The sequence below is a fragment of the Panthera tigris genome, chromosome A3 (genome assembly GCF_018350195.1).
Source record: "Panthera tigris isolate Pti1 chromosome A3, P.tigris_Pti1_mat1.1, whole genome shotgun sequence".
Classification (NCBI taxonomy): domain Eukaryota; kingdom Metazoa; phylum Chordata; class Mammalia; order Carnivora; family Felidae; genus Panthera; species Panthera tigris.
The window spans coordinates 139,293,259-139,365,347 of NC_056662.1; the positions used below are offsets into that span (position 1 = coordinate 139,293,259).

At 41.2% G+C, this 72,089-nt stretch overlaps 1 protein-coding gene, 1 long non-coding RNA gene and 1 pseudogene across 2 annotated transcripts; 2 read left to right on the plus strand and 1 right to left on the minus strand.

The window, feature by feature from the left end:
• Positions 1–3,695: 3,695 nt before the first annotated feature.
• LOC102965120 lies at positions 3,696–4,870 on the minus strand (annotated as a pseudogene).
• Positions 4,871–9,684: 4,814 nt separating this feature from the next.
• LOC122237104 lies at positions 9,685–33,294 on the plus strand. Its single transcript, XR_006215320.1, has 3 exons — positions 9,685–9,768; positions 15,947–16,051; positions 33,122–33,294. It is a non-coding gene; the product is annotated as an uncharacterized LOC122237104 (long non-coding RNA).
• A 21,155-nt stretch (positions 33,295–54,449) lies between these two features.
• FAM110C (family with sequence similarity 110 member C) lies at positions 54,450–62,260 on the plus strand. Its single transcript, XM_007087261.3, has 2 exons — positions 54,450–55,595; positions 59,544–62,260. The coding sequence occupies exon 1, from the start codon at positions 54,598–54,600 to the stop codon at positions 55,561–55,563; it is 966 nt and encodes a 321-aa protein (XP_007087323.2). The 5' UTR covers positions 54,450–54,597; the 3' UTR covers positions 55,564–55,595; positions 59,544–62,260.
• The last annotated feature ends 9,829 nt before the right edge of the window (positions 62,261–72,089 follow it).

Sequence of the window (72,089 nt, forward strand, 5' to 3'; positions counted from 1 at the left end):
CACCTCTGCCCTGGCAAAGGCAAGCATAGAGAACCAACAGAGGTTCTCTATGGTTAATAAAACTGGCAGAGGTATGGAGGGACAATAAAAAAAAAAAAAAAACAGCCTTATCCCTCCCCCCACCCCCACCCAGGCTGCTGACCATGTAGATTCTTCAGATTGGCTTTCCAAGACTTTTTAAAAACCTGTTTATATGCTTTTCACCTTTGGAGGTTTATATCTCAACATGCGAACACCAGTTCTGATCATGTATTCAACCATCCATTTATTCATTCCTCCATTCATTTCTCAAACTTTTCTTGTGTCCCACGCCAAATGGCGTCCTGGGTGTGGGCATCGCAGACATGAGCGAGCAGTGGACGTCCCCCGTCTGAGCCACCGTTGCCTGGGCCACCTCCTGATTCTGCACATCTTCCCTCCTGCAGCTCCCTACTGGGGTCACCCTGTTGACAGCTCTAGACTCTGGTGGTCTACTTCCTTGACTGTGCTTTCTTCTGCCTTCTACTGGATAACTTTTACTTATTTTATCTCCTTCTTCTCAGCTGGGGGTTCCCTTAGGAAACTGTCCATGACTGCCTCCTCACTCTTACCTCAGTTTACATGTGTACCTTTCTTGGAACCAACCTTCACCACAACACACCCCGAATGAGGCTGTGATTGCCTCCCTGGTTGACTGTCCCCCACTGCAGAGACTGTGTCTTCTTGAGCAGACAGAGCTTGAGAACTTAGTGGAGCTCATGGAATGTAGTGAAAACCAAATACCTGGTTATTGAATGAATGTTTAGGTTCTCATCTGTGTCCCGATTGCTGGCCTTCCTGAAGCTTGCTTGTTCAACTCTAATTTCTGTGACCTATTAAATTTCCCTCCAATCTCTTTTCCCGCACCACTCTACCTCTCTTTCTTTCTCTCTCTCCAACCCTTCCCATCTAAATCCTGACTTTATCACTTACCAGATCTGTGATGTAAGGCAAGTTGCTTCTCTGAGCCTCCTATTCTCACTTATGAGATGGGAACCATAAGAGCACCTAACTCATAAGCATCACTGTCAGGGTGAATGAGGCCAGGCACATGGAACACTCACCAAGTAGCCTAAGGCAGGCACTAGTACATGTGAGCTCCAATTATAAGGCTACTATCTTGGAAGAATCCAAATTAAGAACTATTTGGGGATTCCAGGTGAGGAAAGTAGCTCTAGTGAACTACATTTACTTTCTACTGAAAAGCAGTCCTCCAAACTTCAGAAAATGGTCTTCTTCAGAAAACCCAAGCCCATGACTCCAGAGGAATTTGCATGGAGCAAGAGACCCAGAGAAGCCCCTGCTTGTTCAGTCCTGTTACCAAATGAATCCTTGCACCAGTGGGGTGAAGCTGCCATGGCCTGGATCACCTTGCTTCTGCTGGAACGTCTTTTACCCACAGACCTCTCAATGGTGCTGAATATTTTGAAATCTACAAAATACTTTAGGAATAGTATGACCAAATAATTTGTTGTCTAAACCAGGAGACTTTAGAAAGTGAAAGAGGCCACATGGATAATTACACTTAAGACAACAGATATAAATGGGGACTCTCTGGGCAAACCAGCTTGTATGATCTTACCTTCAGCTGCCAGCTTTCTGTCTTGGTGATAAGACGTCATACCTCCTAATGCCCAAGTGATTTCTCCTCAAGTAAACTACACTCACCTGTTAGATTTTTTTCTCTTATCACTAATCTTCCAGTTTACAAGACACACCAATCAGGATTACCAAATTTAATTATTGGGAATGATAAAGGCGAGATAATGCTTTGCCAACACATTAATTAGCTATTCAATAAGCACAAGCAAAATTTGTTCTAGTCACCAGGTAGCAAGCAAACAGAACTTTGCATGGAAAGTAGTGTCCACTTCCATATAGTGAATACTCACCACTGCATTCATGGCAGGGATACCTGAGCGCTGATTCAACTCTACCACTTTGTCACTGGAAAATGTTAATATATTTGAAAAATGTTTAAGTTTATTTCTTTATTTTGAGGGAGAGAGGGAGAGAGACCGTGCGTGTGCACACCAGTGGGGGAGGGGCAGAGAGAGAAGGAGAGTCCCAAGCAGTCTCTGTGCTGTCAGCTCAGAGTCTGATGCAGGGCTTGATCTCCCAAACTGTGACATCATGACCTGAGCCAAAATCAATAGTCAGATGCTTAACCAATGGAGCCACCTAGGCGCTCCTGTATTTGAAATTTTTTGCAGCCTTGGGCACTAGCCTTCAGGGTAGACACAGGCTGTCTGTTGGCCAATGGGGGGAGATGCTGGTCCTAAATTGCAGCAGACCTTGCCGTGTGTCTCCCAGTCTGTCCCAGCAGGGTTCAGAGCTGAGTGACCATGGTATTTCAGTTTCCTGACTCTAAGTGGCAGGATTGTCCTGTGTTGGTGACTCTCAAACCTGGGTGCTTATTTGAATCTATTGGGGGAGTTTCAAAGAACATGCTGAATCAGAAACCCAGATCTGGAATTTGTTTTTTAAAAAATAAACTCATTGGTAATTAATGATTAGCTTATTTTGGAATCATCAACTAGACAATATCAGAGTTATGATTCAGTCCTAAAATGTTGGAATTCCTGACAGGACAAGCAAGTAATAGAGAAAATATCAGGATATCTGAGGTAGAAATAGATATTCTTCCCCTTTACAGTATTATAAATAAGTAGAAATTGTTCCCAGAAGCCTGACTTGTACCAGATACTTCAGGACTTAAAATTACCTCTCAGGTTTGAAATAATTCCATGGCAGCAAATTTTAAAGATGGTGGCATCCAGTGGAAAGTATGGGCGAGAAGAGGAGACTTTTGCTGCCCAGTAAGGCTCTACCAAGGTTATGTGAACCATGACAATTCACATCTAAACTATCATATAAACAAAACAGTTTAGGGAAGGTATAGTGAACAGAAGATTGGGATTTCAGATTTTTGGAAATCCTTGTCTGACACTCCAACAATTCCTTAGACACCATGTTCTTACCTTCAGTCTAACAGCAATTAGGTCGTTAGACTGGCTAAGAATGTATTCAAATACTTTGAGGACTTTGCTGTTGACTACTCTTATGGTAGGAGAAACATGCATATAAAGTATCTTCTTTGCAATAAAACCATTAGTTAATACTCAGGAGAAGTTTTCTTGGTTGTGTTAGTTTTAGCAATTTCAAAAGTATGTGAATGACAGAACAATAGAACCCTAGACTAGATTATACCAGGAACGTGTGTGTGTGTGTGTGTGTGTGTGTGTGTGTGTGTGTGTGAAATACGGAAGCACATGCCGGGAAAGTAGCTCAAAATAGCTCAAAGTAGAATAGTGGATCAGGAAAAGCTAAGTTATTTTTTTTTAAACCTTATACATATTTAATTAAAATGGAATAGGCATAAACCAAAAAGAAAAAAAAATAGGATAAAGAGTCACTACCATTTTGTTTGCTTCCATTGTGCCATGATTTTTTTTAAGTTTATTTAATTTTGAGAGAGAGAGAGAGAGAGAGAGAGTGCGCATGAGCGGGGGAGGGGCAGAGAGGCAGACAGAGAATCTGAAGTAGGCTCCAGGCTCTGAGCTGTCCACACAGAGACTGACTCAGAGCTCAAACCCATGAGCCATGAGACCTGAGCCAAAGTTGGACACTAACCAACTGAGCCACCCAGGCACCCGTCCTCGACTGTGCCATGATTTTTAAACCTCAGGAATGGTGTGATCCATCAGGCTTTTCATAATGCTTGGTGCCATCCATTTAATAATATAAAATGGATATTGTAGTTGAATAATATATTCAAAGATAAAAGTAGGCATGGTTGTAATAGTAACTATAGTCTCAGATGTTGACCATATGTTTGCAGTTTGAGAGTCCTTCAACCCAATGACATTGTACCCACCAACTTCACAGATGCTGTGTTCTGTGAGAAGACCGATTCTGGCTGCCGCACTATCTTTCACTATGGGTGTTATCTTTCCATTTTTATTTTTATTATTTTTTAAATGTTTATTTATTTTTGAGAGACAGAGCACGAGCAGGGGAGGGGCCGAGAGAGAAGGAGATACAGAATCCGAAGCAGGTTCCAGGCTCTGAGCTGTCAGCACAGAGCTCGACATGGAGCTCGAACTCACAAACCCTGAGATAGTGACCCGAACCAAAGTCGGATGCTTAACAGACTGAGCCACCCAGATGCTCCATCTTTCCATTTTTAAAGATAAAGCCAACATGTCCAGTACTACCTTCACACAAGGTGATTGTCCGTTCAGAGGGCCTGTCCTGGAATCTGTTTGGAGGGCCTGTCCTGGAACATCCTGGACAGTCAGTAATCTTCTCTCAAAGGCCTTGTGCTTCATCATGCTCCAGCCTCTGCACAGTTTTCCAAGCTGATCTGGAGTACGTGGTCTCCAAATCTCAGACCAACCAATCAGGCAGGAGATTTTGCCTGGACCAGCTGAACAAATACACCATTATTACTGATATTATTACTGATTTAAGCCTGAGCCTAATTTCTCCATCTTGGTCCTTACACAAAATGACTTCCCCAAACCCATGCTTAACTTATGCTCCACAAAGTCCAACATCGTTGCCAGTTATGGGAGCCACCACATTCCTGCTGGAAGGTCTTGCTACCAGCTGCCCCTGATCTGATGCTCCAAGGACCAAGGCTCTATTTGCAGGGATTTCTTCTTCATTAAAACTCAGGCCCACGTACCAAGAGAGCTCCAGTTGCGTTCGGTAAAGAGATTTCCCTCTTGGAGATGGGAGCAGCAGCTTCAGATGAAATTGCTGGTTTGGCAGCATTTGCAGAAAAGGCAGCTTGAGCCCGAATTACTTTGCCTACTTTCAGGTCTTCAAGAGATGGCTACAGAGACATTTTTGCAGGACTTTTCTAGGCCCCAAGGACCTGCTCTCTGCCACCACCTCCCAGTAGCTGGTGCAGACTTCCATGAGCAGATGAGAGAAGAGCCACACCTATTGTTGGTTTTGAAAAAAATCTTTCGAACTTACTGGAAGTAATTCGAGAAAACCAGAACTTGAAGACATTAATTACAGGTATACACTGTGTGAGTCCAAATGTTCGGTTCTTGGAATTTAAAATAATTCACTACATTTACAATTAAATTAATTAATTAATTAATTAATAATAATTAAGTCTATATGTATTAAGTGTTAAATGAATATTTGATATTTTTAAAAAGTACACCATAGTTTATTTCAATTGTGTGGATATAGCATAAACATGGCAATAACCTAAATGTTTATTAGAAGGTTGGGTGGTAAACATGGGTCAAATCCTTAGTAGAATGGAGTACATCCATTAAAATACAACAAAATAGATTTATATTTATGTATAATAGAAACATTTAAATAACATACTTTAAGTTAAAAATCAGGCTACAGAACATCTTTTATGGTATAATCTCATTTTTATTCAATTATACATTCTATCTAAGCTCATAAAGAGATCTAGAAATTTATTCTCTAAAATGTTTGTGATGTTTGCCCCTGGAGAAAAATCACCACTGCATCTGAATAAATTGACTGTCTCAAACTTTACAGTATGTTACAATGGGCACATGTTTCATAAACACACTCAAGGGTCTGATCTCATGCACAAAAGACTGTGACACAGGTTGTGCCTCTCTGCTGAGGCCACGGCCACAGGAGCTGAGTTTACATGTATGCTTGCAAGATGATGCTGGCTGTCACGGAGAGCTGTACAATGGGATGTCTACTAATTCAGCCGCTTTTAGGTAGCATCTCCTGGGTCTGGAATAACTCAGGGAGTCAGTACAAGGAGTGGACTAGTATGTAACCCATGAACCTGTATCCAGGTTGGCAGCCTGGGAAAGGGAAGACAGCACCAAGGCTCCCTTTCGTGTCACCAGAGCTGCCTGACTGCCTTCTTATGGCTTGTAAAGCAGCTGTTACTTCCTATTTTACAGTGAGCCAAAGAGAGGAAGACAGATTCAGAGGCTCATATGGAAAGCATCCTTGGCCCATGTATGTTGGACTAGTGTGAACAGGGTCTCTGAGATGAACAGGTATCTTCTGACATTTGAGGTGAGTCACCTGCATATAGGTATATGCAGGTATATAGGTCATATCTTGCCTTATGTGCTTGAGTATTTCGACTTAAAATTCCCATAGTGTGACCCACCAAAGACTTAATTTACAGAGCGTTTCAAAACCACATTGTTACAGTTGTCTGTTAGGATACTTTCAATGAAAATGACCACCTAGCATTTATTTTATGGGAAATTACACTTTCATGCTTATAAATGCAAGTATCTTAAATGATAGTTCTCATGGTTGCAAATCCTCATAGGAAAAATATGTGCTGTAGGAGTGAAAACTTTACAAGCTGATTTGAAAATAGTTTGGCAGCTGGTATACAATTTCAACATAGCTTTAATCAAAAAATATGTTCTAACAAATTGGCAGGAAAACTTGAAGAGAGTAAGTCCCACAAACACGATGATCTGACCACAGTGCTTCAGTTCCTGTTGCTGGGAATTTCCCTCAAAGAAACAAGCAACAGTGTCAGAAGTCCTTTTGTCCACCTGAAGAAACAGGATAGCACAGTTTATGAGGCTTTGTTAGTTTGGCTTTCCTGGATTCAGCCATTTGATGGTCTCCAGCATTTCTATGTGCTGTTTTTATGTTGCATTAAATGGAATTTTTTCCATGCTTTTATGCATGTTTTTGTTTATATAGGAGTGGACATATCACACCTCTGACTCCAGGGTTGCTGGCTCAGAGATTCTCCACCTACCTGGAAATGAGTTCATTCTTCCGGCAACTCTGTACTTCCCAAACCTATAATTACACAACTTAGAGTCATGTACAACCTTGGACCTGTAAGGGATGATCTATGTATTCTATTCTCATCCCAGCTTGTCACAGATACATGAAATAGGGCCCCAGAAAAGTCCTGAGTGTGCTCAGGTTTCCAGAGCCAAATCAGCAGTAGGGAAAACCAGAGACTGGGTTTCAGCTCCCAAGCCTGCAGTTTTCTTGGGTGGTTTCTTTTGTCATTGTTAGATCTCATTTTGACAGCTCATGTTTTTTTCTCTGTTCACCCAGTACAGCCGGAGGCTATTTAAAATGGATTCGTAGTAAAAGTCATTCGAGATGATGCAAAATGAGAGAGACAAACGTGTACCCTGCTAAAGGGTTTTTCCCAAAACACTTCTAGCCCTATAACGATATTTGAAGTCTTGGTCTCCTCTTCTCTTCTCTATGTCCATCCACCATGTTTGTCCTTTAGAGGCATAGCTGGGGGATGAAGAGCCCAAGCTCTATACACCTCTGTCTTCCCTTCACATGGGCAGTTGATTTGTACTAATCAAAAAAACATGCACATATATATTTATCTCTTTTGAGTTTACAACATTATGGTAATTTCTCTTCATTAGACCAATGTTTATATGATTTACAGCAATTGCCTTTAGCTCTGAGAACACTTTTCAGACACCCAAGCAAACATCAAAGAATCTGACTGTAATTCTACACTCAGTCAGCAGTAAATGCCCTGTTCCTATGTGTCCACAATGATGTATTTTGATGAGAATAAAGGTACACCGTTTCAGATATCCTTCAGTTTCCAAATCACCACTGACCTACATTTAAGTGACTATGGATGCTCTTTCTTCTGTTAATAAGCTTCCTATCCTTATGTGTTAGATATAGAATGGGGGAAATTAGAAGTGGTAAACAGATTTAACAACTGTGATACTGGATGAAGCGGCCCAGATTTCAAATCCTGGAAGTATTTCCCTGAACTGATGGTTGATAACCTCCAGAAACCAAACACTGGGTTCAAAGTAAGTCTACCATTGAACTCTTCATCCACATGTGACAGGCGGGGTGGTTCATTCTGCCACTTTTTAAAATGCTCCAATAGGGCATACCTCTGCACGTCTTTACTTTAGAGCCTCCAGTATACTCAGGAATATATGTCCGATTCGCTTATGGGCTCATTAGGATACTTCTCCCCAAAGAAACTGGGACATAACTCTCCGCTCCTTAGATGTGGGCTGTGTATGATGACCTTTTTCAACAACTGTACAAAAAGGGGGAAAAGATTAACTTTACAGTGAAGAAACCTGAAAAAAAATGACCTCATCCAGGTGATACAGGTTAACACCAACACAATGTCATGTTGATCGAATGCACATGTGATGAAAATGGCACTTTACCCAACCACATAATCCCAGTCTAGTAATGAAAACTAGGCATATGGATTCCAAGTAAGTGACATTGTACAAAATACCTGACCGTCATCCTCAAAACCACTGAGGTCATAAAAACAAGAAAAGTCTGAGAAACAGTCACAGCCAAGAGGAACTTAGGAAGACATTAGTACTGTGTAAGTTGATACTCTGAAATGAGGACTTTAAGGAAAAGATAAGCAAATCTGAATAAAATATGAATGTTAATAATAATGTATCAACATTAGTTCATTAATTGTGATAAATATACCACACTGATGTAAGATTTTATAATAAAGACAAACTGGATATTGAGTATATGAAAACGTTCTGCATTATTTGCACAGTCATCTATAAATCTAAAATTGTTCCACAATAAAGATTTTGTTAAAAGTTCATCACACGCATTTATTGACCATAATACACTTATTCGAAAAGCAACTTTGGGGGTGACAGCAGGCAGACACTAGAGCCTTTGCTACCAAGGGTGCCGTAGTCTTCACCAACATGGTCTCTAGTCAAAGGAGCAGCCCAGAGTCCCCGGGACCGGAGCCCTTGCCATAGTGAGACCTGCCCTTGGGTCCCGACTTGCTGTCACCCCACACTTTCTGGAATTGGGATGCCACAGCTCCTCACCACCCACAGAACTGTGCTGATGCTGTGCTGCTGCCCTACCCCTGGGCCCTAAGTCAGGCTTTTGACCTGCCATCCCTGGGGCCACACTGTGGCTGCACTTTGCACCCTGGGCCCAAGTCACTGCCGTGTCCTCATTCCTAGGCTCATGCTACTGCTACATCTCACCCCCAGCCCCAAACCTGAGCCCAGCTGGTGAGCCCCAGAGGCTCAGTGGTGGTCTACACACTCTCAAACCTCACACAACAGCTCCACCACTGCAGCTGCTGTTCCTGTGTCCCATGTCCCAGGTGCCACAGCAGCTAAACGTACCCCTTTCTCTAGCTCCGCTGCGCCTCTGAGTGCTGTATGCCTGACCCGATGCCAAGAGGGCTCCCCTCAGCTTAGCTCTTGCTCCCTTGGAGAAAAAGGAGGATAAGAGGACCTCAGAAGCCTTTGCCACCAAAGACCCCAATGGCCTTTGCCACTGAATGTCCAGCACACTCCCCTAGGACCCCCGCAGTGTTCCCCAGCACCGACCTCAGTTCACAGAGCTGTACAAATACCCTACTGCCATGCCCTCCCCAGAACTAGAGATTCTGCCCCCTAGCCTCCCCCTCTGCCACCCCTCCAAGCTGGTGTAGTGCAAAAGGCCAGGAGAGGTGCTGCTCCCTCCACTGCACAGACATGAGATAATTTTTGTTTCTAGGGACAAAGAGGACTAGATATTAGCTGTAACTCCTACATGATGACTTGGGTATGTTCTGATGACAGGCCCTTCCATCCATGAAATGACGGAATTCTGAGAGTGAGTCCTACCAGCATTCTTTTTAATATGTCAGCAGCACTGCAATAATGGAAATTCAGGAACACCTCAAGAGTTACAGCAGAAAGAGGCAGGGAGATTATCTTGTTCCATAAATTGCAGAAATGAAACCAGATCAATGTAAGCCCTCATCATAAATCATTCTCATTGGGAAATTCAGCCATTGGCACTGTCTTCCTGGCGGAGGGAAGGAGACACACATCTGTTATCAGTAAATATTCTGTCTGACAATAGAGGACTCTCCTTGCCTGGGTGTAAATAGTACAACTGGTTTAGGCCCACTAAGCTGTTCTAGATTTCAAACAAAAACAGCTGGGTATGTATATCCTGAGCCAGAAAATAGCCTCACTCTAGCAGTTGGAAGATAAATACCAAGCCAGAGGGCCTGAAAGAGACTGGGCATTAAATAGAGACAAGACAGCATTAAATATACTTGTGTGGGAGCCAACATTTCGAACTGTGAGACATTAGGAATCTATTGACAACCTATTAAATGTAAATGTCTATTAACAGACTGTTAGCAGAGGGTGATAAAAAGAATATTTATACTTCAGTGCCATGGTATAAAAATGAAACCTGGGGCACCTGGGTGGCTCAGTTAAGCATCTGACTTTGGCTCAGGTCATGATCTCATGGTTTGTGAGTTCGAGCCCCACATTGGGCTCTCTGCTGACGGCTCAGAGCCTGGAGCCTGTTTCGGATTCTGTGTCTCCCCCTCTCTCTGTCCCCCCCCCCCCCACTGATGCTATGTCCCTCTCTCTCTCAAAAATAAATTAAAAAATTAAAAAAATAAAAAATAAAAATAAAAATGAAACCTGGCATGATTGTCTGTACACTGACGAGCTGTACCCTAGGCAGCTGCCACATGCTGTCTCACAGGGAGAGCCTGTCTCCTTTCCTGCCATCTCACTTGATATTTGTCTGGAATAGGGGCCTGTAGCAGTGTGACAGGCATCCCCTGTGGTCCCCTAGCCTGAGTTTGCAAGTGATCGCAGCCTACCACAGCTGACAAGCTCATCACAGAAGCGTTTTGAGTCCTACTTATTGACTTTAGGGTTTCATGTGCATATACATGAGAAAGATACACACAGGGCTTATTGGGGAAAACTGTATCTACTACCAGAGATTTCATCAACTATCTACAGTAGTACCTGGAGTCCTTCCTTCTCAAGAGGAAGACTCTTTATCTGAACAGTGTGAAACAAGAGCTCCAGAATCTTCCAGATTTGGTTGGGATTCTAGCTCACCATTTAATGGACTGTGTGATTTCAGTTACATTAAAAAAAAAAAAAAAACTCGTGAAAATCCCACTGTTACTTTTAGGGAAACCATACTAAAAATAAATCAATAATGCTTGGGGAAAAGGAAAGCAAATTTCACCTTAAGTTATGGTATCAGAAGTTTAGTTACCAGATTATTAGTTAAACTAACGAATAATGAGTGTTTATTGCTTCTGTATTGGTTACCATACTAGCCACAATATAGCAAGTATGAACAAAATCAATTATGATCCCTTCCCTCACACATTTTACTGTCTAGTGGGAAAAATATATACTAATCAAATAATCACAATTGCAAATAAGTAAATTTTCTATGATGACAAGTGTAATAAAAAGATAAGTACAGGGAGCCATGAAGTGTATAAGGGGGCTTGAATTAATCCTGATTACTGAAGGGTCCCCAGAGAAAACCCTGAGCTACATACAGGAAGAGGGCAAGGAGGAGAGTATTCTTGGCAGAGAGAGTATCAGCATAGAGAAAAGGGAGAGGACCAGAGCAAATGGGGGAAAAACAAACAAACAAACCAACAAACACAAATAGATCCACTTATATCTAGAGTTCTGGGGCCTTCAGCTCTAAACTTTATGCAGGATACTAATGACCTGGTCTATCCTGAGGGTGACAACCAGGGTGGTGGGGGTGCTAGGAGCTATACCATTCTAGGAATGGTTGAGGAAACCTGGAAACAGTCTGGAGAAAAGTAGAATGACGTTAAATTGTTTAAACTCTCTATGAAAGAAAATAAAGATTTATCTGCATTGCTTCCATTGGCAGCTAAAAAAATCACAGGCAGAACATGAATGCAGATAGGTTTCAGTTCTACACAGGATTACAGTTAGGATAAATCTGGTTGAAATTTCTCAGCGTTCCCATATGTAGAATTCTACATAATGCCATGAAGTATGTTTTTCATTTACTATAATTTTTAGATTTTTTTGTTATTTCAAAATTTGATATGAGGGTTATGTTGCACGGAACACATAATCATTTCTCTGAAATCCTTATCTACTTTTTTTCCTATACCTTTTCTCAAAAAGGTAGAATCTCAAGGTCCTATTCTTAGGAGCAAAATTTAAATGAAGTCATTCATTGAAGCCATTTATTTGTTTATTTATTCATTATTTTTTAAAAATAGTTTGGGAGTGCCTACTATGTGCCAAGTGTTATGCCAAATGTTGGGGATAGAGTAGTAATCAAGGCTGATATCCTTGATAATAATTCTGGATCTGCGTGCCATTTCTCAGACTTGAGGTTCAAGACTCAGCTCTAGTCCAGTTACTATGCTTTTCTCTAAGCAACTAGAACTTATCTCTTCCAAGTTGTATTACATTTGATGTGATACGGCCTCTTAATTTAATTAGCTCTCTGGAGAGTAAGTCAGTCTGCCCACTGTAATATGACCAGTCATTGCCCACAAGTCAACACCGGGCCACCATTTTACCCTGGTGAGTTCCTCAGCCTCACTACCAGCTTGGAGGATGCCTTAGTGCAGACAGCACCTAGAAACTAAGAATTGTTTACTGCCTTTGATAGGGAAAGAGAAACTCAAGTTCTGATATATTCTAAATTCTGATCTTTGGGTTATCTTTGTCTATATTAGTATCTCAAAAGTGAAAAAAAAAAAATCTTGCTGACCAAACTTTATAATCTTTCTATGTGATAAAATGACAAAGAATATTTTTATACTTTATTTCACTCACTCTACAAATATAATTTTTTTAAAATGTCTATTATTTATTTTTGAGAGAGAGAGCACAAGCAGAGGAGGGGCAGAGGCAAAGGGGGACAGAGGATCCAAAGCAGAGTGGTCTCTGAGCTGACAGCAGAGAGCCTGACAAGGGACTCAAACTCACGAACTGCAAGATCATGACCTAAGTTGAGGTCAGACGCTCAACTGACTGAGCCACCCAGACGCCCTCAACAGATATAATTCTAATCCAACTCACACCAGATGGTGATCTTAATTCTGATTTACTGCCTTTCCCTGAGAACATCACAAAAGAATAGTTTTGCTGGTTAGCATAATGTACTACATTCTGGAGTGTTAAGAGTTACATTTTTCTTGGTTTTCTATTAGAAAGTCAAAGTTAAAGCCTTGTCTAAAACAGAAAATTGATTTATGCTGTAATTCTCTTTGACCTGGTGAATATCAGTTGTTTTAATGTCAAGAATGAAAAAGTGAACAAAGCAGTCTTGCAATTATGTGAATGAACTAGCACAATGGCACCTTGCTCTCCTCCTACAGACCTGGGATTTATCTTCCTTGTAGGGCAGGCTTTTTAAAGCTCTGATGCCACCATCTGGGCTCTGTAGTGAAGGAAATAAATCACAAATGACTTTTTAAAAAGATAACACATTCATTTCAAATATAATACTTAGCTGTGAGTTATAGTCAGAAAAAAATACCTTCATTGACATTTTTATTTATTTTGCATATTCTACCAAGATCCTTGGGCACATGGTGTCACAGTGACATGAGTTCTGGTTCTGTAATCAGAACTGAGTCTCCACGCTTGCACTTACTACTGTGAGACCACAGACAAGTAACACTCTCTTTGTTTGCTTCCTTATCTGCAAAATACAGTGCCTAATAAATTACTGTTTCAGGATTGAATGACATAAAATATGTATACTATCTGGCACATAGTAAGTGCTCAATAAATGGTATATTAATTCCATTGATATTGGCACATTTTAGCATTTTTTATCCTGCATAGTGTTGATTATATCTAATTTATGTTTATCAAAAGTTACATCTTAGGTTGTTATTACTATTTCTATCCTAGGAATACATATAAAATAAAATTTGTCTCAAACTGCCTCTTGTTTGTTTATAAGGACTAAATATGATAATGAATTTAACAGAAAAAAATAGTTCTTGAATATTATTGGCCCAAATCAAAGTAATTTATATGAAATAATATCTAATATTTTATTTAGAGGAATCAAGGTTATATGTCAACTCTTAAACCTGACTTATGAAAGCTAATAAGCAGGTGAGGAGGTTTAAATCCTTAAACAGGTCACAGTGCTCTAAGATTAGATAACAAGATACAAATGAACAAAGGGTTCCAACTCTTGGAACCTTTAATGGGGTTTCCAAGTTGGGCAAATAATGAATTATGCAATGCCAGTACAGGAAAACACGTGCCAGCAGCTTAGTGAAGATGTCTAAACTGGAAATACAAAATAAAATATCCTCAAAAATAGAGAAATATACAGAATACAAAATACATTCCATATAATCTCACCCATGAAACAACTGTTCTAAATTTGTTTTGTAAATCACAGAATTGATATATGGACATGAATGGAGAGACAGACTATTACCAGAAATAACATGAGCCTGGATATACTGCTTTACATCTTGCTATGTTACTCACACTGTATTATGGATGTTGTTCCTAACATGAAATGAAATCTACCAAAATGCTACAATCAGCTGAATTTCATATTTATTCCTGGTACATTTTTTTAGTGCAACGTCTCTTTCAACAAGATTAAAGGATAAACCATTTACAATCCGGAACTTAAAAAAAAATACTGTGTACCTAACACAAATATAGAGTTGAAAAGCTTTTCAAGCCAGATGTCCAGATGTTTTGTTTATATAAATCTGAACAGGTAACAATTTAGAAACGTTTGCATGTCTGTGGGAATTTATCTTTTCATTATTTTATTTTATTCTATGTTTTTAGTTTTCAGGCTCTATTTAATTATTTAGATTAATGTGGAAATTATAAATTATTAATATCAATAAAGAATATTTTAAATTTTGTTCTGCCTTACCAGGTGGTGCTAATTTTTGTAGCACATTTGATTTGCTTTCAGGAAACCATAAAAAAATATAATTTTTGCTAATTTCTTAGCTGTTCCAAACTAAGCCTAAAAGTCAAGATAAATTAAGAATGAAGAGTCTTTCAGTATTTGGATAAGTTGACAGTCAACCTGTAAGTCATTACTTTAAAGTACACACCAATTACCTGTGCATATAACCAGCTTTTCAAACAAACATAGCCTCTACCATTTACACAAATTGTAAGAATTTCTGTTAGTGTAACATCTTGGCACAGGCAGCATTGGTTTTTGTCAGCTCATAAGTATTCTTTACCTTGAAAAGTTTATACTATTCCTCTGTGGACACTCTCTTACCAAAAGAAAAGAAAACAAAACTTCTTAAAATGTTACATGCCCAATCAAATCACCAAGCAGAAAGCTTACGATAGTTTTCCTAAGAAATTGTGGCCAGGTGATTCAAGTCACCAACTTAATAGGGTCATAAAAATGTCAGAATTATGCAAATACTTTGCAAAAGAAGTTAAACAGTATACATTTTATGGTTAGCTCACAAATTTCCAACTCGTTACACCACTGTGTGAGCACAAGGATCAGAGGACAATAAAAGAAAAAGTCATCCTGCAGAAAGTAAATTCTAGATTAAGAATTAAATATTGGGGCGCCTGGGTGGCTCAGTCGGTTAAGCGGCCGACTTCAGCTCAGGTCATGATCTCGCGGTCCGTGAGGGCTGTGAGTTCGAGCCCCGCGTCGGGCTCTGTGCTGACAGCTCAGAGCCTGGAGCCTGTTTCAGATTCTGTGTCTCCCTCTCTCTGACCCTCCCCTGTTCATGCTCTGTCTCTCTCTGTCTCAAAAATAAATAAATGTTAAAAAAAATAATTAAAAAAAAAAAAGAATTAAATATTGTATTTCTTCCTTTTTTTTTTTTTAGATCAGTTTCCTTCTCCTTTGGGGCTCACTGACTAATATTTGTTTGAACTATTCATTAGTAATGAAATGTAGCACAAGCTGCCTACAGTTCCCAACCACAACGAAATCAGTTTAACAATTAGGGAGTATTTTGTTTTAAAATTTCTTAAAAAAGTGTCATATAATTTACATGGCAGTATGGGTCTTATAGTTTAGTTTATAAGGACACTTTACTTTCAGTACTAAACAAAACATGATATACAAGATTTGTATAAACAAGTGTTCAGATATGCTTTTTTTTCATTTAATTTAGAAACAATCATCAGGCAAAGACCAATGGAGATAACCCTAATAAATCTGGCTGTATGGTTAATGGCATACCTACTATAATATAGCAACCAGGCTAAGCGATATGCAGGTAAGATCTCATTTCACCCTCCTAACAACAATAGCGTTGTTTCAAATATGGAAACTGAGGCACAGAAAATTTAGTAGCTTGACTCCAGAGGCAGCATCCTCAATATCTCTAATCTCTATATGGACCAAGGGAAAATAAATCCTGCTCTTTAGTTATTTCTCTTTATTCTTAATACTTGCATCCTCAGTGCCATACCAGGAGTGGTTTTTCAGGGAAAGAATTAAAACTGTTATGTTGGAAACTGGTAAGTTAGAGCTGGCAGTTTTGGGGCGAGAACAGCGATTTCCTCCTGCCTGAGAACGCTGCTAATACACACTGTTACTAAGAAGAAATTGAATCCCGGGGGAGGGCTCCGCGGTCTAAACCTTAGGAATCAGATTTAAAATAAAGAATTCTCCATGTACTTAAACAAATTAATAAAATTTTATAAAAAATTGCTTTTAAACAGAAGCAGTACTATCAAATAGTATATTTAAACAAACAATATTTAACCTTTTCTGTGTAATCTTGAACTAGTGATTCAAGATCCGTCTAACCTTGTCCTGGTCATTGAAACCCCCCTTGAATTGTTTTAGAGTTGTAACTGTGCCTCTGGCTCCCATATGCTCCTGGGATTCATGTCATCTAATCAAAACACGTGTTTTGGCAATATGTCATTTCCTTCAACATATGAATTCAGCTGCTTTTAAAGTTGATGTTTAGGGATACTTTAGCTTAAGAAATCATTCATGTAACAGTGGCCTTTTACAATCTCCTCCCCAAGCCATATAGGAACAACCATCCACAGGTTTGAGGCTGCACAAAAGAAAAAATCAGCTTGGTAAGGAAGAAGTGGAGGTGGACAGGAGGGTAGGTTAAAAGGAGAGGGGAGAGGAAGGAAGGAAGGAAAAGTGAGAACCTGAGAAAAGCAAAACAGGAAAATGAAGTTGGTGTGGCCTTCCCTTCCCAGGCTTGAGTCTAGGGCAGCACAGTAATGAGAAGAACCAACTGTCTGATCTGCCCTCCCAAGTCTCAACCAGAGATGCTGAGGACACCTTCAGCCTGTCCCTAAGTTCTACCACCCAGTGACCATGTATCTACCTCTACTGTGATCATTATTTCTCAATATGTTTTCAAGTGACTGTCTAGGGTGCTACAGAACTCCCTTGAGCATTTTTTGCAGATCTAGTGGTCCTGAACTCCCTCAGCTTTTGTTTATCTGAGAAGTCTTAACTTCTCCATTACTTTTAAGGGTAAACTTGTTGTATATAGGATTTGGGGTTGCCTTTTTTTCTTTTAGCACTTTGAATTTACCAGCCCACTACCTTCTGGTCTCCAACGTTTCTGATGAGAAATCTATGATAATCTTATTGAGGATACCTTGTATGTGACAAATCACTTCTCTCTGGCTGCTTTCAAGATTCTCTCTCTTTCAACAGTTTGGTTATATGTCTCCATGTGACTCTCTTTGAGTTCATCCTAATAGAATTAGTTGAGCTTCTTTCATATTTATATTCATATCTTTCATCAATTTGGGGAAGTTTTCAGCCATTATTTCTTCAAATATTCTCGCTTCTCCTTCTGGGACTCCCACGACACACATATTGGTCTGGCTGATGTTCTCCCACAGGTCCCTAAGTTCTATTTGCTTTTCTGCAGTCTTTTTTTTCTTTCTGTTCCTCAGACTTGATGTTTCCCACTGTCTTACCTATAAGTTTGTTGATTCTTTCTTCTGTCCATTCAAATCTGTCTTTGAATCCCTCTAAAGAATTTTTCATTTCAGTTATTGTAATTTTCAACTTCAAAATTTATTATAGGTTTCTTTTCCAGTTTTCTGCCTCTTTATTGATATTTCCATTGTGTTCATACACAGTTATCTCAACTTTCTCCATGTCTTCTTTTAGTACTTTGAGATTTTGAGACGGTAGATTTAAAGTCTTTCTCAAGTATGTCTGCCAGCTGGTCTTTCTCAGAGATAGTTTCTATTGTTGTTTTTTTCCTTTGTATGAACACACTTTTCAGTTTTTTGTGTGTGCTTTGTATTTTTGTCATTGTTTTTGTTGGAAATTGAGTGTTTCAATCTAATCATATCATAACGTTGGAAATCAGATTCTCTCCCATCCCCAGTGTTTGCTGTATTTTTCTATTTGCTACCATGATGTGGGGTACTTCATTGAAGCAAATGGCTTTTGAACTGGATAACAGATTAAGCCTGGAGGATTTTTGAGATGTATACAAGAAAAAAACCTATATTGCCATGAAGAGACAGTAGAAATATGGATGTTAAAGACAATTCTTCGACACCTCAGAAGGTAAAAGAGAGCTGGAGAGAAAGCGTCCATGTTCTTGGAGAACATATAAATAATCATGAACAGAATGTTGCTGGAAGTAGGAACATTAAAGGGCATTCTGATGAGTCTCAGATGTAAATCAGGAATGGCTATTGGGAAATGGAGAAAGGTAATCCTTGTGATTAAAGTGGCAAAGAACTTGGCTAAATTATGTTCTGCTTTTGGTGGCGGGGTGGAAGATAGAATATGTGAATGGTAAAATTGAATATTTAGCTGAGAAGTTTTCTAAGCAAAATGTTGAAGGTGTGTCCTAGGTCCTTCTGACCACTTACAGTAAAAGCAAAGGGAAAGACATGAATTAAAGGAATTATTAAGCAAAAAGGAACCAGAATTTGGAGATATAGAATATTCTCAACTTATCTGTATTGCAGAAAAAGAGACACAGAGAGGGGGAGAGAGAGAGAGGGAGGGAGGGAGGGAGGGAGGGAGGGAGGGAGGGAGGGAGAAATTGTGTTCTAAAGAGAACATTAAGGGTACGATTGAACCACAAATGTAATCAGCCACATCAGCAGAAATCTGGAATGAAAATGGGATTATATGAGCAGAATTAGTGCCAGTTTTAACTGAAGAAAACGAAGATGGGACAAAATGAAGGAAGGCTGTTGGACTTCTTAGATTCTACAGGACAGGGCAATAAAGCTATTCAGCTGTGAATATGTGCTAATATTTAAGAAAATAGAAGAATAACCCTGAAGTTGACTCAGAGTTCATCAGGCTACCTCCTGGGCTTCAAAGGCTGTGGCCACTGCTGGGGCCACCTGAAATTTGAGAGTGAAACTGTCCAGAGCCTTAAGGGTAGGATCCCTGCCTGGCAAATCCATGGGTGTAAGACCCACATCTGACAGAACTATAAGGGTATAACCCCTGCCCCAGTGGATCCAGAAGGCAGGATCACCACCGCAGGGAGTCACAAAGGCAGGGAATCAACCAAATAGGATTGTTCTCAAGAGTTGAGATATAATGCAGTTTTCCTTGTTATGTTTTGAACTTGCTTGAGACCTATCACACTTGTATTTCTCCATTTTCTCCTTTTTATAATGGGAATATCTAACCTATGTCTGATCCCCCCACTATTATATTTTAGAAGTACGTAATTCTCTGATTTTACAGGTTCACAGCTGGAGAGAAATTTTGCCTCAGGATAAATCATACCTCAAGTCTTACCCATATCTGAATTAGATGACATTTGCTGAGACTTAGACTTTATACTTTAAGGTTGATACAGCAATTGCACTACTAGGTATTTACCCAAAGAATACAAAAATGATAATTCAAAGGGATACATGCACCTCAATGTTTAAAGCAGTATTATATACAATAGCCAAATTATGGAAATGGCCCAAGTGTTCATTGACTGATGAATGGATAAAGACACAATTATCTATATCTATATCTATCTCAGCCTTTGAAAAGAATGGAACATTACCATTTGCAACAATGTGGATGGAGCTAGAGAGTATTATCCCAAGCAAAATAAATCGGTCAAAGAAAGACAAATACCATACGATTTTACTTATATGTGGAATTTAATAAACAAAACAGAAGAGCAGAGGGGAAAAAAGAGAGAGAGAGAGGGAGGCAAACCAAGAAACAGACTCTTAAGTGTAGAGAACATCCTGATGGTTACCAGAGAGGAGGTGTAGGTGATGGGGGTAGAGGAGAGTACATGTTGTGATGAGCACCAGGTATTACATGTAAATGTTGAATCACTAAATTGTACACCTGAAACTAGTACTACACTGTATGTTAACTAAATGGAATTTAAATAAAAACTTAAAGTTGATGGTAGAATGAGGTAAGACTTTGGGGCTGTTGGAGTGAATAAATGTATTTTGCATGCAATAAAGACATTGATTTGGAGGGGCAGGAGCACAATGTCATAGACTGAATGTATGTGTCACCCCAAATTCATATGTTGGAATCCTAATATCCAGTGTGACTGTATGTGGATATGAGGGCCTGTGATGAAGTAATTAAAGTTAAATGAGGTCGTAAGGGTGGGGGCCCAGATCTGATAGGATTAGTGTCCCTATAAGAAGAGACACTGGCCCACTCTCTCTCCACCATGGGAGGACACAGTGAGAGGTGGATGTCTGCAAGCCAGAAAGAGAGCCCTCACCAGAAACTGACCATGCTGCACCCTCCTCTCACACTTGCAGCCTCTGGACCTGTGAAAAAATGAAACTCTGTTATTTAAGTCACTCGGTCTATGACATTTTGTCATGGCTGCCCAAGCAAATTAATACAGTGCCAACTAAGTTACTTCAGAGCATAGGAGATGTTTGATGTTTGTTAAGGGATTCGAGTCTGTAGAAAGGAACCAAAAAGACAAATATATCCCACTATATAAAAGCACCAATATGTATAGGCCTAAATGAGGGAGTTGGCATGAACATCTAATTATAGAAAATGGTCATGCTTCAAATACGAATTAGAAAATGATCCATCCTTTTGTGCTAAAGGAAGTGTCATTGTCTCAACAAGATTATCTCTTAAAAACTCCTATAGTGTAAGCATAATTCTTAATTTACTTCAGACTTAAAAGGGAACTAAAGAGCAATGCTTCTTGATAAAAGACATTTCCTAACTAACAATAATAATAATGAAAATAATTAGGGTAACAATAGCACTTGCCTTTCTGTTTTATTTCTTTGTTGGAAGGAAAACATTCATACATTTACACAAACTGGTATTCAGCATCTGTTTTGCACCAGCAGGTGTATAAACACTGCAAGTAAAGTGAAATTAAATGTGGTACTTGCCTCATGAAGTATATTTCATAGCAAGAAATAAGATAGAAACACACATAGTTTGCTCCAACGTAATGGGAAACAGCCACTAAATGAGTAGGGCCAGTTCTGTGACACGAGTAGCTCAGTGTATCTTATGAAGGAAGACAGATGTGGCAAAGCCTCACAGCACTTCAGGGAGTTTCTTTAAATAAAGGTAGGCATTTATTAGGTGGGGAGGAAGGGGCATGTTCTGGGCATAAGTAACCACATCTAAATTCATTTGCAATCAGAGATCTTAGAAGAAGTTAAATAGTTAAATTACTTGCCTAAAGTCACCCTTCTAATAGAAGAGTCAGCACTTAAGCTCAGGTCTTCTAATGCCAAATCTGTCGTTTCACTATTGGTAAATTGTGTGTGTGGTAACTTTCAGAGATGCTGGTTCCTTCCTTGTGACAGGAGATGTTGTATTCCTTACCTGTTGCTACATATCCAATTGCTCAGAATGACAATAGTCATTTGTTGTCTCCCACCCTTTCCACAGCTCAAGTCCTGGGTTGTCTTGAGTGTCTGTAGTTACACATCAACTGAGGCTACAATCATCTGAAAGTTTAAATGGCACTGCAAAGTTGGTGCTGGTTGTTGTGGAGGCTTTAGTCCTCTGCACATGGACTCTCTCTAAGATGGTGACTGGATTCTCCAGAGAAAACAACCCAACAGGCCAAAGTAGAAGCAGCAATGCCTTTGATAACCTCCCCTTTGAAGCCACAAACTGCCTCCATATTGTATGAATCAGATAAAGCCATCCCTGACTTAATGTCAGAGAATTAGACAAAGTCTAATTAGACAAAGTCATGGATATCAGGAGACATACTCGGGGCCATACGTCATTATATTCATACTTTCTATAACAATAATTTTATATGGCTAGAACAAAAGCTTCTATATAGCTAATGCCTTTAAAAAGTTCTCTGTAATCCTTGAGGGGCGCCTGGGTGGCTCAGGCCATTAAGCATCTGATTTTGGCTCAGCTCATGAACTCACTGTCTGTGAGTTTGAGCCCCGTGTCCAGCTCTGTGTTGACAGGATGGAGCCTGGAGCCTGCTTTGGATTCTGTGTCTCCGTCTCTCTCTCTGCCCCTCCCCTGCTCACACTCTGTCTCTCAAAAATAAATAAGTGTTAGAAAAAAAATTTTTTAAGTCTTTATAATCCTTGAGAAAGCATGACAACAGATGTCAGGATTACTCCTCTGAGGCACCAGTCTTACAAGGGCCCCTACAACTTCATGAGTTTTGCCTCTGGGATTTCTACCAGGGACTCAAGGTGAAGACTGGAGGACAATCTCTTCACACTTCCAGTAGAAAGACAGGTTAGGAACCATTTGAAAGACATCTGGTAAAAGCAACCAGTAAAGTATACCCAGCATATTCTGTTCTCCATCTGCCCTCAAGGAAAACTCCTTTACCACAGCCAAACCCCTTTGGGAAGGAAATACCAACTCCAGCCTTCCTGTCTCACCTAGGGGTGAGAAAATTGCTGAGAAACACATTTGAAACTCGAAGCCAAGGAGAACAGGCTCACACAAAGGCGGAGGTGTAAGCACAGTACTATGGAATGTTTACTCCCTACTTTCACCTTGCCACAGCAATAGGGCTCCCATGGGGACATGACATCAGAAAGAGCTGTGAGACTCAGACCCTACCTAGGGATTCCAAAGAAACCCTAAGACATTAGGGGAGATAAACATGGGGAAACTAGAGAAAACTTTAGCTTCCACACCTACAGCTATAGAAAGTACTAAACACAGCCTGACTCCTAGCCAGACACACATAAGTCCTCACAGTAATGGTCTATTTACCTCAATTCCTTATACTATATACATCATGGCCAGCTTTCAGCATCAAATTACAAGGCAGGCTAAAAGGTGACAAACCCAGTCTGAAGAAACAAGTGAGCGTCAGACCCAGACCCAGATTTTCCAGAGGTTTTGCAAAAGTTAGACTAGGAACTCAAGACAGCTATGATTATTATACCAAGTGTTCTAATGGGAAAAGTAGACAAAATGCAAAGACAGGTAATGTAACTAGCGAGGTAGAAATTAAAAGAAAAAAATAAAAAATGATAGAAATAATAATTTAAAAAACATGGTAATAGCAATGAAGAATGCCTTTCATAGACTGGAAACAGCCAAAGAAAAACTCAATTGGCTTGAAGATATGTCAATAGAAACTTCCCAAACTGAAAAGCAAAGAGAAAAATCAACAGGAAAAAAATGGAGCAGAGTATCCAAGAACTGTGGACCAGTTACAAAAGGTCTAACACAAGTATGACAGGAATACCAGAAGAAGAATGAGAGAAAGGAGCAGAATAAATGAGGTGATAATGACTGGATGAGAATTTTCCAAAATTAAAGATAAACCCCAAACCACAGATCCAGGAATCTCAGAGAATACCAAGCAGGATGAACATACTCCTAGGCATATCATATTCAAACAGAAAGAAAAGAAAACAAACAAACAAACAAACAAAAATCTTGAGAAAATCTAGAGGAGAGGAAAAAGGAAACACCTTACCTGTAAGAAACAAGGACAAGGATTGTAATGAGTTTCTTTTCAGAAACTTCACAAGCAAGAAAAGTGTGGAAAGGAAATATTTAAAGTGTTGATAAAAAGTCGCACAACCTAGAATTCTATATCCCACAAAATTATTCTTGAAAAGTGAGGAAGACTTTCTCTGGCAGATCTGAAGAAATTTGTCTATTGTGAAGCTCACTTGCAAGACAGGTTAAAGGAAATTCTTTACAGAAAAGGAAAACGACGAGGTCAGAAACGTGCATCTACATAAAGAAAGAACGAGCATTAAAGAAGGAATCAATGAGGGTAAAATTAAATCTATTTTACTCATTCTTTTTAAAAATTGTACTTGTTCTTAAAAAATATATTGATCTGACAGCCTTTTTTCAAAATAATACTGCGACAATGCACTGGGTTATTATAGGTTATGGAATGAAAGAATTAACAGCAATGGTAGAGGGACAGAGAGCAGGAGTGAGGTGCTGTTACAGGACACCTGTGCTTCCTGTGATGTAGGAAGGGTTAGCGAAAGTAACGTTCCTCTCAAATGTATATTGAAAACCCTGTTGCAACTACTTCAACAATGTTTGAAAGACATACAACTAATCGTCTGAGAAAAGACAGAAAGTGGGATCTTTTAAAACCTTTGTTCACAAAAACCTTTCAAATGCTGGATCCATGCTGGAGCATGGGGTGGTTCCATTTTTGAGTTATGAGGGACCTTCATACTGCTTTCCACAGTGCCTTCACCGATGAGATCCCCATTTCAATTCTTTTGGGTAAATATCCAGAAGACAGATTGCTTGAATTATGTAGCATTTGTTAGGAACCGCCATGCTATTTCCTACAGTGGCTGTACCATTCCTACCAACAGCAGACAAGGGTTTCAATTTCCACATCTTCACCAACACTTACTCTTTTTTGTGTGTGTGTGATAAAAAATCCTAACGGGTATCATGTGCTGTGTCGATGTGTTTTTGATCTGCACTTCCCTGATGTTGACTGACGGTGAACTGCTTTTCATATACCAGTTGGCCGTTTGTATGTCTTCTTTTGAGAATGTCCCTCAGTTGGGTTTGTCACGTTCCTTCCTAATTTAACTGATATCATGCATCTTTGGCAAATATACCACAAAATGAGGCTATGTCCTCCTCAGTGCATCCTATGGGATGGTACATGATTTCAACTTGTCAGATCAAAGTTTATGTCACCTTGGATTGTTTGTTGAAAGTCATGTCTGGTAAGCTTCTCTACTGTAAAGTTACTATTTTTTCCTTGAAGGATAATAAGTACACAATAATTGGTCTATAATTTTCAAAGCTGTCATGCATTAAAAGACAAAGTTACAAAAGATGAGAAAAAGCTGAGATTCTTTAATTTGAAAGTAAAATAATGTCTATCTTATTTAACCAACCCCCCTTTTTTGTATATGGAAACCTGTTTCCAATGAATAAATTGGTTTTATTAAGCAATCTATTGGGGATTTTATTTTAAAATAGAAAACATATTTGCATATTTAATGAGTACTTTGAAGTCAGAGTTTGCAAAAACTGTTAAAATTTTTTTTCATACAACTGTAGATTTTTGTGTCTAAAGATGTGGTATTTGTTCACAGTTGTTCATAGAAAGATGTCTTCGTCCTGTACATGTGGAAAATAACATGAGGAATTTAAGCTTCCTGCTCATGATTAACAAAAATATAACATACACCATTTGGCCTCTTGTTATTATCACTAACAAGGGGTTAAGATAAAAATACATGAATTGTACGTGTGTGTGCTTTTTCTAAAAAGCAACAGATGTCCATGGCATTAAATGACATAAGAACTTTCAAATTATTTTGGTATCAGATAAAGACTACCAATTACTAATTTCTGGTAATTAATTACCAATTACTATTTTCCCAAGTTTCTGGAAGACTGCATTGCTGTTATGTTTATAGTGTCTTGCTTCATGGCTCCCTTATAACCAGTAGCCTTGGATTTCAGGGTTCTCCCTACTTGAAAATCTTCCACAGATGAGCACACCTTTTGACTTTCTTTGACTCAGTGTGGCCCTTATCCCTGCCCCCTACACGTAGCAACTGTGAGCAGGTGGTTAACGTTAAATAAGACACACATGCAAATGACCAGTAGGTCATGGCCCAGACTCCCCATGGAAACTTGGGGGCTTGCTCCTGTCAACCTGGGTTTCCCCACAACAATTTCACTCTGCTTGCTTCTGGCTCTTGCCTCTGATCTGACATTCTCAAGATAGTTTTGGTTTGGTACTTTACCAACAAGTGTCCCACTTGCACTTTGCTTTTGATCTATCCCCTACCTCAAGCTGATTCTGTTCATGAACTTAACCATAAGCCTCAACAATGCTCTCTGCTCCAACTACCCTGGCCCCTTCCATGGGCACCCAAACCCTGACGGCTATGATGGAAACCCTATGTTCCTTCTCCACCTACTTCTTGAGCAATCTTTCCTGTTTCAAGTTACGGCTTCAAGCTAACTTGAATCAGTGCTTGAAATGCCTTCTACCACAAGGATCAATAACTCTTTATATAGTTTATAGTATGCTTTCACGTGCCTTTGTGAGGTAGGCATGCAATGATTTATCATCTGTTTTGAAGATAGTAGGACCCAGATTCTGAGAAGTAAACTGATTTCTTCAAAGGCATATAGCTGGTAACGGACAGTAAAGACAAGGGCCCTAATTTTGTACTTTAAACCTCGTTCTTCCCTTAAACCATAGCTGCTTGAGTTGTAGCACTTTTCGAGTGCAAGACAACATCTGACTTTAGGTATTATGGATCGGAACAGGTGCTGTGTGTATATGTTACTTATTAGAGAAAATGTTTTTAGACTGTGGTTCCTATAACCAGACAATAATTCCTCCCTCCCTGCCCCTGAGATTCTGTTCAATTACCTTTATACTGAACAAAGGATAGTAGAAAAATTAAAGACAACTCACTTGTATTAGATCGGACCCTTAGAGAAAGGGTGGCAGAGTGGCAGAGTGTGTTAACACAAACTAGGAATAAGAAGGACCTAGGTTTGAGTCCTACCTCTGGGGCTAACTAGCAGTTTTAGCTTATAGCGTTCAATCTCAATTTCCCATTTGTTACTCTGGAATATTAGTATTTTGGTGCATAGTGTCTAGTACATATTAGATGCCCAATTAGTGTTTGATAAATACTTGACAAGTGTTATTAAATTGAGGTGTGTGTGTGTGTGTGTGTGTGTGTGTGTGTGGTTTCCTGGGGGAAAAGTTTTGTAGCTTAATTACGAAAATTAAAATGCAGATAATAACACTGCACATGAAGGGCCTGGAACATAATAGGTTCTCCACAACTGGCAGCTGTAGGGTTTTATGTGAGGTAGGTGCTGAGATAATGAGGAAGGCAAAAGGTATTGCATTTTCTCAATTTTAGAGTCAGGAAGCTAATCTGAGCAATTTTTAAATTTAATTCTTTCATTCCACAGATAAAGTTTATCACTGATATCAGGAAGATACAAGTAAAAGGAAAATTAGAAAGGTTCCCACCACAAAAATGTATAATAGTTGATCCTCACAACCACCCTGTAGTTGGTAGAGCAGATATTAAAATCATCATTTATTGATGACAAATGAAATCTCATCTAGTGACTGCAGAGATAGGCCTCAATCTCAGTTCTTTGACCTTAAGACCCAGTGCTCTTTCTAGAGTCATTAATTTTTAAGTCAAGAAACAATACCTATTTTCAGCTTTGGCAGCAATTCTATGTATCTATTCCTGAATTCAAGTTACTACATATCTGTTATTTCTGCTGTTTTTGTCTTGTTCTTCCTACTTATATAACATCCACCACATCTGTCTTTAGATTACATAAAAAGGAATAAATAAAAACGCCTCGTCTACTTTGTGTTTGTGCCAAGTGCCGGCTCAGAGGACCCGCAGACAATGAATGTTTTCTGAGAGCAGTGCTTGGAATATATACGTATTTTCTCTTGTTTTGATTAGTGCCTAATGGTTTTCCACTTCAGTTTTTGTCAGATTGTCCTGAAATAGTAATAAGTAGTAACAGGAGAACAGGTTGCAGTGTTGGTTGGGACTTCTGGGGAAGCTGGCACTGTGTTAGAGATCACTAGCTACAGTACCAACATGGGAAACAGTCTCCAGGAAACCGTCCCACTTGAATCGTGACGATCTGCTCAGTTGTGATCTCACCATCAAGGTTGCAATTAATCTGGAACCACAAGCCACGGCCTTGATGCTAATAGGGATGTAGGCCTTTGTTTTTCTTGCCTTTATGTTATATGCTTTGCCAGCTTGCAAATGAAGACTCTTAAGGAAAATTTGGCATGGCTTTCCTTAGGAGAAAAGCATTGAGACATCATGCTGTAAAAATTCAGTAGAAGAGTGGTCAGAATATAAATGTTTAGAATAAAAATAAAAGGAGAAGTTTGGTCTCTGGCTTTACCACAAGCTAAATGAAATTGAGCTACTTGCCGAAAAACTCTATGGTTGAATATTCTCATCTTAGTTAAAATAATAACTGTAAGACTATGACATAGGTAAAATTTATGAATATAAGGTAAAATAGTTTTATAAATATACAGCAATTTATATAAAAAAAACTCATAGCATGTTCTCTGGTGTCACCTCATTTATCCCCAGAAGCCCTCGTATCCCCATGTTCCTGGTGGGGAGAGCAAATCGGTGCTCTATGGCAAGTTACATCAAAGTTGGAAGAATAATGCATATCTTTTGACCATGGGAGTTTGGGTTAGCTACCAATATGGTCAGGAAAAGGAAACATGTTTTATATGGTTTTTAAGCAAATTTCCTGCGGAACATTGGCTGAAATCGCCCTTTACACATCATTTCTCTTTACATCTTCACAGATTAGATGTACTCAGCATGAAATTGAGGTCAGAGAAAGGCTGAAGGCCATAATGTAAGCACAAAGCAAGTCACAGGCAGCTCTTTTAAAGGTCATTTATAAAAATTATTAAGAAAATGAGATGTCGTGATAATATATCTGACTGTTTTCTCCAATATTTAAGTGCTTGATTCTAGGGTTAATTAAAAATCGAGGAAAATGGTATATAGTTGACCTTTGAAAATGTGGTATTTAGGTCCACTGACCCCCCCCTGCTCAATTCCAAATCCATGTATAACTTTAACTCCCCCCAGACTTAACTACTGATAGCCTACTGTTGTCCAGAGGACTTACAGATAATATAAAGTTGATTAATACCTATTTTGTGTATTAGATGTATTATATGCTGTATTCCTAATAAAGCAAGGTAGAGAAAGGCAAATGTTAGTAAGAAAATCATAAGGAAGAGAAAGTACCTTTAAGGTATTTATTTACATTTAAGTACATTTAAGTAAAGAAAGTACATTTAAGGCTGTATTTATTGATATCATAAGTTTATATATTTATTAATAGAAATCCACAAATAAGTGGACCCACACAATTCAAACCTGTGTTGTTCAAAGGTTTCAATTGTTTCAAAAGCAGTTGTTTCAATGCTAACCTGGAGAAGAAAAAAAAGAACCCTCAATTTGAATGTGAAGTAAAGAATGTATGTGCTACCGTCTAGCAGACAAGTCCAACACCTTAATTCCCAGTGTCACAAAAGTTACTTTTCTAAAGTTTATTTATGTTGAGAGAGAGAGAGAGAGTGCAGAGCCCAACATGGGGCTCGATCCCAAGCATTGAGAGATCATGACCTGAGAAGAAATCAAGAATTGGATGTTCAACCAATGGAGCCACGTAGCCACCCCACAAAGGTGCTTTCAATGACACAATAGCTGATGGTCATCCTCGCTCCCAGGAAGAGGGGTACGGAGAGGTGTGTAACCCTGAGAAAGAAAAAAGCTGCTCTTCCTTCACCTCTAGGACCTGGACTGCTGCCCTCCCTTTGAACATCAACATTGGGAAAAGAAGAAGGTAAAACCAAGAGCCCTTGGCAATCACGCCTAAACGTGTTCAAGCCACAAACTGCTGAGTGCCCCTCTCCCGGCCAGAGTGGGTGCCAGCTGCCTGTCTACCTCAGTCATCCTCCTTCTCCTGCATGAGAATTATTGGGGCCCAGCCGGAAAATCACCCAGCTCCTGGGAGCGTCTAGCCCACAGCAAAGCCCTGCTTCCTTAAACTCTCCTAATTACCAAACATAAGCCAAATCCTAGTATAGGTTCTTTCTAACATCCTCTTGGTAAGATGCCCCACTGTCCCCTGTGATGTGTTCTCCCCTTCTTAAATGAATCATAAGGCCAACTTGTGCCCTGGCGAGGTTTGGCTGGAAGACATTAACACCAGGACAAGTTATATAGGACATGCCGGTGATGTTTCATTTATTGATCTGAGTGGTGGTCACATTAGTGTTCATGTGTTCATTAAAACACTTTTTGTCTTTTTTTATTCAAATATAATTAACAGAGTGTTATATTACTTTCAGGTGCACAGTATAATGATTCAACAATTCTATACATTACTCAGTGCTCATCCAGATAAGTGTGATCTCAACCCCCTTCCTTAGATCACCCGTCACCCCCCCACCTCCCCTCTGGCAACCACCAGTTTGTTCTCTGTATTTAAGAGTTTTGTCTCTTGTTTGTTTGTCTGTTTTATTTTTTAAATTCCACATATGTGTGAAATCACACAGTATTTGTCTTTTTCTGACTATTTAGCATCATATCTTCTAAGTCCATCCATGCAGCAAATGATAAGATTTCATTCTTTTTTATGGTTAAGTAATAATCCATTTGTATGTACCATGACTTCTTTATCCATTCATCTATGGATGAACACTAGAGTTGTTTCCCTATCTTGGTGGTTGTAAATAATGCTGCAACAAACATAGGAGTGCATATATCTTTTTGAATTAATGTTTTCATTTTCTTCTAGTAAATACCCAATAGTGGAATTGCTGGATCATATGTCCTGTCTTTCCTTCCTCTCTCCCTTTCTTCTTCCTTCCTTCTTTCCTTCCTTCCTTCCTTCCTTCTTTCCTTCCGTCCTGCCTTCCGTCCTTCTTTCCTTCCCCACTTCCTTCCTTCCCTCCTTCCTTCCTTCCTTCCCTCCATTCTTCCTTCCCACCTTCCTCCCTCCCTCCCTTCATTCCTTCCTTCCATTCCTTCCTTTCCTTCCTTCCTTCCTTCCTTCCTTCCTTCCTTCCTTCCTTCCCTCCTTCCTTCCCTCCCTGCTTATTTCCTTCCTTCCTTCCTTCCTTCCTTCCTTCCTTCCTTCCCTCCTTTCTTCCTTCCTACCTTCCTCTCTCCCTTCCTTCCTTCCTTCTCTCCTTTCTTCCTTCCTCCCTCCCTTCTTTCCTTCCTTCCTCCCTCCCTCCCTCCATTCCTTCCTTCCTTCCTTCCTTCCTTCCTTCCTTCCTTCCTTCCCTCCATTCTTCCTTCCCACCTTCCTCCCTCCCTCCCTTCCTTCATTCCTTCCTTCCATTCCTTTTCCTTCCTTCCTTCCTTCCTTCCTTCCTTCCTTCCTTCCTTCCCTCCTTCCTTCCCTCCCTGCTTATTTCCTTCCTTCCTTCCTTCCTTCCTTCCTTCCTTCCCTCCTTTCTTCCTTCCTCCCTCCCTTCTTTCCTTCCTTCCTCCCTTCCTTCCTTCCTTCCTTCCTTCCTTCCTTCCCTCCTTTCTTCCTTCCTACCTTCCTTCCCTTCCTTCCTCCCTCCCTTCCTTCCTCTCTCCCTTCCTTCCTTCCTTCCTTCCTTCCTTCCTTCCTTCCTTCTCTCCTTTCTTCCTTCCTCCCTCCCTTCTTTCCTTCCTTCCTCCCTCCCTCCATTCCTTCCTTCCTTCCTTCCTTCCTTCCTTCCTTCCTTCCCTCCTTTCTTCCTTCCTACCTTCCTTCCCTTCCTTCCTCCCTCCCTTCCTTCCTCTCTCCCTTCCTTCCTTCCTTCCCTTCCTTCCTTCCCTTATTTCCTTCCTTCCTTCCTTCCTTCCTTCCTTCCTGCCTTCCGTCCTGCCTTCCTTCCTGCCTGCCTTTCCTTCCTTCCTTCCTTCCTTCCTTCCTTCCTTCCCTCTCTCTTTCTTTTTTTCTTTCTTTACTTTTTGAGTCAGAGAGAGACTGTATGAGCAGGGAGAGGGGCAGAGAGAAAGAGAGAATCTTAAGCAGACTCCATGCTCACCACAGAACACGACACAGGCCCAGTCTTACAACCATGAGATCATGACCTGAGTGGAAATCAAGAGTCAGATGCTTAACCAATGAACCACCTAAGTACCCCTCTATTTTTATTTTTTTTTGAGAAACCTCCATATTGTATTCCACAGTGGCTGCACCAGTTTGCATTCCCACCAACAGTGTTGCACCCTGCCAACACCTGTTGTTTCTTGTGTTGTTGATTCCAGCCATTCTGACAGGTGTGATGTGATATTTCATTTTAGTTTTGATTTGCATTTCCCTCATGATGAGTGACGTTGAGCATCTTGGTCATCTGTATGTCTCCTGTGGAAAAGAATATCATAGGAGTATAGGAGTATAAGAATATCACAGGAGTGGTAGTATTTGTTAATAAAAGTAATTTTTAAAAGTCTGCATTGGATGGAGGGATATATTCCCTAGCCCAGGAATAAATATTCCTTCAGACAAATCACCATGCAATAATTACACAAATAATAATTAAAATAGTTTTAAAACTATTAAAAGTTTTAAAGTAGTTTTAAAATAGTTTAAAATAGTTTTAAATTTAAATAGTTTTAAATAAGTCCCATGTTTAAACATTAACAAAATGGGGGAGAAAAAAAGAGGCATAACAGACTAGTATTCCAAAATGTAGTGATAGTTTACATCAATATGAACATTCTTGTCTCTGTTTTCTCTGATCAAATGCACTTAAACTCAAGCCAGCAAACTCACTGAAATTAATGCGGTAGAGGGACATGAGCTCACATGGGTTTCAATCAGTGAAGGAGACACCGACGACTTCTCATGTTGACTTTTGGTTTTTGGAAGGAATCGCCAAGAACCCCCATGAGCGGGTGTTCCTGACCAGTGGCAGGGACCAGGTGTCAGGCAGATTTGCAGGTACCCTGCCTAACAGAGACCTGGCTGTCTTCCATGAGTGGCTTCTAAGACCCACTGAAGTCAGCTCCATCAACACCTAGTAGCTAGTGGGGTCAAGGCCAGAGTGGAGGATCAATAGGAACACTTTTATGGGCCAATCCTGGAAGAATATGCATTGTTCTGTCCATATTCTACTGGCTGAGACTCAGTTGCATGAATTCACCCATGCAAGATGGGCTGGCAAATGTTGTCTCTCATGGGCATCAGCTTCTTAGCCAAATATTTGCACAATATGTGCAGTAAGGGGACAAAAAATCTTTGGTGGAGAGCTGTCCACCTACCCATCCCTACCCCCAAGTGAAAAATGTGACTTCTGTTATGTTAAGCCCATGTAATTTTGTGGGATTTTTTTAAGTTATCACATCTGGTTTATTTTCTTCACTAGTGCCATGGGGGAAATTCCATACCTCAGAGGGATGACCGTCGACTACCAGTTGACTGCTATCAAGATGTGGAAGTAGAGGGAAAGGAGATGGGGCAGTGGAGAAGCAGCTAAGGTGGGTCTTTCAAGAGACCTGGCCATGTGCATGAGAAGTTCCTTCATTTATCAAACAAGTGTGTAACACCTACCACAAATCAGGTGGTGTACTAAGTGCCTTGTCTTTTTACAAATGTTAACCTATTTAATCCTCATAACAGCCTATAAGCAATGTGGTTATCCCCATGTAGCTAAAACAGAGTAAGTTTAAGTAAGATCCTTAGTAACCTTCAGCTAGCAAGTCACAGAGTCAATATTTAAACCAGCCCATGTGGCCCCAGATCCTCTACTCTGGCCTTAATGCATTGTTTTATGCATTATGATTTGGGAGATTCAGAGGACAACTGAGCAGTTATCTTCAAGGCAGTTGAAGGATCTGAAATGTTAAAGGGAGCTCAGAGATGAGGAATCCAGCATTTCTCCAAACAGTAACCATCTATGGCTATAGGTGTTATGGTATCCACTGCAATGGGCATGAACTATGAGTAGATGGTATTATACCCATTTTACCAATTTTGAATAGAAGTCTAAGAAAGGCCACATGCCTTGCCCAGGATTTCACATCTACTGACTTAATGGAATCAGGCTTTGAACTCCCATCTAACTCAAAAGGCCTCCATTTTGCTTCTCTCTCTCTCTCTCTCTCTCTCTCTCTCTCTCTCTCTCTCATTTGTCTTTCTTTCTTTCTATCTTTCTTTCTTTTTGTGAGAGGGGGAGAGTGGGAGAAAATTACTATTGATTCATTTGCCCAAATAGAAAGTTAAAGAGGAACATAAACCAAATCAACCAGAAGATACTTATTTTCCATTTTCCAGATACCAGATAGCAATCACCTCATTATAAGGTACAATAATCTTACTCACAATTCCTAAATAATACATTTCCACTATGAATCATTGCTAGGTATGGTATGCAACCAAAGGGCATTTTATTCTTCATGACTCACATCAAATGGTTTCTATTCTAAAACCTAGAAGAGAAAATATTATGCTGACAGCTAACTAACCAGAAAGCTTCTGCAGGTGTTTCCATGACAGAGCTGTAGTAAGCTATCATGAGATTTACACTTGGATAAAATGGAAATACCAAGAAGACAGCCCTTTGGGGGTTTGGCTTGCCTTTTGATTGATTGGAGTTAGTATGCTGAAGGGGTTCTGCCTGCCCAAAGGTCCCAAGCAATCTAAAGCTGTCACTCATTTTGCCAACTAGTTACCTTTTCCTCACGCCCTTGGCAAGGTTTCAGTGGGTGTCCAGAGAGTTTGCCGGTTGTTGTTTCTGTCTTTAGGTTTACGTGGCTGCAGGGCTCCCATCACTGGAGCCCAGAGACACTTCTGGAATACAAGAGATGGAGTTTTAAGGCTAAAAAATCAGTATTAGTCTGTTCAACTGGAGAATCACAGATAACTTTAGCAAATTTAGTGAATTTAACTACAGAGGCAAAGATGTGCCTTAAGTGTCTTGTAGGAGGTTGTCAGGGAAATGGGGCCCACAGTCTCTCAACTGCCTTCAAACACACTTTGTAGCTTAGGCAACCTGGAGGTTTCAGAACTGACAGAAAGAGGATTTCTGAGTAAAGGGGAAAAAAGGCATTAGAGGAATAAAAAATGCTGATTGTATCAGAGACTTTTGCACATACTGCCCTTCATAATCCCTGCAGAACCCTGTGAGGAAGGTGGAATTATCTCGTACAGCTCTGGTGAGCAGCCCTTATCTTTTATCAGACTTTACAACTAGCAGTTGACAGAGCCAGGGTTTGGCCCCAGTCCGTCTGGCTTTAAAATCAATGTGCTTTCCCAACCCTGTGTTGACTCACAATCAGAACCTGTTGTATGGGCCCTAAACTGGAGCAAACATGTCCACACAGCTGTTCCTCCCACGGTCTACCAATGACCTCAAAACTAATAGAAAAAGAAATCCAAAATTAATTAACTTCCTTTTTTTTAACATTTATTTTTTGAGAGACAGAGTGTGAATGGGGGAGGGGCAGAGAGAGAGGTAAACACAGACCCGGAAGCAGGCTCCAGACTCAGAGCTGTCAGCACAGAGTCCCATGCGGGGCTCAAACCCACAAACCGGGAGATCACGACCTGAGCTGAGGTCAGACGCTTAACCAACTGAGCCGCCCCATCACCCCATAAACTTCCTCCCTAAAGTATAAAATAAATTGTTAAACTTCGCAATTATCTCTGAAAGTGTATTTCTGTACAGGTTTTATTTATCTTCCCGTTTAATCCACATCCAATTCTTAGTAATTGATTTTGGAAACTTCGGGTTCCCTCCGGCTCAGAGGAGGATGTGATGTCCTCAAGTGCAGCATCACCACACTTTTACCGGGTCCCTGAGGGCTGCTTGCCCCTTGGCCACTGAAAGCCGAACCACAGCCTTTTCCCCACTGGCCCTCATTTCTCGGCACAGCCATGGACAAAATAATTAGGTTTCTTGACACAGGTTTTTAGTTTCCACAAACCTCATCTGCTCTCTTAGAACAGGTTCAGGTAATGGTGTGAACTGCCAACTGATTATGTAAAATCATATTTACTGAAGATTAACATCCATGCAATGTCTTTAAAGTTTTAGAGAGAATTATAAACATGTCACTGCAATTTCACACCAATGTCTTCTTTCACTCAGGTTAGAATGTCATTATTTGAGCACTGAACTCAAGATTAAGCACACTGGGTCCTTGTTAAGAAAGAACAATTGTGCTTCTTGATCATTTTGACTGGCTTCCCACAATATTGCCAGGGAGTCCCAGGCGTTTGCTTCAGTACCTTGGGGCAGCTGGCAGGTAACACTGCAACCTGGCGCCTCTGGGGGCCTCCGAAGGCCTCTGTGGCCTGACCCCTGGTGAGGTAAGCATCCCCCCACCCCTTCCTCCTGGCAGCCTGGAGTTTTCTGCTTTAGGAACTATGACTCAGCTGCCTCTTTGTACTGGGAAGTCTCAGTTCCCTTTTTTCTTGTTTCCCAAAGAACTTCAAAGCTGCTGTAGAATGATTATAAGCAAGAGTATGGAAAATAGTGACAGTCACAAAAAGGTGAGCAAAGCCACCCAGAGTGATGCCTGCATAGTAAGAGAGGCTAATTAGGAATATTTTCTCATTATCACTGAGTGGATTTTTGCAAGAGGATATTGATCAATTTCCTAAAAATTTAGGAAAGCCTGAAGGAGGAAACGGGCCAGAATTACAATGGGTATTTTGGTAGGCCAGGGAAGGAGTGTTGGCCTTACAGTCACTGGGATGGGCTATAGTGGTATCTCCCTCTGGGTAAGGGTAAGGACACGGTCTGTGGAAAATGGGGCCCTGACATGCAATAAAAATTTAACAAATAACTTATCTCTTTTCAACTTTTTTCAATATTGAAAAGGTACTGTACAAAATTTCTTTGTTCTTTCTGAACACCACCTGTGGTCACAGTTTGATGGAACACTGACCTATGTGCTAGGACACTGAAGCATGAGTTTGTTCTCCAGTAAGAATGAGAAGGTTTGTACCAAACAAAATTAAATGGATTGCTGAGGTATAGAAGGTGCTCAGATTCTTTAATGTGCTATTGTACAATCTTAATCACAAAAAGGACAATTTAAAAGGTAATTTCCCAGACTCATCTGATGACAGGGCCCATTGCCCTGGGTATTCCTGCAGACCCTCCTGCTGCCACAAGGGAAGACACTCCTCTTCCCGGAATCAGGGGTTCAGTGAAAGCTCCTTCTAAATATGACTGAAGTTAGGGCCTGAGAAAATTAGACTAATTTATTTAGGGCCTAATTATTTTGTCACTCTCCTTACCAGAAATGTTTGGTGAACGCTGTCTCCTAGCATTTCACACCTTTCCCCAGCCTGGCCTTCCAAGGCTTCCCCACATCACGGCCCTGCCACATTTACCCTGTTGGTTCCCACAACCTGCCCAGGGCGTGCTTCTATTTGTCACATTTACCACAAAAGAAACAACCTCTGTAATTAGCAAAGAAGACATCCAGCGAACCTCAGAACAAATTAGATGGGAAACAATAGAAAAAGAATTTCTATACAGCAAGTGTATCTTGAGAAAATACCTTAGCAAAATCCAAGAACTGTCATTCATTAAAACAAACAAACAAACAAACAAACAAACAACTGAGACAAGCAAAGTATGTAGCAGAGATTGCACAGGGCAAGACCTCATGGAACACACAGGAGGTTTTCCGTGTTGGGAAGGAATAGCATCCAAACCAGAGCAGTGTACCCCGGCCACTTGAGAGGGGTTGTTATAGAGCAGAGCATGAAAAAGGGGTTACCGTCTGACATCAGCATCTACTTTATGTAATCTTTCATGCAAATCTTTTTTTTAAAGTTTTTTTTAAACATTTATTTGTTTTTGAGGGACAGAGCATGAGCTGGGGAGGGCCAGAGGGAGAAGGAGACACAGAATCCGAAGCAGGCTCCAGGCTTGGAGCCTTCAGTACAGAGCCTGACTCAGGGCTCAAACCCACGAAACGTGAGACCATGACCTTAACTGAATGGAATTGGATGCTTAACCGACTGACCCATCCAGGAGCCCCTCATGCAAATCTTATATCACTGCAAAGTCTGTATTGTTCTCATTGCAGGATGCTTTCAGTTATTCTCAACAAAGCCTTTTATTCTCTTCATAATTCCCAAGCTAAAAGACACTACTCGAGATGTGTCATGTGTAACACCTGGACTGCACGTGACTGATGTCTGTGGTAAAAATGTCTTGCCAAAAATGAGTAGAGTGAGGTCAGGATCCTCCCACGCTGAATTGTCTCAACCAGCCTTTCTTCCATCTGCTCATGCTCCCCATTCTGCTATCATCAAAATGGGTTCACAGAATGCTGGCTGAAAACATGGGGATCTGATGCTTTGGTTAAGCAAATCAGCTGTAAAGTGGCTGAATAATTTCCACTTGGATCTTCAAAATATTGAAGATAGTTTATAGACCCCTGTATTACTTTTGAAGATCTCAACTACCCTGGGTATTTGGGCTGGGGATCCCTCTTGCAGTAGATGTGTTCTTAGCACCCAGTCCCTCCTGTGGCGTCACATCCCCTACGAGTGGCTATCGGTGAGTGTGCAACTTCCCTTTACCAGTCTCCTTCTCCAGCTTCTTCCAGCTTTCCCTTACATCGTTCCCCAGACATAGAGTTTATTTAACTTAAAGGCCTGTGTTGGACAAAGCTCACTGTTAGAGCTTTGCCATTGTTGACAAGCCTTTACAAGAGGTGAGTCTCTGAAGCCTAGCAAATAACAACATCCCAGAGTCTGATCAGAGCAGCGTTTGCAGTTTTGTTTTATTCTGAGAAACTGTTTTTAAGGAAGCCTTTCTTTGAATTTCTTAGTGAAGAAGCTTGTTTTCCTGAGAGCTGCAAACCAGAAGATACATCGCTCTTCAGATCTCCCCACACTTTCCTCACAGGTCACAACAGCAGAGCTGAATAGACCTGAGACATCACCTAGGCTGACCTCCTCATTTCATGAATGGGAGACTGAGCCCAGCAAAAGTTAATCTACTTAAAAGTAGTTGGTTAGAACTGACTTTATAACCAGAGTGAACATATAGGTTATCATTCAAATGAGCAGTTTTTTAAAGTAAAGGGATGGGATTAATGACTGTGTGAGAATTACAGGTGTGAACTGGGATGGTGGCAAGTAAACAAAGATCTATGCTCCCCCTAACATAAGCAGGTCTTCTGAATCTTACAGCAAGCCTACCCTAACACTGGTTCATGAGAATGATAAGAATTCTTTTGTTTTGTTTCACAAAAGCAGTTTGAAAAAATTATTTTAATGTTTATGCAATTTACAATTTACTGTAATACATCCTGAATTCATTCTTCATTATCATTACTGTGCTATCATAGCTTTGCATTACCCAAACCAAAACAAACCAAGGCAATTGAGTAATAAGAAATAATTGGCATTTTTCAAATTCCTCAGTGTGAGTAAAAGAAGGCAAGAACCCATTTATCAAAGAATGGAATTTAGTGTTTTTGAAAATTAGAAACTTTATAACTTAGCTCCCTCATTAGGTTCAGGGTTTTGCCATTTTATGCGCATGGAAACCGATGCTACTTTTTTAAAAGGTTATTTACTGATTTTGAGAGAGAGCACGCATGAGTGGTAGAGGGGCAGAGAGAGGGAGAGAGAACCCCAAGCAGGCTCCACACTGCCAGCACAAAGTCCAATGCAGGGCTCAATCTCAGAAACCATGAGATCATGACCTGAGCTGAAATTGAGATTCAGACACTTAACCCACTGAGACATCCACACACCTCCCAATGTCATGTTTTCTGAACAAAAATTTGACTATTGTAATTAAGCTTCTCATCATGGAGTGAAACTAAAACATGAGATCGTGTTTTAATAAAAATCCAAATGATGCACTTTAATGAATGTCCTTAAAGAAGTAGCTGAAAAGATCTTGATATTGATTATATCAGTAATTGGTCAGGAGTATTAAAAACACAAATCAATTCACAAATTACTGTTGGTTACCCACTGAATGCAGATATGCTGCTAGTTTTTATTTTTTTATTTTATTTTATTTATTTATTTTTTAATTTTATTTTTGGGACAGAGAGAGACAGAGCATGAACGGGGGAGGGGCAGAGAGAGAGGGAGACACAGAATCGGAAACAGGCTCCAGGCTCCGAGCCATCAGCCCAGAGCCTGACGCGGGGCTCGAACTCACGGACCGCGAGATCGTGACCTGGCTGAAGTCGGACTCTTAACCGACTGCGCCACCCAGGCGCCCCTAGTTTTTAGGGACTCGAATACAGAAAGGAAAGGTTCTGGCCTTGGAAACCCTACGTAATGTGATTGGAAAAATATTGCATAAGGTTTTAAGAACAATACATCTGACAGTCCCAGGCAGACTATGATCTCCTTTCAAGTTTCCTGTGTAGATCTGGATGGGTTTCCTGGGAAGTTTCAGAAGACCAGCAAGAGACATAAAGAGAGAAGAGGAAGCTGGGCTACAGGGGTGTGTGGGAGGAAGCAGAGGCACTTGGGAGAGCTGCAGGGGAATGCATTGCCATTAGCACATTAGCACGGCCCTGTGTCAACTTGAAAGGGCATAGCCAGACCCAGGCAGTGGTTTGGGCCCAGTAGGCCCTGTGCAGGCCTGCATACGAGGTACCATGGCAGTATTTTTTTTTTTTTTTTTTTTTTTTACATTCCTGTGTTACATTTGAGTGGAAAAAAAAACCTTTAAAACTAATAAAGAGATATGAAAATAACATCTAGTCTTTACTACTGAGTAGTTATTAAACCACTTGCACCAAATAGGTGTAATCTCCTTTTGATCTTTGTGAAATATTTAAAGAAGCTTCCCTAATTTGATCAGCTTCTGGCATTGATGGGTTTTGACCACGGGAGAGCATTTTCAGTAATTTTTATTGGACGCTGTGTCTGTAAGAATGGAAACCAGTAGTTTCACCTTAACATAACTTTACACTCTTGACTGAGGATAGTCAGTTTTAGAACAAGTCTGGCCATGGCCAGGTAACAAGGGGCAACTTATGACTCAGTTTCTTACATCTACTTCTCCTAAAGAGCATTCCACAGGCACTTGTGTGTCCCACAATAGAGGATTTTTGCTTCCCTCTATGTGGGCAGCTGTACAAGAACAGTACACATGGGCACGGTTCTCTAGACTGCCCGTATCACCACCAATATCTATATTATTTAAAAGGGGAAAAAATTAATAAATGATGAATGAATTTTACACTCAAGTTTCACTCTTCTTTTTTTTTAATTTTTAATGTTTTTATTTATTTTTGAGAGAGACAGAAGGAGAGAGAGCACGCTAGTGGGGGAGGGGCAGAAAGAGAGGGAGACACAAAATCTGAAGCAGGCTCCAGGCTCTGAGCTGTCAGCAAAGAGCCCCGATGCGGGACTTGAACTCACAAACTGTGAGATCATGACCTGAGCCAGAGTCGGACGCTTAACTGACTGAGCCATCCAGGCGCCCCACAAGTTTTATTCTTCTTAAGTAAATAGTAGAAAAAGAAAGAATGAACAATAGATGAGAGTAGCTCCTGGGAATTTGTTAAGTTTCACATGTACAAGAACTTCCTATGCTCCTTGGCCAGTAACTGTGACCAAATGAAGACGGTAAGATCGAATACTATCTGTGATTTCACCTGTGGGCTTGTTGTAACATAAACTATCAAGATTTCAGTAGTTGGAATTGATCTAAGTTTTCAGGGTTTTTTGTTTTGTTAGTTACTTTGTTTGTTTGTTTGGCTTAATTGCTGCATTTAGAAAGCGACCTGATTTAGGAAACAATTGTCTTTCTTTTGGCATCTTTCCAGGTTATCTTCCTTTTACTTTCCAACCACTCGATTTTCACTTTGAAAATGACTCTGCTCATATCTTTCGCTTCTTCACCACCTACTCTCTCATTAATTCAGTGTCAGTCAGAATCTATGTCTGTCACTCAACTAAAACCACACCCTGGCAACCCTCCAGGGTCTCATCACCCTTACTTCTCTGTAATGGCTGTCATGGTTGATCACCTCTTCTTGGAATGCCCTCCTTCCTCGGTGCCACACCACCTAAACTCCTCTGAGTCATCTGTAGCCTAGGCTGCTCCTCTGGCCCCAGAACCCCCAACACACACGCGCGCGCACGCACACACACACACACACACACACACGCGCAGTAGTTTGTATTGGTCTTGGTTTGATTTTCTCTCTCTCTCATGCACACGTGTACATGCACACACATACACACATGCATACACATTGTCTCTCTTTCTTTTTAAACTCACTTTTGCCTTTGGGCATATCTTCCATTGCCATGGTTCTGTTCATCCAGCTTCTATATTGTATCACCTGCTCAGACATCTCCACTAAGCTTCATGTCCACAACTATATCTGGTTACTGGTTGTTTCCATTAGAATGGGCTACTAAAACCTAAACTAAAGATGTCCCAAACTGATCTAATTCTCTTCTCCCTAAATATCCACTCTTCCATATTCGACTTACAAATTTGAGGCCTTTCCATTCTCTGAGTCAAATAGACTAGAACTTCCCAAGTTTTCTTCTTTTTTCCTTCCTTATCCAAGCAGTTGCCAGCCTCTGCAGATTTAGTCAACCCAATATATTTTCTATCCAATCTCCCATTTCTTATGCCACTGTATTAGTCAAGGTTCTCTAGAGAAACAGAACCAATAGGATGTGTATATATAAAGAGATTTATTTTGTGGAATTGGCTTATGTGATTATGGAAGATGGTGAGTCCAAAATCTTCAGGGAAAGTTGTCAGACTAGAGATCCAAGAAAAGCCAATGCTGCAGTTTGAGCCCAAAGGCCATCTGCTGGCAGAATTCTTCCTTGCTATGGTGAGTTCAGTCTTTGTTCTATTTGGGCCTTCAACTGATTGGATGAAGCTCTCCCATATTATTGAGAGCAATCTGCTTTATTCAAAGTCCACTGATTTAAATGTTAATCTCATCCAAAACACCCTCACAGAAATATTCAGACTAATGTTTGACCACATACCTGGGCACTGTGACCCATCCAAGTTGACCTATAAATTTAAGCATCACCTCCACTATCATATCCACCTATCACTGACAGTATCTCATAAAAATTATAATACTCTTGGGGTGCCTGGGTGCCTCAGTAGGTTAGGTGTCTGACTTCAGCTCAGATCATGATCTCATGGTTCTTGAGTTCGAGCCCCACATCGGGCTCTGTGCTGACAGCTCAGAGCTTGGAGCCTGCTTCAGATTCTGCGTCTCCCTCTCACTCTCTTCCCCTCCCCTGCTTATCCTCTGTCTCCCTCTCTCTCAAAAAATGAATAAACATTAAAAATTTTTTAAATAAAAAATAAAAAAATTGTAATACTCTCCAACTGGCCTTCTGTCTTTTTAATCCCTCACCACTTCAAACCATCCTACCACTGCTCTGTCACTGTTAGTATATCTCTCAGTATAATACTATAAATCTTGCTCACTTTTTTGCTTTTCAAATCACATGCAGGCTCTAGTAATACATATCAGGCCCTCCCTGATATTGAGCCAAATAATCTTTCAAGCCTTATCAATAATGCTTTTATTTTATGTGTTGATGTAGCTGACTGGCTATTTCCAGCTGTTGTAGGTTAAAGCCTTGGTCTCTCATGTTTCCCACAGCAGGAAACTTTAACTCCCCAATCTGTTCATGCTGAAATTCTGTTTATAACATCTTAGCTACCACCAAACTCAAATTTACAATAATAGCTACACTCCAGTACATTTCTTTAGACACTTGAATTGTCCGTATCACCACCAATATCAACTTCAACGGAAAGAAAAAAGAAGCTAGTAAATGATGCATGGACATTTTATACTAAAGTCATATTCTGAGAGCAACAAACTGTGACAGAGAGTGAGGTTTAAATTTTTTCATATACCTGAAAATGAACATTGCAGCAGAGTGGAAGCCCGTGTCCCACCTCCCTCGCCAGAGGAAACTTCTAGGGTAGATTTGGTGTATACTAGTTGCATATGCAAAATACTGTATTGTTCTCTTTCTTTTTAGTTTATTAAGATATCAAAATGTACATAATATTCTGTAATTTCCTTTTTACAAAGCATTGTTTTTCAGATTTATCCAAGTCAATGCATATAAATAAAGTTCATTCATGTTAGCTACTTCAATGTATTCATTGTATAAATATTCAAAATTTATCATTACAGTTCCCTACCAATGGATATTTAGGTTGCTGCCTTTCTTTTTTTCTATTACACATAAATGTGTCATGTTTCCTTATAAATACGTTTATAATTAGGCAATACACTCAAAATTTAAATTGTTGGGGCACCTGGGTGGCTCAGTCAGCTGAACGTCCTACTTCAACTCAGGTCATGATCTTGCAGTTTGTGGGTTTGAGCCCCGCGTTGGACTCTGTGCTGACAGCTCGGAACCTGGAGCCTACACCCTGCTTCAGATTCTGTGTCCTTCTGTCTCTGCCCCTCCCCCTCTCGTGCGCTGTCTCTCTCTCTCTCCCTCTCTCTCTCTCTCCCTCCCTCAAAACTGAATAAACATTTAAAAAAATTATTTTAATTCAAATTGTTAAGTGGCAGAGTGTTTTCATCTTTAAATTTGCCAGATATTGTGCAATCGTTCTCCAAAGTGATTCTGCCAATTTATATTCCAATCAGCAGGTGTATGTGTACATTTCACTATCTGTAAATCAATACTATGGTCAGAATGTTTTAAGATTGGCCAATCACGACAGTGTGAAATATTTCCTTGTTTATAATTTCTGATTATTACGGGCTTCATCTTTCAATATGTTTGTCAGGTATTTGGATTTTCTCTTCTGTGAGTTGCCTGTTTATATCCTTTGACATATGGCTATTGGAATATTTGTGCTTCCTAATTTGTTAGTAGAGGTTCTTCACATAAAGTGAATTCTAACATTTGTCAATTAGATCTGTTGTACATAACCTCTCCCATTGTGTGACTTGCCTTTTATTTCATGTTCTTTTGTAATTCATAAGTTTTTATAATTGTGATGTGTTGGGACTATGAAATACCTCTCTTATTATTACTATTATCTATGTCTTATTTAAGTAATCACTTGATAAAAATTTTAAGTATTATATTTTTACTTTTACACTTTGGTTCTTTAATCTATCAGAGTTTAATCCACAAACTTTGTGTTTATTGAGAGGAAGAGATAGAGTAATTTTCTATTCATAAAGACAGTTGTCCCTAAACTATTATGAACATTTACCACCCACTAATTTTATTTTATTTAAAAAAAAAATTTAACGTTTATTCATTTTTGAGAGAGAGAGAGAGAGAGAGAGAGACAAAGCGTGAGTCGGGGAGGGGCAGAGACAGAGGGAGACACAGAATCTGAAGCAGGATCCAGGCTCCGAACTGTCAGCACAGAGCCTGACACGGGGCTCGAACCCACGAACTGCGAGATCATGACCTGAGCCTGAGTTGGACACTTTACCAACTGAGCCACTCAGGTACCCCTATCACTCACGAATTTTAAATGCTCCCTATATTATATCTAATTCAAGACTATTTTTAACTTATGTTTATCTGTCTTTGCAACAATGTCATACTCTATCAATAATAATAAAGTAATTTTATAACAAGTCAAATATCTGTTAGTAAAAATCCTGTCCTCCTTGTTTCAATTTTTAAAAATTCTGCTATTTTGGGGCCTTGACTCTTTTTTAAAACTTTAAAGATATATTTTATTTAGGGGCGCCTGGGTGGCTCAGTCCGTTGAGCGACCGACTTCAGCTTAGGTCATGATCTCGTGGTTCACGAGTTCGAGCCCCGCATCAGGCTCTGTGCTGACAGCTCGGAGCCCGGAGCCTGCTTCGGATTCCGTGTCTCCCTCTCTTTCTGCCCCTCCCCTGCTCACACTGTCTCTCTCTTTCTCTCTGTCAAAAATAATGAACATTAAAAAAATTAAAAAAATAAAGATATATTTTATTTAATCCAAAATACACAAAATATCATTTTCTTAATATAAAATATAATATTTTTGCTGCATCTTAATTCAGACTAGCCACACTTCAAGGGCTTAGTAGGTACATGTGGCTAGTGGCTACCATGCTAGATAGTGCATTGGACCTTTATTCTTGCAAATGATTTTTTGAATTGCCAAGTTCTATGAAAAAAAGATAATCTACATTTTCATATTATTGTCCATCCATCTATGAGCAAGTTGTATCTTTGTTCATTTAGATCTTCATTTATATCCTTAAAAATATTTTGTAGTATTCCACATCCAGGTTTTGTGTATTTTTGAGCTACTTCACCAGATTCCTTGGAATATACTAAGCTATATACCTTGGATTTTTTTAGTTTTATCTCTTGAATATTTTTCTCTACTATATTTTCAAGTTGGTTGTTGTATATCATGTATATGAGTACTGTTTGATTTTTATATGTTGATCTTATGTCCAACAATATTGCTAAAGTGTCTTGTTTGTTCTAATAATTCTTTTTTTTTCTTTTTTTAAACCATAATTTATTGTCAAGTTGGCTAACATATAGTGTGTAAAGCGAGCTCTTGGTTTTGGGGATAGATTCCCGTGGCTCGTCGCTTACACACAACACCCAGTGCTCATCCCAACAAGTGCCCTCCTCAATGCCCATCCCCCATTTTCCCCTCTCCCCACACCCCATCCACCCCTCAGTTTGTTCTCTGTACTTAATAGTCTTTCATGGTTTGCCTCCTTCCCTCTCTGTTTGTAACTATTTTTCCCTTCGCTTCCCCTGTGGTTGTTGGTTAAGTTTCTCAAGTTCCACCTATGAGTGAAAACATATCTGTCTTTCTCTGACTGACTTATTTCACTTAGCATAATATCTTCCAGGTCCATCCATGTTGCTGCAAATGGCATGATTTTATTCTTTCTCTGAATCTAGTCTGGAGGTAGGAAGGAACCAGGGAAAGTGGTTTTTAATACATCATTTGCCACCCTAAATCAGCTTTGTTGTTTTTGAACTGAGCTCATTCCACTTCCTCCAAAATCACTCCTTTATCCAAGGCTAAGCTGCTTATTCCTGAATGCCAGGAAATATGTTGCTGAATCTCTCTCTCTCTCTCTCTCTCTCTCTCTCATTCTCTCTCATGTCATCTCTTTCTTCTGAAGTATTGAGCAGAGAACAACTTAGATGCTCCTAGTGGGAAAAGGAAATACTGAAAAAGCTCTTGTTAATGTTTTAAAATATTACTATGTTATATGTAGTTAAATGCAATGCATTTGCTATAAAAGATACAATCAAGAGCAATAGGCATATTACAAATGGATATGTTTCCAAAGTCCATTTGTAAATAAATTTAAAAGAACTCCAAATATACCTTCTCATTGTAATAAAATAAAATTATAACATAAAAATGTTATAAACGGTAATTTAATGGATAATCCATCACAACCATTATTTAGCTCATAAAGTAGCTGAAATAGTGTCCAAACAGAACTATTGTAGTAACCGTCACTTGATGTTGACAGAATAGTTTCAGCTACTTTGCTAGTAATAGCACTGTAGCCATTATTAAGTAATATGATGTCCAGTAATTTGTCTGTAGGGAAAATGCTTCACTACAGCTGGAAGGGTGTGCTTTTCCTATCCTCCTAACTTAGTCTCAGAATAGAATAAGCTAATGATTTTTTTTAATATTTGTTTAGTTTTTGGAGGGGGAGCACAAATGGGGGAGGGGCAGAGAGAGGGGGACAGAGGATCCAAAACAGGCTCTGCGCTGACAGGCTGACAGCAGCCCCAATGTGGGGCTGGAACTCAGAAACCACGAGATCATGACCTGAGCCTAAGTCGGGTGCTTAGCCAAATGAATCATCCAGGCGCCGGCTGGATCATGTAATGATTTTTAAGTTAGGTGTTATATGTCAGGGAGCTTCAATAATTAATCATAACAGAGAACAAAATGCCATGATAAATAAGTGTGCATATCTCCTAATTACTCATATATTGAAGAAAACAAATTTAATTAGGAGGGGATGAATGGGCATAGGAGCACCTGTAGACATTCAGAGAGTGACTTATGGACATCTTTAACAGAACCTTACTACTGTACCAATAATATGTTTAAAAGATTTATTTATTTAGTCATTCAAGATTATTAAGCAATTTGGGTTAATCTATGCACAAAATTTAGCTAAGTGTCCTACAATAGAAGCTTAGGTTCAAAGAACACTCTCTATTTTCCAATGTCCTTTCTATAGATGCTACTTAATTTGAATTTTATAAAATTCAAATAAAAGAGGAAAGGAGATATTATTATCCCATTTTAGTGGTGAGGAATCTGAGACTCAGTTTAACTGATGTGAACACCTTCATTCAGTTATGTGTGGAAATACCCAGGATTCAGATCTAAGCTTCATAATTTTAACTCCAAAGTTCTTTCCATTGAAAAATATATTAATGTTTATTTATTTTTGAGAGAGAGAGCATGAGCAGGAAATGGGCAGAGATAGAGGGAGACAGAGATTTGAAGTGGGCTGTGTTGGCAGCAGAGAGCCCAATGCAGGGCTTGAACTCACTCACAAACCCCAAGATCATGACCTGGGCTGAAGTGGACGTTTAACAGATTGAGCCACCCAGGCGTCCCTGAGCCATATATATGTATATGTGAAACACACAGCTCATTTTATACACACATTCACACATGCATGTGTATGTACACATATTAAAAACAGCAGATGATTCCCTTAATTTTTATCTGGACCATCATGTATTATAAAGCATTAGCCACATTACTGCTCTCCACATGCATTTATAAAGTATTTCATTTATTTATTTTTTTTACTTTAATTTCAAATTAAAGAATATTCTCCATAGGACTTTTAGGAATTTACTGTCAATGGGCGATAAGTGTTGCATAAAATCGATGGGAATCAAAATGCTTTGGATTACTATTATTTTGCAGTTTTAAATGACTGATAAACTCCACGTGTAATCTCCATGTTCTTCTTAGCTCATTAACTGAGCAAGGAGTACATATTACCAAAACTGATTCAAATAATAAACTTTAAAAAGATATGTAACCTTCTATTAAGAAATTCATTGCTACGGTGCTATTTTAATCAAACAAATACTTTAAAACCATTATGTGAACATATGTTGTAGCTAGAGTCTATTGTCACAGGAAAGGTGAATGAGCACATCGATGGTTTTTCTATTTGTGTATTCAATCTGAAGATAATTAACTAATATGTTTCAGAGCAGTTGTGGTTATTTGTAAATGAATGTGTTCATAAATAGTATTTTGCTTTAAAATCTTTAGTCATAACATTATAGTTCAGTGGTATTAAATACATTCACGCTGTTGTGCTCCATCACCGCCAGCCATCCCCATGACTTTTCATCTCGTAAAACAGAAACTCTGTCCCTGTTAAACAATAACTCCCCATTCTCCCCTTTTCCTAGCTTCTGGAAACCACTATTATACTTTCTGTCTTTATAATTTTGACTACTCTAAGTACTTCATATAAGTGGAATCATATGGTGTTTGTCTTTTTGTGACTGGCTTATTTCACTTAGCATAATGTGAAGGTCCATTCGTGTTGCAGCATGTTATAGAACTTTCTTCCTTTTAAGGCTGAACAATATTCCATTGTATGGATATACTATATGTTGTTTACCCATTCATCCATTGGTAGATACGTGGGTGCTTCCATACTTTAGCTATTGTGAATAAGGCTGCTATGAACATGGGTGTACAAATGTCTGTCTGAGACCTTGCTTTCAATGTGTTGGGTGTATAACCAGAAGTGGAATTGCTGGATCATAAAGTAATTCTATTTTAATTTTTTTGGTGACCCACCATGCTGTTTTCCATAGTATGATAACATTTTACATTCCCACCACAAGTGCACAGGGATCCCCATTTCTCCAATTCCTCATCAGTACTCGTTGTTTTCTTCCTTTTTTAAAATATTAGCCATACTAATGGCTGTGGGGTGATATTTGCATTTACATAATGATTTCTGACATTGAGCATCTTTTCATGTGTTTATTGGCCATTTTTATAATCTTTCCTGGAGAAATGTGAATTCAAGTCCTTTTCCCACTTTTGAATTGGTTTTTTGTTTTCTTCTGTTTGTGTGTGTGTGTGTGTGTGTGTGTGCGCGCGCGCATATTATTGAGTTGTAGGATTTCTCTATATATTCTGGATATTAGTCCCTTATTTGCTATATGGTTGGCAAATATTTTATGTCATTCTATGGGTTGCTGTTTTACTCTTGTTGATAGTGTCTTTTGATGCATAAAATTTTTAAATTTTTATGAAGTCAATTTGCTTATTTTCCTTTCGTTACCTATGGCTTTGGCATCAAACGCAAGAAATCATTGCTAAATCTAATGTCATGAAGATTTTGTTTATGTTTTTTTCTAAGAGTTTTATTGTTTTCGGTTTACATGTAGGTTTCTTGATCCATTTTGAGTTAATTTGTGTATGTGAAGTTAGGTAAAAGTTCAACTTCATTCTTTTGCATGTGGATATCAAGTTTTCCCAGCACCATTGTTGAAAAACCTTTACTCTCCCTCATTAAATGGTCTTGGCCCCCTTGTTGATATCATTGGACTATATATATCAGAGTGTATTTTTGGGCTGTCTATTCTATTCCATTGGTTTTCATGGCAATACCATACTCTTGAAATCAGATGTGTGAGTCCTCCAGTTTTATTCTTCTTTATCAAGATTTGGCTATTTGAAGTCTCTTGAGATTCCATATGAATTTTAGGATTGGCTTTTCTATTTCTGAAAAAATGTTATTGGAACTTTGATAGGAATTACATTGAATCTGTAGATTGCTTTGTGTAGCATCGACGTTTTAACAATATTGGGGTTATTTTTAGTTACTCTTTTTATTTATTTACATTTGTTTATTATTATTATTTTATATTATTTTTTTTTGGAGAGAGAGAGAGAGAGAAAGGACAAGTGGGGGAGGGCCAGGGAGAAGGAGAGACAGAATCCAAAGCAGACTCTGCACCATCATCACAGAACCTGATGTGGGAACTCACAAAGTGTGAGATCATGACCTGAGCAGAGATTAAGAATTGGATGCTTAACTGACTGAGCCATCCAGGCTCCCCCAACAAGATTGTTTTCTATTCCATGATATATGTTTCCATTTATTAATGTAGTTTTTCATTTCTTCATGGAATGTAGTTTTCATTGTACAAGACTTTAACCTCCTTGTTCAATTCTGAAGTATTTTGATTTTTTGATGATATAAATACAATTGTTTTTGTAATTTTCTTCTCAGATTGTTTATTGTTAGTGTATAAAAATGAACTTGATTTTTTATATATTGACTTTCTATCTTACTACTTTGCTGAATTCAACCTTTCATTCTGTGTGTGTGTGTGTGTGTGTGTGTGTGTGTGTGTGTAATTTTTATGGTTTCCTGTGTATAAGATCATATCATCTGCAAACAGAGAAAATTTTACTTCTTTTGCAGTTTGGATGTTTTTGATCTCTTTTTCTCGCCTAATTGCTCTGGTAGAACCTCCAGTACTATGATGAATAGAAATAGTAAAAGCAAGAATCCCTGACTTGTTACTGGTCTTAGAGAAAAAAAAATCAATCTCTCATCATTGAATATGATATTCATTGTGGGTTTTTCACAAACGGCTTTTATTATGTTGAGATAGTTTCCTTCTATTCCTAGTTTATTGAGTGTTTTTATCATGAAAGTGTATTGACTTTTGTCAAATGCTTTTTCTGCATCAATTGAGATGATCATGTGTTTTTTCCCTTCATTCTGTGGATGTGGCACATTATTTTGATGGAATTTCATATGTTGAACCATCCTTGCATTCCAAGAATAAATTCCACTTGGTTATGTGTATACTTTTTTCAATATCGTGTTGAATTCTGTTCACTAGTATTTTGTTGAGGATTTTTGCATTGATGTTCATAGGGATATTGATCTGTAGCATTCTTGCAGTGTCTTTGTCTGGCTTTGGTATCATGGTAATCAGGCCTTATAGAGTGAGTTAAGAAGTGTTCCCTCATCTTCAATTTTTGGGAAAAAGCTAAGAAGGATTGGTATTAGTTCTTTAAATATTTGATCAATGAAATCATCAGGTCCAGGACTTTTCTTTTTCGGGAGATGTTTGATTATTGATTCAATCTCTTTACTAGTTATAGATCTATTCAGATATTACATTTCTTCCTGACATAGTGTCAGGAGGCTTCGTTTCTAGAAATTTATCTAAGACTGCTACTATATTTGTAATATTTAAAAAATCACATATATCATGCTAATTGCCTACTCCATAAAATATCCTGTAGAAGTATGATTGTAAATGGTTCCACAATACTAACACATGGGAGTGTCACACGTTACCTTCCTCCTGTTGTTGAATGTAGGTTGACTTCAACTATTTCTCTGCAATTAAAATCCACATACTGTGTGTGCATCTCTTCTATGTTCCTTGGGATAAATTTCCAGCGGTAGAGTTTGTAGATCATTGGGTCTGTAAGCACTTTTTCCTTCTATGACCAAGTCTTTTGAGGTGATACCAACAATTGCTTCTCGGCCTTTTGGCTAAGATCAAGTGAGGTGATACCAGGAAGGAAGTTAGGCTTCAAGTTTAAGCTACCGGTTGAGCAACAATGACACTTTATTTAGACAATTTTCTTCTTATTATCTTACTATTCCAATTCTATTTTCCCAATAAATTATCTGTTTAATAAGTGGAGAATTATGCATAAAAATGTAATTAGTTTTGTCCCATAGCAATGTCTTAAATAAAACTTTATTTATAGTAATTTTACTTTTATTCTTAATAGGTTCAGTACTCATATGTGAATTTCCTAACTGTATTTAAAACTTGATAAACACTGACTAACTTATAACCATCATCACCAAAATAATAAATTTAACATTTGGTGAAAATTTGCTCTGTACCAGACATAGTGCCAAGCTCTTTATGTACATAATCTCATTGACTTAACAAAAGCCCTAGCAAAGTGGATATAATGAGTTCTGATTTACAGATGAGGAACCAGAGGGCCCGAGAGGACCAACCTTATAGCCTCAAATTAGACAAGGTAGTCACTTTGGACTAAGCAATTAAACACAGGGGTTTTGTTTTGTTTTGTTTTTTTGTTTTCCCTCTGAGTGACAAGAGACCATGCTGCCTAAGCAGACAAAAGGCTGGATTTGGGGCTGGCACGAGCTCTCTCCACCAAGCAGGAGTATCACACTGTAGTCACAATGTGTCCAACACAGCACTGGCCCTCTCGAAGCCTCTCTCTTACTCTATCCCTCCCCACCCCCCCTTACCTAGTATATCAGTCTTCTTTTCCCACGAGTATAACATTTTCCCAGGATACTATCTGGTTAGTCTGTTTCTCAGGAGACCTGATTTCTTGTTGGGCTTCTATCCCTGACTATGGGATTTAGCCTCACAGGGATTTAAGGTCTATGGACCCATTTGGCACAACCCAGCTGCAGTTCTCCAATCATCAGGGCATGGTGGTCAGTCGGTGCTGCAATTGCTGACCCATTACCAGCCCCTTTTGGTGTCCACTGGCACTCAAGAGGTGAAACAAAATCTGCCCCAGACCTTAAGAACCCTCCTGTCCGCCATTCACGGGCTGCTGCGTTACACTCATCCTCAACTTCGAAAGGTCGGCGTATCTTGGAGGTGGCTTTAACATAAGAGATAACGTGGACATTTCACTCGTCCAGCTGATATTTCTTGTCCTTTGTCCAACTTTTGGAACTATTTCCTCTTACACTTTTAGCATTCCTAAGCGGATCCACTGCCCTGGTGACCAGTTTCCCCGTTGCCTCGGTTACGGTAAAAACAGCAGTTATTTGGTACTTTGTCAGGTTTTTTTCCAACTCCTTGGAGCCTTGCCTCTGCCACCAGCCTGCTATTTTCCCGAGTCTCCGCACCCGGTGGTCTGGCCACCGGGGTTCGACCCATGGCAGGCCAGTGACCAAGTCTGGTCTCGATTCAGGTCCCTGCTGTGCGTCCACATTCTTTTTACCTAACACATACACTAACCCTGTCCTGCGATTCGTCTTCTTTCTTTTTATATCCGTCTCCTTTCTGATAAAAGTACGTGCTCAGGAGTAGAGCTTAGAAAATTAAGCAAAGTTGTTTCGAAACACGCAGAGGTCACTTTAAGAATTCAAAGGATGTAGGACACCTGCCCAGGAGTGGGGGCAGCCTGGTCCCTCTGTCTTCCCCCCACGCCAGAAATGGCAGCAGCCAGCGGTGACCTAAGGCAGCCTTGGCAGGGAGGAGGCTGCTGATATCTGGGGCTGAACAAACTCGGTTGCTCCCGCTCCTCCGCCCTGGGAGACAGCCTGGACTTTCCCGCACCCTACAGTCTCTTCTAGGTGCGCAGCCCACCAGACGCAGTCGGCCCCGAAGCCCTCCGGTGACTGGCTGTGCAGGGCGAGGTGCTGCTGAAGACCTGGCGTGCCTACCCGGCGGGGGGAGAGGGGCGGGGCCGGCGGGAGGTGAAGGGAGGGCTCCCGAGGTCAGTGAGGGGCGGGGCCCAGCGGGAGGTGAGGGGCGGGGTCCAGAGGGAAGTGAGGGGCGGGGCCGGGGCGAGGTGAGGGGCGGGGCCCGGCAAGGGGCGGAGCTGCAAACCGAGCTGCCGGGTGGGGAGGAGGTGGGGGCTGGCGGGGCGGAGCGGAGCCTGGGGGCGGGGCCGACGGGGCGGGGCGGGGCGGGGCGGGGCGGGGCGGGGCCGGCGCCGCTCGCCCACAGGTGTGGACTCGGGTTAGTTCAGACCCTGGACCTGGGCAGGCTGGTAGTTGGGCGCCATTCTCCGCCCGGCGCGGACTTAGGAGTTGGCCCGAGACGCCCGGGAGCCGCAGGCGGAGGGGTGTCCGCGGGGCGCCGAGCACCAGCAGAGTCCGGAGGATGCGTGCCCTGCCAGCCTCGGACGCGTCCCAGAATGAGCGGAGGCGGACCGGGGTCCCCGAGGCCCCCCGGGCGCGGGACGCGGCGGTGCCCGCACGCAGGAGCGCGGTGGAAAGGCTGGCGGCCGACCGCGCCAAGTACGTACGGGGCCCGCCCGGAGGCGGCCCGGGCCCTGCTCCCGAGGGAAGCAGTACCAGGACGAGCGAAGGGCCTGCGGGCGACCCTCGGCCCCCGGCCCGCGTCCCCGGTGCCGTGGCGCGCAGGGCCATTGCGCGGAAGCCTCTGAGGCCTGACTCGCTGGTCATCTACCGGCAGAAATGCGACTTCGTCCGGGGACAGGGCGCCCACAGCTCCATGGGGGGCCTGGTGAGGAAGCTCTTCCAGGGGCCGGGCAGGGACAAGACGCCGCTGCCTCCGGAGACGACCCGCGTGGGAGGGGAGGTCAGGGCCGGGCCCGAGGGGGCTGTCCAGCCCGAGCCCGGCTCCACGGCGGCCTCCGCGGCCCCCGGCGTTCCCTCGCCCCCGGCGTCCCCCGCGCCCTCTGGGACGCCCAGCAGAGTCCGGGCTGCGCCCCGGGGCCCGGAGCTGCGCGGGGCCAGGCGCGGGGGGCTGCAGCGCTCGCAGTCGGACCTCAGCTCCCGCTGCTCCGCGTCCTTGGCGGAATTTGACACCTTCTTCCAGTTCTGCGGCCTGGAGCCCGAGGTGGTGGAGGCGCTCGGGAGGGAGAACTTCTCGGCGGGGTCGGACCGCGTCACCCTCAAGGTTCGAAGCGTGAGCGTCGCCACCTCAGACAGCGGCTTCTCCAGGCACAGCGGCGACGAAGAGGGGCTACAGGAGGAGGAGCTGACCGAGCAGGTGCCCAGTACCACGTCGGTCGTCGACAGGAACGCCCGCATCATCAAGTGGCTGTACACCTGTAAGAAAGCCCGGGAGACGCCCGGCCAGGGGCTGCAGGGCCCGGCGTGACAGCTCGCGCTCTGGGGAGACTTGGACCCCAGGTGTGCAACCGTAAAGCCCGGAGGGGTGTCTGTAAGGGTTGGTGGGGTTGGCCGAGTTGGATGGAGCCAGTTCTCTAACGCTGCACGGGACCCTAGATACTGAGACACGGAGGTTCGTGCCTCCAAGGGACTGCCGCTGAAGAGCGGAAGAGCCACCAACCCAGGTCCCCTGCAGACCCAGCACCCTTTCTTTTGAGTGTTTTGCTTCTGACTCCCTGGAATGGTAATTCTGATAAGAGGAGAAATTAGAGTTATGAAATGCTCAGTCAGAGAGCGATTATTTCCTGTGTTGACAACAGCCCCAGAGCGCTAGGGTCTGTGGGAATTGAACTGCAGGCACCCCGAGGTTGCATCAGAGCTTACTGGTCCACCTGCAACCCTAGGGTGGGACTGCCAACTCCCCTCCAGCAGAAAGAAAGGCTCTGTGTGTGCATGGTCCTGGAGGCCTTCGTCGAGCGTGTCAGAGAGGGAGGACTCTACAGGATCTTACCAGGTTGGCATTCAGTTAGCTGCCAAGGTCTCCCTTTGGCTAAATTTTGTTTGTTTTGAGAACTTTCTAAGGAGGGTCTTAGTTCACAAGAAGGGGCATCAGTTTGTTGAACTGGACCCAGTTACAACTGGGTGTCTTTGAAATCCACACAGCTGTGATTATGTAGTTTATTTGCCTTTTATCATACGGGAGATAAATTTCTTGGCCTTGGACACCAGTAGTACAGGGTTGTTCTCAAGTTATTTTTCACTGAGGAACTAAGGAATGTTTATCCTTATGACACCTACTCTTCCTTCCAGGCACATGTGGTGAGGGCATTTTGGGGGTAGTGAAGGGAGAAGAGAAGGTATCTTCTCAGGGTTCTCTTTAAGAACCAAGAATTTAAACATTGCACTGTATTTTTTTTCTCTTACCCTTCAATGACAACTTGCTATCGATTTTTAAAAAAAAAATCATGAGATGGAAGTTTTTTGTCTGCCCTTGATATAAACTAAGTGAAGACACGGTGTCAGTCTTCGGAATGGTGGGCAGGCCACTAGAAGACATGTTTATGGACTGAAGAAGGGCATAACTTCCCTGAGTAGACATGGCCTTAGCACAGATGTGAAAATTAACAAGGAGAAATAGATTGGACTCAGAAGAATTGTGACTTAAGTTTTTCCACATAATTTATTGAATGTGATTGAATATATAGACAGTGAGAATTTAAATTAAAAAATAGCAAGAACAACACATTGTATTTTTCACAAATTATCTTCTGGAACTGAGGTGAATACGTTACCGCGAAGCTGCCATGAACACGTTGGTGTCGAGGAGGAGAGTGGTAGGGACTGGCGTGGTTCGTTCTAGAGGGACATGGTTAGTGGACAGAGCACTAAATGGGGGAATTGGGAGGTGTCTTCCCCTAGAATTACTCCTGCGCCTTAGCCTTCTGTTGTCCATAAAAGGAAGGCAGATAGGCAGATAATTTCCAACCTCTCTACTTTTTTGATTCTGTATAGTTAATAGTCTGTGTATCTGTGTTTCATGGTTGGAACCTAGAAAAGGAAAACAAAACCATTATCTATTGGAGTATGTAAAAAGTAAATGTGTAAATAAGTTCCCTCCAGCTTGCCACAGCACACAAAGAGTAGGTAGAATTGGGAGTATAAATAGTGCTGAGGTAACAAGATGATGCACAAACAAAACAAAATAAAACCTGACACAGTAAAGATCAACACACTCCATTCTGTTTTTTTTAATTAATTTTTTTTACATTTATTCATTTTTGAGAGACAGAGAGAGATAGAGCACAAGTGGGGGAGGGGCAGAGAGAGAGGGAGACACAGAATTCAAACCAGGCTCCAGGCTCCCAGCTGTCAGCACAGAGCCTGACGCAGGGCTCGAACCCACGAACCGTGAGATTGTGACCTGAGCCGAAATCAGACGCTTAACCGACTGAGCCCCCCAGGCACCCCAACAGACTCCATTCTTATCCCTCCCAACCCAGATGCACCCTCACGCCCAATCTCCAATGTCAAAGCAGTGACCTTGAAAGAGAGTTTAGGAATCCATCTGTGAAGTGACTTTTTGAAGCCCCTTTTAGGTTTAAGCCTATGAAAAATGGAAGAAGCTGGATTAGCTTGTGAAAACATTCACTTTTATGACAAAGAAAAGTAGTTGAGGCAAGAGGAAAAGTGACAGAAGGTTTAGGAAACTGCCAGGGTGACTCCATGCAGGAGAGGAGTGGTTTTCCCTTTCCCTTAATCTTACTGGTTCAAGTGGGAAACTGTCATCTTCCTTCTGAGCTGTTTGCTTTTGCTCAGAGAAGGGAGATGGGTGTGACCAAGTGACTGCCCGCCATTCTGTATGTCACTGGCAATCACCAGCACTGAAAGATATGCTTCACAAATCTGCTCCCCTAAAACCGTAGTTCGCATTCTTTGAAACTTCATTGCAGGAGACCCAAAGTCTGGCTGCTTGGGTGATCCTGGAGGAAGTGAGTCCCCTGGGCTTTGTTCAACTCACTGGGACTGTGCAAATTCTGTGCATGACTGCAGCCCCTCAACTCAGCACCTCCAGATGTTGGTCTCTTCAGAGGAGAGCCAGCAGAGAGAGACAGGACCCAAAGCACAGAGTGTGGCAGCCACTATCCCCCTCTGCGAGAGTCATCTGACAGCTTGAACAAAAAGGGTCTTCACAGGCTTACTTGTCTGATGCTAATTTCTTGACTTCTGGAAGCTGTGGAAGCAATAATGCAAGCTGTAGTTTTTCTCTAGTTTATCAGGATATTTGTGTGGGAATCCATATGGATTCATTTTAGGATTTCATGAAAAATTCAGAAAATCTGAGATGAACAAAGGTATTCTTTCTAAATGAGAAGGAAAACAAATATATTTTATATAGTAGCCTTTGTCCTTTGGTAAATAGAGATAAAATAAAAACATCCCATCACAAATTAAATAAGAAGTTCATAAGTTTGTTACCCAATAGAGTAAAAATGCTTACTTTTCAAAGTTGAAAATATCAGAACTGGAGAATAACTTACAGAATCTACATGCAGTCCCACTGGGGATCTGTGAGCAGTAGTTATACATGGGTAGTTCGGGCATTCTGTTTCCCAGTGTGTAATTCATGAACGTTGCCTTTCATCTGCTGGTGTTTAGTCATCTTCCTGTCCTTCAAGTCAGCACAATGGTAGGGCTGCCAAGAGTTAGGTCTCTCTGGTTTTCTGTCTTTCTCATAGAATATAAAAGATACTGATGTCAGTATTGCTGTAAAAGAATGGCACTCTGTTCTTTGGGCTAATTAGGGATAAACATTGTTCATTTTCAAGGCAAAAAGCTCAGATGTTCTCACACTTCTCTTAGATACAAGAAGGAGCAGCAGAAGCCCACTGAGAGCTGGTAGGGTAGAACTGTGTGTCCTCCTTTGCAAAGATGCCCTGGGGGTAGAGCAAGCTGGGACCAGCCTTTCTGCTCTTTTCTTTTTTGACCTGGGAAGCTCTCCAGTCACCATCTGAGACTGGGTTTTAGGTGAACAAGTGGCTCGAGTAGCTAGAAGGCCACCCTTTCTGTCTTCAGGCCAGCCCCTGGGCCTTTCAGAGAGCTTTGTGTGTGAAAAGGGCAAATCTCCCAGTCTTCACGTATTTATTTGGACTGCCTGCCTTCTTTTCAGTTTGTTGTCAACCTCTGTGATGATTAACACTGGCCTGACCAACATTAAAGATAACTTTTCTAGTTGGAGGCAAACAGAAATTTGAAAAGTCTATAAAAAGGCTTGAGGGGAATGACTGCTTGTTCTCACAGAAACCAGATGATAGCTGCCTCTAAGGCTACCAACTTCTTTTCACAATTGAAAATACTGGAGATACAACAAAACCAAAGACTAAGGGACCCAACTTTGTAGTATAATTTTGGCTTTACAACTTTTGCCTGGACCGACTGGTGTTGATTCACTGCCTTTTCCTTACTCCTCAGGAAGCAAGGCTTCCCGATTGTGGGGGCTCCTTGAAGTATGTCATGGATGACTGGGGACCCAGGTCCATCCTCACTGCCACAGGATTTGTCCAATGCACCCAGGTGGCCACGTGATTGCTGTTTTCTCAGGAGTAAAGCATCCCATTGAAGAATCTTACTTAATTCAGAAGCTTTGAAATGCTATGGAGAAGAAGGGAACCTGGAACTTGGAAATCAGCTGAGCTGTAGCTGTGAAGACACAGCTGAAGCTCTGGGAAATATTTTCCTGCTTGAGGTAGACCTATCCTTGCTTCCAGAGGGCAGCAGAGGAGGGGAAAACTGCTTGGAAATATTTTCAGGGGCATCTTTTTGCCTTGCTTGTTGACAAAGAGGTACCATGGTGAATTTTACTGATATCTAAATTGATTTTGAAAAGAAAAAAAGGCAAAGAGTATGAAAACCAAGCATGAATATTGTCGTATTTACTGCCTTCAATCAGATTGGACTGTTTGGCACCAATTAAATCAAAATTCTGTGATCATGAGAAGGTACATTCTTCTTAAACACTGTGGCTAACCAAGAGCAAACCCACACTCACATACTCACACTCACACCTCCATTTTATGAGCATCACGGCCACTTAATCTGCAAAAAGCACTTTGAAAATAAGTTGAGGACTACAAGGTCATTTTAGTGATGCCACTCCTATTGGGTTACAGACATGTGGACGTGCCATTAAAAGAGAAGTTAGAGTTGATACCACTAAAACCCCTGGTTTTGATGGCTGGCAGGAGAATTGAGAACTTCCTTTCCTCACATCCACAGCAACCTTCCTCCTTTGCACCATGTAGAGCATGCCTCCACGGGGCTCTGGTTCCCAACTGTCCAAAGCAGAGAGCCATGGATTACGTGGAACACACCATGCCCATATGCCTAATTCCCACCTTCATGGATCACACACATCCCAGATATGGCACCAGCTTACCCTTCTCTGCAAGGGATGTGTTTGAGACCAGGGGCAGGCTCTGGGCTGCTGGCAGACTCCAGAATCAGAATGCTGTCAGTAGGGAATTACTGTGACCCTAACCCATTCCTGACACCCAGGCTGCATGTATTTTATATTTAGAGGCTTTGGAGATAAATTTTATATCAATGATGACAACCCAAAGAAAATTTGTAACCCAGTTGACTCTTTTGAAGCTTATTGTGTTTTAACAAAATCTGTCTCTTCAGGAACAAGTTATGGAGAACAATATGGAGGGGAGAAAAATGGGCTTCTCAATGGTAGAACATTTTATAAACCAATGCATTTTGATATGTTCATGTACTTGTTTAATATTGTGTTCTAATTTTGTAACTTTTACTGTGAGAGTTTGTCTTAGAGCTACTTACTATTTATTTTTACCATTATTGGTCTCCAAATAGTTTTCCTTAATATCATATGGTTTTAATTTTTATCGTACAGCTTTAAATCATTTTCTCCTTGGTATTGTTTTTGTGTATGTTGTTTCATTCAATATTCAACTTCTGACTGTAAGCAGAGTACTCACTACTCTATAAAGTACTCAGTACTGTAGTGATATGTTTTCAGATAAATCCCACATATGCATTTTTGGAGGCTCTGTTGGCCCATGGATGTATCTTTCTCATTGTAGACTATTTAAAGACAACAGTTCCATGCTTTAAGAATTTTCTCTCAACTGTTCCTCTAAAAAGCCTGCTACTTTGCTGTTGAATGGAGTGTGGTTTAAAAAGATAATGTCAAAGATGAGAGGAGGTTTTTTTAAAAGGCTCTTTACATATGCTCAGCTCCCTTATTTGCAGATGTTTCATTAATTGTGCATGTCAGTGCTTCAAGTAAAACTGTTCTGTGCCTTTCTTCTGTGAGAATAGGATGAACTGAAACCTCAATCATATTTACCTTAGATAAGAATGGCGCAGACTCACCAGACTCACATAAACAAATTGGTTGTATTTAAAAGCACCAAGATCTTCCAGAAGCATCTATGCTTCTGTGGAGGTACTGGGAAGGATTCAGCCCTGAGCTAATTTAGAAGCAGATCTCGGAGGTGGGAGTGGAGAAGAGGAACAGCGTGTCTCCAGGCTCCAACAGGGGCCATTGAGGGTCTGTCTCTTCCATTCAGGTTCATGCCTTAGTGTCAGGTTCCAAGTGTGCGGGTGGAGGGGAGAAGTCCCTTCTTAACCCTGAATTATCCCGGTCTGCTGGAGACTTTGAGAAAATCAAATTTGAAACTCAGTCTGAATGCAAAGCTTGTAATTGCTTCTCACAAGGATAACAATAATTACTAATGCAAAATAGTTTCGTTTGTTCATGAAAGAATAACATGTAAAATAATATGATTAAACACAATGAAAACAAATAATTATTGATAAAGCAAGGAAAATAGCTTGACAGTATCCTTTTCACTAATATACGGGTATAGATTAACAAGGCCACTGACTGAAAGGTACTTATGTAACTGTAAAGTTTCCTCATATATGGTTTTTAAACTACTGGTCACTGACACTGACATAAAAAGAAGGCTTTATTAAACATTGGCCTTTTCAGTAGGTTCAAAGTTCAATGCCATGGTTACAGTTGGTGATACCATAAAACATCAGGCCCAGGTGATTGTTATGGTGGTTTTTAAAGAGATTTTTCTACACACTACCTGCAACTAGAGTGCAATATTTTGTATTCTGTATTAAAGAAATAAAATATTTTTTATCATTTCTTACTCTTTATGAATCTGTGCAGCGTAAGGACACTGAAGCCAGAGTGTGCATATTGTAATCACTCCTGTCTTTTGTGTCTCCGTTTTCCCCTAATATGAGATTATCAGCAAAAATGAGGAAGTCTTGTAGGCAAGTCAGATGGCGTGGAAGTCTCTGGCTCTCTCTGGAAGTGGAAGGCAGTATAAACAGTTCTGAATATTCAGCATGTTGTTTTTCTTTAATTGTTTCATCAGTCTTTTGCTTTAACATATTTTCACTCATGTTTTGTTAATGTCAATATTGGAAAATGGGCACAAAGATAAAAAGAAAGTACAGTTTGTAACCTTTCACGTTAGTGAACTCATTAGGGAAGGCAACCTCTACAAATACCAAGTTTGCTGCCAGCGTCTGCTTAGACTGGAGAGGTAGGAGGGAGGCAGGTAGGGCAGCTTGATCACTGAATTGCTGCCCTGAAAGAGCCAGACTGGCTTCTTTTTCAGTCCTGCGGTGGCTTTTGCCCATACCCATGCTGGCATCCAAAGACAGGCATTCTTTGGAGAACAAATGAGCCACTCTACATTTCCATGAAGACAACTGAAAACTCCCAGGCACCTTGGAAGCTCTCTCAGGTCCTGTCTAGAAACAGTGCAGAGCAGCTGTCTGTTTCTTCCTGCACGCGTACTTGAGCTCTGACCTCTCAGTTACCCTTTTTCAAAATTCAGCCAAACAGAAGCAATGAAGTGATGAACAGTGGTGTTTAAACTTTGCTTGTATTTTCAGTAATAAAATAAATAGATTTTTATAATATTTAAATGTTCCAGAGCGGAAACATTGAAAAGGAGGAAACTGAGTTCTCAACCAGGAACTTATAATTCTGGTCATGGAAGCATCTGGGAGCAGCTGATGGGGAGAAAATACAGACACATCAGAAAATGTGTTCCTACCCAATGATACTTTCCTAATTAATTGTGCTACAATACCCCAAATTCTACAATTAATTGTCATCTTCATGTTATCTCCTTGAAAACTGTTGTAAAATTAGAAGGCTATCTGAAAGGGAGAATGTATTAAACCATTAATAACTATTTGTCTTTAGGTCAAAATAGAATATTCATTTCCTTAGCAACAGTCTGAACCATAGGAACAGAAATGGAAAGACCTGGATCTTGGCTTCAGTGTGGCCTGTGGTATCGTCGTTTTTCAGCTTAAGTAGGACTCTTAGTCACAAGTGCCAAAACAGGACACCATGTTGCCAATTAACCCCACGTCTTACTGTACACCTGGTGGTATTGAAACAGCTGTGCTACTGGGCAATATTGATGGTGATCAAGGACAACCCTCTGATAGCAACAGGCAGAATTTACCCACATGCATTTGCTGAGGAGCCAAATACTATATGAGGCACTGGGGAGTCTCCAAGCTCCCTGCCATGATGGGCTGAACATTCTAGTAGGGGATCAGATATCCCCTAAGGATGGATAGAAGGATAGATGATGATAGATGATAGGTAGGTAGGTAGATAGATAGATAGATGATACTTAGATAGATGATAGGTAGGTAGATGGATAGACAATAAAATATATGATAGGCAGGTAAAGATGGGTGGCACTGAAGTAAGGGAAGGAGAGATGATGGAGGGAGGGAAGAAAGGGAAGAAAGGAAATAGATACAGTGAGTGGTGCTGTGACTCTAATTTATGAACTTCAATATGGTTTTTGGTTTCTATTTGGTGGCCAGCCCATCTGAACCACAAACAAATCTCAAAGTCCAAATAGTATTAAAAGAATCAAGCAGCAGAGAATCAAACATGCAAATTGTAAATGACAAATATTTTCACCTCCTGAGGAGGTTTATTTTATTTTATTTTATTTTATTTTATTTTATTTATTTTATTTTTATTTTTATTTTTGAGAGAGAGAAAGAGTGTGCGCATGAGAGGAGGAGGGGCAGAGACACAGAATTCAAAGGAGGCTCCAGGCTCTGAGCTATCAACACAGATCTGGACTCGGGGCTTGAACTCACAAACTGGAGATCATGACTTGAGCCGAAGTCAGATGCTTAACCCACTGAACCACCCAGGCAACCCCAGAGAGGTTAATTTTAATCTCTGGTGGCCCTTCACCCTGGCAGCCTAACACTTTGATTTCTAAACTAAATAAAAAGCAGAACACATAACAAATGGGACCTAAGGGCTTGGTTTATATCCAGTCAGAAGGTTGTTGGTAAGGGACTGCAAGCCTTCCCGTGACTTTGAGAGGAAGTCCAGTTTTCAGACATGGAGAACCAGAACAGGCCAGTTCTGGAGAAGTGGCAATGTTTCTTCTGAGTGGTCTCCAAAGCTGTCTCTGAAGCCCTGTTGGAGGTAAACAGCACACTGGGTGGAGCCAGGCTGACACATCAGCACCTGAGGACCGTGTTCCTTCCTAAACTGTGTGGCAGGGCAGGACTGCAGAATCCACAGCTCAGAAAGGGGCATGTCCAAGGTGCCCAAGGAGCTCTCATACTGTTTCCCTTGTAGGTGTGTGGGGGGAACCAAAGAAAGATGGTTCGTGTGGACCTCTGCTGAGATGGGCAGAGACCACTTGGCCAGGAGCACAGACGTTGAAGGCTGGAAGTAATGCTAGGAATCACTTGGTTCCACCCTCCCAGCTTCCTGGGGGATTCAAGACCCAAGATCACTTACCTGCCTGGTGCACCTAGGCCTAGAAGGTAGATCCCTCCTCATTTGTCCAGGGCTCATCTGAGCCCTGCCTGAGGTGGAAGAATGTTGGTAGGATGACCCACTGCCCCTGTTTCCCCGTCTTTCTGGGTTAAAACTGAGTTCATGTCCTGAGAAAACTTTCAGTCTCTAGTAAGTGGGGAAGTTTGGACACCCAGAGAAAGGGAGCCTTGATTAACCCACATCTGGATGCCAAATACCCTGTTTTACTTAATTCCTACTCTGGGGAGATTGATGTCAAACTACTGTGAGAGCACATGAAAATCTTGATTTCATGGTTTCACTCTTGCCCTAAATTAGGACAGCTTATTGTGTTTCCTGCCTAGTGGGGAAGATCATATGATCAGGACTGAAGAGGGCCAGAAGTTTCTCTGATAGGAAGCGTGGAGTCCAGTTTTAGTCCTGCACCTGACTCTGGGAAGAAGCTTGCCACCTAAGATCAGGAGGGAAGCTGGCACTTCCCAGGCATCTTCAGCAGCAGGAATGGGACTGAGTGCTTTGCTCTGGTTACTCCACTCAACCCTCATGATGATCTGTGAGGATCGTCATTTTACATGGGATTTAGCTGAGGTGTGGAGAAGGTTAGTACCTGCCCAGGTCAAAGAACTAATAGGTTGGAGAAGTGAGAATATGAACTGAAATCTGTCTGGCTCTAATGTGTGTGCACCAGGCTGTTTCTAAGAGGTAAATGCCAATAAGAATGTTTAAAGGATTTCATAATCTCTCAAAGGCATAGACTGATTCAACAGGTCAAAACCTAAGCAGGATTCTGATATAGGATGCCACTCCCACATTGCTTGAATGTCCTAAGATTACCATCTGCTGAATGACTCAGGTGAGGTAGGGTTGTCTCAGGGATGAAAATGCTGCCCCACATCCCACACCCCAAAGCAGCATGCAAATATTCACACACAGGAAATGCTCTCATGGTTTAGTTTATGTTGATACTTTTATATGAGATAACGTGTGTTTTAAAAAGAGGATTATGGAGAAAATCAGGGGGAAACAAACCGGCTGTGCCAGAAGAGCTCAGACCAGCACTGAACGGGGCCGCATGGAGGCCTGGATGAATGAACTGTATGAAGGTTATTTGCTGCCTCGTAAATCCCACTTCAGAGAGTTGTGAATCCAAAGCGCATGCATATCAGGGAATTCTGAGGCTGGATAAGAAGTTCAAGACCTTCTAGATCACTGCAGAGAAGTCTGGCACAACTGTGATTATTTCAGAAGCTAACCACTGACTTTTAGGTAAATAGAAAATGACCACAGTTGTAAAAAGCAGGACTCCTTTCAATTACTCTGAAATACTGGAAAGTTTGGTATATCTTTGGGTGTTTTTTTTTTTTTTTTCAGCTGTAGTAAAAGTCCAATATATGCACATTCAAAACATCTACTTACAGCCTCTTGAGTATATTTCCAGGTCATACAAATGTTACTCTGTTTCAAGAGAGAAGTACAAGTGAGCCCAGTGTCATGCTCCCTCCATGCAAGGACAGGTGAAGGCAGAATGACTCACCATTCCTGCTGGCTTGGGTTGGGCCTGAGTTAACAGCTCTGACTTGAAGGTACAGGAAGTTGTTGCTCCCTCTGCTAGCATTGCTCAGGATTGCTCACCTAAGGCCACTCTGGCCACCGGATGTATTCATGTGGTCTGCATCATAAACCTGCAGTGGTCCATGGTGTCAGGACACCCGTCAGAGAGCTAAAGAGGATTCTCTGTGGAAGAATGCATTCTAATGAAAATGTATCTGCACATACTGTACAGTGGGTGCCCGTTGAAATAGAAGTTCATGGAAGCCAAGCGCCTTAGGGGCACAGAGTTGCCATGCAGTCACAGCCAGTGTGCTTCAGAAATGATGGGCTTGGAACAGATAAATATCCTGTCTGTGAAAAGGTGAAGGTGAAGATCAGATGGTGGAGAGCATATTTAACGGCATTTAGCCCATAGGCAGTGCGATCATGGTAGCTGCTATTATTCCAATCATATCAGTCCCCCAAGATTGCAATATATATTTGTCATTCACTAATTTGTCTAAAGTGCGTGTAAACCTGGGGCGCCTGGGTGGCTCAGTCGGTTAAGCGTCCGACTTCGGCTCAGGTCACGATCTCACGGTATGTGAGTTCGAGCCCCGCGTCGGGCTCTGTGCTGACTGGTCAGAGCCTGGAGCCCGTTTCAGATTCTGTGTCTCCCTCTCTCTCTGACCCTCCCCCGTTCATGCTCTGTCTCTCTCTGTCTCAAAAATAAATAAATGTTAAAAAAAAAATGTAAAGTGCATGTAAACCAGTTTATATTGTCAAGCTGGTGTCACTTCTGTGACAGTTCATACTTTTTCTTTTTTGGAGACCTCCAGCTTTCATGGCTCTAGAATGTGGAATTTGCTGGTCAGCTTTATCATTCCCTAGATAGACATTGCTTTCAGCAGAAGAGTCAGTGCTGTCTAGAAAGTCCGTTCCCCACCATGGTTCGGTAAAGTGAGAGTGGGATAGAATTTCAAAATAGGAAACACGAAGGGAAACAAACACTTTCTGTTGTTGTTTTGATCTGGACAAAGCACCACAGTGGCACTCAGGAATTCTGGAGAAGGATTGCAGAACTTGATGACCATGTACTTAAAAATCTAGAAGTCATTGATGGTATTAGCGGCAAAGCAACACTATCTCATACTTACTTAGAAGTTTAAAGTTTACAAGGTTCTCTTATATCCAGTTTCTCATTTGATCTTTACAAACATCTTTGAAGCAGTCAGGGCAAGTATTAACATTGCTTCTGTTTTGTAGAGGAAATCAAGAGTCGAATTACCTGTCCAACCTCACACTGGTATTTAGCAATATACCTGAATTGGGGTGGTTGGAGGAGTAAGAAATAATCTATTAGCTTCACTGAATTGCCAGATGCTCCCTAGGGCTCATTTAAGAGCTTAATGGAGGCAGATTTGTTTTGTGTCTTGACTGTTAGGTTTCCCTAAAGCTTTCTGGAAAACTCCTATATCTTTCTCAAGAGATTCTCCACCAATTACTTTATCCAGTCCAGTGAGAGATCCAATTAAATTTTCAAATTCATCCTTTTGCATAAAACCTGTTGTATGTTGAGTGCACAGTGTGTGTGTGTGTTTGTGTGTGCGTGCACGCATGGGTGTGTACATGCATGTTCAATTTTAACATGATCTCTTGACTGCTTTGACGGGTCATATTTGCACACAGTAGCTTATGTGTCACACACACAAATATCTCTTCATTCACTCTTAGTGGAAGGAAAACCTATGCTGAAGTATTTGAAGCCTAGATTACCCCCTCACATTTGCAGAGCATGTTTATAATGGTCTTCATATGCACCATTGTCTCATTTGAAATGTCATTAGATTATGGCATAGGTAGTATAGAAATGGTCATATCTGTTTTCAGACAGACTCAGGAAAAAGGGACTGACTTTCTGAATTTTGCCAAATTATTGCTTCCTGTCCTCTGATTCCATCCAACAGTCTTTGCAAACAAAATTCTAGGGTGCTTATCTGTTTTTTTTGTTTGTTTTGTTTTTCTAGCTCTTCATAATAACTCATTTTTTCATATCCTGAATCTTCAGAAATAAATATCATAAAATGCATGTTACTGTGTGAGGGCTTACAGTCTGAAACCCAAGACTTCATAGTTAGATGGAAAGTTTATCCCTACTCCAACATCCCTTCATTTCTGATCAAAAAGCCTTTCAGTAAATTATGACACTTGTGTATAAAAAAAAAAAACTGTTCAAAGACACTGTTACTAATTAGTCACAAGGTTTCAAAGTCATCTTCCATTACCTGGCTCCCTGGCTTATTTGGAAAACACCCCCTCCACCTTGGTAAGCTGTGCACCCCCAGGCTTCTAGCTGGACCTCATGGCTATGCTGAATGTATTCTGGTGTCAAGGTTAGGTTCAGACTCTCCAGGGATGTGAGGGAGTGAAGATGTTAATTATGCTTAAGAGGGGACTTCTTCCTGCACAGATTGGTCTCTATTGTATGTCTGGGATAAAGGGCTAAAGCACAGATTTATGTTCAGGAGCGGAAAGAATGCCGCAGAGGAAAGGACAGGATGGGAGGGCCTTCAAGACCACCTGTGTACACTCCCCCAGCTGCAGATGAGGGGCCATAGTTATCCCTGGTGACAGGTGGTAACTACCACCCACGCCTCCTGCGTCCACTCCCAGGGCATTGCCGTGAGCCTCTCCCTGATTTTCCTCCTCATCAGAACCATCTTGGAATCAATGATTTAGAACTCTTTCAGTAACTTAATGAAAACTTTACCTTTCAGAACAAAAACAACTTATCTTTAGTGTCTAGAGACACAAAATTCTGTAACTATTCATAAGAAAACAGAAGTGGGGATTGTCTAAAAGAAACTGTGGGTAACATTTGCAGAGAACTAGTTCCGGGTTAATGTGTAACTCACTGGGTCCCTGTTCCTTTCCAAAGGTGACATTGCAGGGTTGAATGAATGGTCTTACTCACCTTTGCATCATTGGAATAGGCTCATTCATACTTCCTTGCCCCAGCTCTCTGAGGGTCAGCCTCCCCCTGTGTCTTGCCTCCAGGGTTTTCAGTGCACCTACCACCCACTATCAGCACCTTGACCTCTGTCTTGGCAGCTGGGAACACATCCAAGTCTTTTCTGTCATGAAATGGCCTTCCCTGGACCACATACCTCCTGCTGGCAGCCCCTCTCCCAGTAAGGTAATGAGGGAGGAAAATAGTTGAGTAAAGAGATCCACGCAGAGGAAGCAGCATACATGAAAATACTGTGATGGAAAGAATCTGATCCTCTGAAACGTGGAAGAGTCTACTGTGACCAGAGCACAGGGGGAGAAAGGGAGATTGGGGAGAAGATGGGTGCAGAAAAGTAGGGAGAGGAAGTTAGGATCATCTGGCTGCGACTTCTGTCACCCCATGATCACCAGGGTTCATTCTGCTGATCTGGCTGGCTAGGCGAATGTCCCCTTCCTCCCTCAGCCTCCACATGCAACCCTCCTGGAACTGCATGCTTGGTCCAAGTGGACGACCTTCCCTGCTCTCAGGTCAAGGGCATGTAAGTGGCTGTGTTTCCCTGCCAGAACCTCCAAATATACTCTCAAGGTCCACTTGTAGGAGAACGTAGTGTACTCAAGTTTCCACGACTCCAGATACATCCAGATGAGGCACTGCAGGTACATTCTGACTCCCACAACTCCCCAAAAAAGGCGAGAGTCAGCTTATTACACACTACAGTCTTCAGACCCAGTAAGGGGTACAGATTTTTTTCTTAAGTGTAGTGGGGAAACCATTTATAATTGTAAGAAATTGGATGACATTGAATTACATTTATATTTCCAGAAGATCACTCTACCTGTTGGATGGAGAATGGATGGGAGGTAAGGAGTTTAGGCCCTGTTTTAGCATGAAAGTTTGATGTGCCTGCAAGATACCCAAGAAATGCCAAGTTGGCAGGAACCTGGAGGGGTCTGGATTGTGTAAGAGAGGCCTGGGGATAGTTGGGATGTAAGCAAGGGGACAGAGAGAGAAGAAGACACAGGCCCAGGACTCCAGGATAGTGGTGCTGACATACCTGGGGAGGAGGACCCAGCAAAGATGATGCAGGAGCCATCAGAAGGCTAGCAGAATGCCAAGAGAACAGGTGTTTTGTTTCCCTTTTATCCTTGAGGTGGGGGGGATGCTTAGTATAGTTAGGATTGCTAGTATCACGTTTGACAAGGTAGTGCCCACTGGAGTATTTTTAGAAAGACTCTTACTGTGTTGCTGGATTTTAGTTTTGGTGTTATTTTGGAAAGAAGGAAAACAGACTGCAGTGGCCGGGAATGCAGGATACAGAGGACCAGGGATAAGTTGTGCTCAGAGGCGGACAGGCAGTGCCTGGAAAGAGGGAGGTGGGAGAGACACACTCTGGTCACCACTGCTGGGTAACCTGGGAGAGAAGAAGGTGTCTGAGACAAGATGGCAAATAGGAGGAGCAGGACCCTCGGGGGGTGGGGTGTGCAGAACAGAACCAGAACACAGGAGAAGCACAGATGTCCATGGAGGCCCTGCCATGTTCCTTTCTGGAGTGAAGCAGTGGCTGTTACATAAGCCCATGCCTGCTACCTTCATCCAGCCAGTTGATGCCATCGGTTTCAAGATGTTCTCCCCGGCCGTCTGTAATAACCTGACTAGCAATGTGTAGACACTCCGAGATTCCTTTCCTCAGCTCATTTGCATTTGCATTTTCCCTCTCATTTGTACTATATGGAAATGTTTATGCTGGAATGAGAGATGGCTAGTTACAACAGAAGTAAAAGTTCTGTTGTATATTCATGCTACAGAGAGTTGGAGAAATATTTATTTTCATCAAAGGCACAGGATGACCAGAAAGCAATTTTCTCTCACACGCTATCTCTGTGAATCAGAGTATTAGAACCAGGAAGTACCTGAAGGGTTCTCTAGCCTAATGCCCAAATTGTACAGATGGGGACACTGAGGACTAAAGAAATCACAGAAATTCTCTGAGGTTAAATTTCCCAAGGCAGGGAATTAGTCAGTGGTAGCACAAGAACTTACAACTGGGAGACAAGATGTTCACCTTAGTGCATTTTTTATTACAGCAATTTGCTTACTTGAGGCAGATCTTATAAATGACTCCCACCAGCCCACTTATAGTAGGCCTAAGGAAAGAAGGTACCTTCTCATGTTGAAGTAGCCTTTACTAAACACTATTCTCCTGTCCCCACCACCCCCTCAAATTCCAGCTGAAGATTCCTGCTTTAGCTCCTTGGCCATGTGCAGGGATTTTCTTGGTCTTTTCCCTTATCTGCAGGACCAGTGGTAAGAAGGTTACCCACTGGACCAGGGAGTACCTGGGGCAGAACCAGCTGGATGCACAGGGTAGGGGGCTGGGTCAGATGTGATATGAGGCCAGGTCCCTGAGGTAAAGAGAAGGTAGAACAAAGTGGTATGCCCTCTAAGTAATCAGATCCAGAGCCTTGGTGATATCAGACATTGAGTTGGAAAGGACAGCGAAAATAGAAACATCTGAACATATACCCAGGCCTAAATCGTAGATAGTCCCAAGGCTGAGGTCCTCCTGGCAGGGCTGCCAATCAAATAGCCCCTGTGAACCATGCCCAATTGT

What these genes read in the sequence shown, in the direction of transcription:
- FAM110C (XM_007087261.3), top strand. Translation starts at nt 54,598, where the DNA reads ATGCGTGCCCTGCCAGCCTCGGACGCGTCCCAGAATGAGCGGAGGCGG.